Source organism: Symsagittifera roscoffensis, chromosome 4 (genome assembly GCF_963678635.1).
Source record: "Symsagittifera roscoffensis chromosome 4, txSymRosc1.1, whole genome shotgun sequence".
NCBI classification, from domain to species: domain Eukaryota; kingdom Metazoa; phylum Xenacoelomorpha; order Acoela; family Convolutidae; genus Symsagittifera; species Symsagittifera roscoffensis.
The window spans coordinates 46739666-46811754 of NC_087065.1; the positions used below are offsets into that span (position 1 = coordinate 46739666).

At 34.3% G+C, this 72089-nt stretch overlaps 1 protein-coding gene across 3 annotated transcripts; it reads right to left on the reverse strand.

The window, feature by feature from the left end:
- Window positions 1-10495: 10495 nt before the first annotated feature.
- LOC134844103 (1-phosphatidylinositol 4,5-bisphosphate phosphodiesterase eta-1-like) lies at window positions 10496-43884 on the reverse strand. Of its 3 annotated transcripts, none has more exons than XM_063860586.1 (10): window positions 43715-43884; window positions 33348-34915; window positions 30379-30548; window positions 29700-29817; window positions 23945-24082; window positions 23169-23289; window positions 22538-22870; window positions 21225-22051; window positions 19698-20808; window positions 10496-11104 (listed from the first exon to the last, which is right to left on the reverse strand). In XM_063860586.1, exons 2-10 carry the CDS (start codon window positions 34153-34155, stop codon window positions 10594-10596), a joined length of 4137 nt encoding a protein of 1378 aa, XP_063716656.1. In that variant the 5' UTR covers window positions 34156-34915; window positions 43715-43884; the 3' UTR covers window positions 10496-10593. The 3 variants fall into 3 exon arrangements, with proteins under 3 accessions (XP_063716656.1, XP_063716655.1, XP_063716657.1); XM_063860585.1 differs by lacking the exon at window positions 43715-43884 and adding an exon at window positions 35309-35581 and having other exon boundaries at window positions 33348-34907; XM_063860587.1 differs by lacking the exons at window positions 23945-24082; window positions 43715-43884 and having other exon boundaries at window positions 33348-35108.
- Window positions 43885-72089: the final 28205 nt, after the last annotated feature.

The window sequence follows — 72089 nt, forward strand, 5'->3', positions numbered from 1 at the left end:
CTGTCCATTTACAACATTGTTTTAAGGCTTTGCGAGTCAAAATTTTTTGACTCACGAAAAAGATTTCCGAACAAAATCAGTTGTTAATTTTTTTGTTTTCGTAATTGGATCTGAAAAGTACACGTTTCTTGAAGTTACATCACAAACCTATAATTAAAGAACAATTTGATAGGTATACAAAACAACAGATATATAGCAGGTAGTTATTTGATCATAATGGTGGCAGAGAAAATTTTTTATTTTAATTCCATTTTATCTATAAGTAGTTTGGAAATTAAAACACATCTGCATTATTTTTGCGTTTTCGTGTGACGGCTTATTTTGTATTTAAATTTTTATTGCATAACATTTCATTAGACAAAAACTTGCTTAGCTTTTTAGCTCAAACCTTTTTCGAAGTCTTTAACTGTAACCACGCATGCTCGTTTATCAGGGCGAGACCTTGAAAGTTCCGACTGCACTTTCAGGCAAATTAAAAAGCTTGTGTTTGTTGACTTATGACAAAAAAAAATCAAAAAAGAAAAAGTTTTTTTTTACTTCGCGCTTTAACTATCCCAAATTGACCAAATTTATATTTATCGGGGCGACATAATTTTTCTTAATTAGTAAAAATTCGATTTGAAACCTTATGAAAGTAGAAAATATGGCCAAACTTCATAAAAGCTTACATAAAAATGAAAGTCTGTAGAAAAAATTGTAACATAAGAACCTTAACAAAAAAAATTCTAGGGCCAGACTTTCTCCTGGAAAGTCTGTAAAAATGTATTTTTTCAGACTTCATCACATTTTTTTAAACCAGAAGAAAAATTAACCAATATTGCATAGTAAAAAACCAGAAGATCACAGAAAAAATTAATTTTCATCCCTCATGAGCCATAATTAATTGTGTCTTCAATCTTTTTTTAAAAATTTGTATTGTAGCGGAAACGTTATACTAACTTTATAAAAAGTTATAAGATAAAAGGAAGTTTTTAGAGGATGCCCAAGTTTTTCGGGAGTGCTATAAAAAGTCAGTTATTTGATCAAATAAATGGCGAGAAAAACAAGGATAAAAATTCCAATTTACCTATAAGTAGTTTGGCAATCAAAATACATCCGCCTTATTTTTGCAGTTTCGTGTGACGGCTAATTTTTTATTTAAATGTTTTTATATTGCAATCCACGCTTAACATTTCATTAGATAAAATATTTTACCTCAAACTTTTTGCGAAGTCTTGAACTGTAAGCAGACATGCTAGTTTATCAGGGCGTGACCTTGAATGTTCCGACTGCACTTTAAAACAAATTTAAAAGTTTGTGTTTGTTGAGTTATGACGAAAAAACTCAAAAAAAGTAAAAAGCTTTAGTTCCATTTTTTCTTCATTATTCCCCACCGAAACTTTACGGAAAAAAACTACAGGCAAAATATATTTTTCAATTTGAGCTCAGCATAATGAAGTTTTTTTAGATGACAAAAACGCTTAGTTAAAAATCAAAATTTGACTGAATGTAAAAAGGCCCAACCATAACTATTCCTTTTTCTTCGAAAACCGGAACAATAATCATTCCTTTAAAAACTAAATATTTAGCGGATTTTACTACTATAATTTCAATCATTCTCGTTGGAATACTAAAAAAAATTAATCGGATGAAAATTAAAAACCATCAAGCTTGTAATTGGCAAAAACCAATCGGATGTGTTTAAAGCTTGTGTTCCGATTGTTTTCTTTGAAAATGACGGATTATTTGTGCTCGTCGTAGTGTCTCCAGACAAAATTGGACTTTGCTACTAGCAATTGTTGACGGAATTTTTCTATATCTTTCAAAGTATTTTGTTGTCTTCAGCTCGGGAAGCTTGAAGTTACGGTGGCTTGAAGATTGGCAATTTGTCCAATTCGACAATTTTTGAGCGATATGTTTCATGCTATCAGAACTTTAGCGGAGATTTGATTCGTCATAGAAATTGTTCCAAATAGGATTGAGGCGAGCTATTTTGTCTTTTTAATACTTCGCTATAAGTAAAGTATATCTTTTTGTACTTTAGCGGGGGATGATTTTCAGAAAAAAACTCAAACAAAATGGAGAATGTTTTCGCTTTTTTTTGAATGAGATCATCGCCCGTTTTTTAAAACCAAACAGTACTCCATATACTTTAACATGCAGTCGGAGCAATCAGGATATCAGCTTTTCTTGCATTTGCCTTAGGACCAAGATCACTCCAACGCTGTTCTTCTAATCATCTAGTGTGATAGACTTGATTGATTTTGGTTGAATTATTATTATGTTTCGATCAACCGTACGAATTCCCCCATATTGATTTAGGTTGGAGAAAATATGGATTTTTCATACGCTTATTTTAAGTATAGCCTAGAATTGTTCAAAAATAAACGTATTACGAAAAAAAATGTATTAAAACAATAATCTGATTAATTAACAGGATACAAATGCAATCCCGCATAAAAAGTTTAAAAATCTGCGCGTTTGTATCTGCGCTTCATTTGCAGGTTTGTATGAGATGCATATTTTATACAATTGTTTGTTTCAGAATTATTAGATGCTTGGGACATGCATTCTACGGCACGTCATTCAGGGGGGAGGAGATCGTACGGTTGATCTTTAAATTTTGTGTACGATGTATGCGAGTTAACACTTCAGCAAAAAAAGAAATGCTAAGATAGGCTTGTGAAAATTTAATTGTTGAATCAAACTAATTTCATTTTGAATCACTAGACGAGAAGTCAAACAAGACTGCTCGTATCAGGGCGAAGCCCTGAATATTCCGACTGCCTTTTAAGGTATTATGGAGCTGTAATAACATTAAAATTTATATGTATTAAAATAAAATGAAAAACTTTTTCTAAAATTTGAAATTTTTTTAAATGAAAATCATCCCACCACACGCCATATAAAATAAAAAAAGATAGATTTCGCTCCTTGTAACAAATAAATTATGGCAAATAAGCTTCTTTCAACCAATTTGGAACAATTTCTGAGACGGATTAACTCTCCGCTTACGCGTTAATAGCGCGAAATATATCGCGCGTTAATTGTCCCAAATTGGCCAAAATGGCAATCTTTTGAATCCCCATAACTTTACGAAAAATGATAACAGGTGAAATATCTTTTCAAATTTAAGCTCAGGACAACAATATCTTTTGAATGATAAAAAAAAATTTCGTCAAAAATGGCTAGTTAAAAAGTGGAAATTTCTCTGAAGAAAAAAAAACCCACCCCGAGCACAAATATTCCGTTACTTTCGTACCGAAAGTCGGAACAATAATGCTCTAATGTGTTTTGGACACCAGATATATTTTTTATCAGTAGAAGCCACTGTTTGGAGTAACTGAATGGAGCAGCACTGACAAAATCCGATATCAGTTTTTCTAAGAACATAGCTTCAGAAAATTGCTTGTCATTGTTGTAAGATGTTGACTGCAGATAACCCTTTGCTATAACACAAAAAAAAATAAAGACCAGTTGAATTTATGTGTTGCTAGTGATACATTTTAAAGTCACTTTCAACTAAAAGTCACATTTTTTTTGTAAGGTAATGGGGTTTTAAATAGCTCGATTGGCCGATTTGGAACAAATAGTGCAGCCCGATATATATTCCGTGCCTAAACGCATAGAAGCCATTCAGTAATTAGAATTGAATCAAAAATTGGAATAAATTGAAGTTCAAACATTTTTCTTCGTTTATTTTTAATCATTGCTTAACCCTCTAAACACTATGCAGAAAAAGGTAAAATTTAGCGTCTCATATCTTAGTAAAAAAACCAAACGAATCGCCTCAGTTCAATTTGGAACAATTTATTTGAGCCGCTCCCACAAGTTATTTAACTGAAAAAAATTACTTCAAGCATAACAACACTGCTCGTATCAGAGCGAAGCCCCGAATATTTCGACCGTTTTTTATGATCTATGGGAAAGTGTTCCTTTTCAAAAACGATAAAAAAATAACAAAAAAGGTTTTTGGTTTTTTAATCAACCCCCACACGATATGTACAGTACAAAGTGTTTTTCGGTATATCAAAAAATTAATTTTCAAAATAGCAATCCTCAAAACAATTTGATCGATTTCTAAGGAGGATTGAATGTCAACTACTGTGTTAAAACTGCGAAACATTTCGAGTGTTACTTGTCTCAAATTGGCAATCTGCAAACCTCCAAAATTGGCAATCTACAAGCCCTCAACCGAAAAATGAGATGTAATAACTTTTTTAATTACAGTTCAGCACAACAATACTTTTCATATAATTTAAAACCACCAAAACTCAAAAAAATCGTTCACTTTTTAGGAAAGTTGGATCAAATAGCTATTCAATGAGCAGTCTCCGCTTAGGCTAGCGCAGCCATTTGTAAATCCGAAGACCAAGAAACAAGATGTCAAATTGTTCTTCAAATATAAAAAAAACCGAAGACATATGCCTTCCTCATTGCTTCAAAAACCCGAACAAAAAATATTTGGAAAAAGTATTACTTAATTGCATAATCATCTACAAAAACAGTTATACTGGAATTTTATTTTTGTATGAAAGGCTTTTATTGTTTCACAGTTAGTTTTTTCTTTTTTACTGAAAAATTTGGGAATCAAATTTTAAAAAATTACAAAAAATTGATTGGGATGATCAGATCCTCTCAAAACAGATATCAAGTAAAGCTATTTCCGCAAGCTTGATATAATTTTTGTTAGGTTATTGATTGATTTAAAATTTGTCGGAATGATCAAAGAAAACGGAAGAACAAAAAAATAAAGATCAAAAAGAGCGTCGTTGTTGCGGAGTTCGCCTACAATCTACAAAATATACACATTCACTTTGTAATGTTTGAGTCGTGCACGGAATTAACAAGACTGCTCGTATATTAGAACAAAACCAGGAGTGTTTCGACTGCACTTTAAGCTTAATTTAAAAAATTATGGATAAATAAATGACGAAAAAATAAAAAATGAAAAAATATTCATGTTTTTCCATTACATATCATGCTATGTAAGATTAAAAAAAGGGCGCTTAGCGTCTTTTCTTTGCTGTGAAAAGATTAAACTCTTGGCCTCATTTCAATATGGAAGGTATTAATCAGACGCTTACGCATGTTTTGAGAACGCAATATAGCGCGCTTCAATTATCGCAGTTTGGCCAAATTACCCATTTTCAAACCCACGTAACTTAACGAAAAATGATTGCAGGTGCAACTTTAAGCTCAAGACAACCATATTTTTCAAATGGTATAAGAAATTGGTCAAAAATTCTTCGATAAGAAATCGAAAACTGACAGAATATAGAAAATCACCACAGCATAAATATTCCGCACTTTCTTCGAAAATCGGAACAAAAATTCCACACTTTTTCAAAAGCCGGAACAAAAATTTATTTTGCTAAAGCTAAACCAAAAATAACATTTCAAAACACAGCAGTCCGAGAAATTTATTAGCTTCTCGGTTAAGTATTTCACAAATTGTTTTGTCCAATTGCGAAATTTGGCCAGTTTTTCTTGCACACCGTATCATAGCAAATGCAATCACAATCAAGATACGACTGCAGTCGTATCCTGATGGTGTCGCACTTGCAATGATGTCAATGTGATCACAAAATTGGCCAGCTTTAGCAATTGGACAAAACAATTTGTGAGACTTAACCGATGAGCCGAAAAGTTCTCGGACTGGTATATACCCATGGGTATAATGACTGGCCTCACCATAGATACCTTTTTTTAATTGGTGCTCGCAGTTCTTTCTATGGCCCTCCAAAATCGCCAGAACAATTAATTGTACCTGCAGTCAATGTATCAGTCAGGGGCGGATCTAGGATTTTCTCGAGGGGGGGGGGAGGGGATTTTCAACAAAATTTCCAAAATTTTGACGACCTTTTTTTTTTTTTTTTAGGTCGACCAAATTGATTTTTCGAGCTCTCCCCAAGCACTGTTTTGCCCCTATTTTGTGAAAAAACAGTCAAAAAAGCCGTTTTTGGGCAATTTTTGAAAAAATTTAGGGTCGGTCGGCCAAAAATGGATTTCTGAAAAAGTATCAAAGGGGGGACCCTTTGGGTCGGCAGGGGGTCGAATCCCTGAGGGGGGAGGCGTCCGCCCCCCCCCCCCTAAATCCGCCCCTGGTATCAGTGCAGATGTTGTTTTCAGGACAAATTTCAGATTCATAATATGAGCGCGTTTCTGTCGTGAAAGTACTTTCATAGAAATATGCTTCATGCAGGGACATCAGCGAGGGCTTATAAGACAAAGTTGAGGTCGGGCCCAGTCCGGTAGTAGCCAGAATAGTTGCATAGTTTAATACGAACACAGTATGGCAAAGAGTTTTTCAGTGGCAGTATTGCCATATTATTTTTTGGTATTTCGGACACCACCGCCAACCTTAAAAATCAGAGCAGCACATATCAAAAGATGTATCAGAAATTCAGAAAAAATTCAATTCCGTTTTTACTCTGATTAATTATAGTTACAAGGGCGGATCTAGGATTTTCTCGAGAGGGGGGGGGGCGGATTTTTAAAAATGTTTGACAAAACAGGCGTGTTTAGGCACTTTTGAAAAATTTTGACCAAGAAATCGCATTTTTTCGGCATGCGCTCCCCCTTAAAATTAGTATATATTGAAAACATTTAGGGCCTTTAGAAAACATTTAGGGTCAGTCCATTTTTGATACCATTTGAAACGTATCAAAGACCTGGGCCTCAGCCTAAAAGATCATGTAACCTGTATTAACTTTCCATGAAATTAAGATAGGGTTGAGAAATTGGGACTACTTTGGCAAATTTGAAATAATTAAAGCATGTGAAATTTTTTTAGCTCATTGGATCTACCGTAAATTAATGTAGCGCAGAAATTATTCCAAATTGAGTTGAGGCACGCTGATTGATCTAATTAAGGTTGTGATCGATGTAAATCATTTTACTTGTACTTAACGATGCGTATGGCATTAAAATTGTGAAAAAAAAATCAAATTTTTTTTTTTATTGCTTTTTCTCCAAATTATATCTAGCAGAATCAGATGGGGGCATGGACTCGTTAAGATGTTTGCCTATGTTTTCAAAAAAACTGATTTTGGATCAATCTCGTGATTTTGATCTGTGTTTTTGTTATTTTGGTCTGTAATTTTGGTTCAATCCCGTTTCTGAGATGCTATCTGCCTTCCGCAGGAATTTTTACACATTTAGAACCTCTGCTTAGATGATTGCGTAGCTTATAGTTTTATTTTTGGTACCTTTGTTGTGCAGTCTTGATTTTCAATTTTAAGGTTTTTCTGAATTTCCGAAAGCAACCAGTTTTTTCCTGTGAAATTTTTTTGCCATTTTGGCACGTATAGTATCTCTTTGCCTACACATTTCGATGATATCCGTGGTAAACCATGCTCTTTGGTTTTGTTGTATAAAAAAATTATCTGCATGAATTGCAGTAGATGCAAGCAAACTCAATGATCACTTAAAGATGTTTGCCAGGTATCTAAGGTCAGATTGAAACTACTTTTGAAAAATTAAAGCAAGAAGATCTTGAGTGAGTTTGTCTTGTTGCTACTAGGTATAAATTTGTTCTTATTAAAACTATTATTCGAGCTTTACGTGAAATATCTTAAGAATCAAACTTCATATCGTTAACCACCTCTGATTGATGACCATGCTTCGAACTCCAAACCAAAAGTAAGATTTCTAATTGCGCGAAAAAAAAAGTTTCGTTTTTTTGATGGTGCGCGTTACTTTTAAACGATATTGACAATTCTTTCGTATCATTATCAGAGTTTTCCCAATTACATTTAAAAATATTTTGTGGGGAAAATCTATGTTGTTTTTGGTTTTAAAAAATGAGCCTTTTTGCCTATTTACAATTTTTTTTCCGATAGTTTCATAGATGGTAAAAATCCAACGGGTCGTTGTTAGTTAACGATGTTTTAGAAAGGGCAATGACTAGTTGCTGCCGTTCTATGGATGCAACAATAAGTTTTAGTTGGTCAAGATGGCTACTCAAAGACTGAACATTTAAAAAGAGTATATCACCCCTACTCATTAGAGTATATCGTCCCTACTCATTAGAAAGTTGCAAGAAAATGAAAATTAAAAAAAAAATTCTATCTCGGAACCAAAGTTTCGTTTGAAAAGTTATGCTGTTATTTCTTGTTGCCGCTCAAAATCGCTAACGTCATCCTCATGTGTATTCAATTTCTTTCGTTCAATAAGGCGAAAAGTTTCGTTTGATAAATTTTTTTACAGGCATATCTTATCTAATTCGTTCTTTTTTAGTCATTATTGGGAGTTTGGAATAATAAGAGACATTAAAACCACATGTCGTTTACTTTTACCAGGTGTTGCCGAAGACAAAAAACTACTGTTGTAAGTTTGAGCACTGTCAATAACAATAAAAGTATTTATTTGCCTGCAGATAACATATTATTTGTAATATGCAAGCTAGGATTGTTGGCCGTACAACAACTAGCCCATTTCGATCATCAACTGCTAGTCATGTGCTGCAAAATAAGGTTTTTAAATGTGCTTAATTTTATGAGTTGAAGTGCATAGATTTTATTTCACGTTACAAAAATTCATAATATTCCTGTCTTTCTCTGCAAGCTTTTCGCTTAGGTGATTTTTACCACCTGTCAATTTGTCCGAAAACTCAGCCTTTGATCGAAATAGCGTCCGGTTGTTGGTTGTACCAAATTTTTCAATAAATGGACAGATTTTTTCTTTACCGGGTAGGTAACGGCACACGAAGATAGCCTAGTTAACAAACAAGACTTGCTGGTTTTAGTATCCTCACGGTTGAATGTCTTGGGTACCTACTTTGTCAGACACTACAGCAAAAGCAATTAAAAGCGGTTTTGAGCAAAAGCAGTTAACACCGGTTGGTGAAAAATCAATCACTAACACAGAACTTATCTACAAAAAAAACCACTTTCGGAAAAAAATGTTAATTTTTTTGTGTTAATTGATTTCGAGCATAGATTGCGGGAACAATGGTTTGAGCACGCAAGGTTAGAGAATCAATCCTCAAAAATTTTCAAATGAAGCTGAGTTAGATGACTGATTCTACAATTTGCCTCTCTCCCGGAAAAAGTGAGTTTTAGACAAAAACAGCGTATCTAACTGTCAGTACGATAAACAAATAAAACCATTTGATAATTAAATACATTAATTCTAATGGTCATTGTTCCGACCATTTGAAAAATTGGGAGAAATTTTGTATATAATTTTTTCTATTTTTTTTTTAGTTTTCCACGCAAAATCAGGTGGTAACAATAATCATTAGACTGGGTTGAGTGGTATATCATATAAAAGTTTTTACAGTTGTGATTTGAGCGACATTGGAAAATTTCCAAAAAAAAATTTCCTTGTTGAGAAAAACCGATTTGGATTTTTTCATTTAGGTTTTAATTTTGAGCTAGTTAAGTGAACGTCTAGGCTTTCAATAGCTTGTCTATGATTAATATAAGCCAAACAAATGCATTTCTCAATTAACATTACTTTTTGGAGTAAATATATATATATTGGCATTTGGACATAACAAAAGCTTCAAAATTTATAAAAATACTGAAAATTTTGAAATGTTTTCTGCAATTTTTTTTCTAGTCATTTTTCTAGAGAAACTGTTTTCTAATTGGCCTATTTTATTATGACTGTCGAGTAAGTTTCAGTACTGTTTTATCGTTCAGATCTTTTTTATCACACCACACAAAAAAGGAAGCTAGTTTGAAAAAGTTTTGTGTTTTTGCATCTCTATCTAAGACTATGGTTAGAATGTTCTGTGCTACTTACACAATAACCGGTTATTCTTGTTCATAATATCTTGTCTCTTAATATTTCCCATTAAGTTCATTTTTTGTGTTCATTATTCAAAAGTTGTAGCATTATTGTTACACTGCCTAGACGGTGAAGTCCCATTTGTCCAAGTATCATTTGTACCAAAAATTGGTTCTTTTTGTATCAACATTATTGAAATCGATTTCTGATTGGCCTAATCGTGATAGGACGAATCATTAAATTAGTTTTATAATATTCAAACAGCAGAAAAATGAACAGCAGAATAGTGACCGCCGCAGTCGCGCCAATTCGCTGCGAGCTTGCCTATAGAGGGTAGGACTCTTTACAAACAATGAAGCCAATTATCGCAGTGAAGCGGTGACGCGTGCATAGCGAGCGCAACGGCGACCTTTAATCAAGAACCTAAAACTGTCGGTATTGAAGTTTTTGGCCAATTGAAATTTTTTGGTACTAACGCGATTGATTTTTTAATGGGACTGACTAGAGCCCCCCTTGAAGAATCTTAAGCATCCCATGGCGATTACCCTTCAACCCCCCCCCCCCTTAAGATCTCTGTTCGGTATGTCACCACTGATAACCCTGACAACAAAGATTATGTGTTGTACAGGCGGTAGTTTCTTCAAGAGCTCCAAACCGATTTTCAAAAAGACTTTTTGCAACATTACACATAACTGTAGTATATGAGCAAATAGACTGTTAATCCAAAATCAGTTGCGACAAAAGTTTTAGTGAAACAAAAATTCAATGAAATGGAGTTTTACAAAACATGTTTCTCAGTTAATGATTCGCAGTGATCAATAAAAATTGCAATTATCTGTTATCAATAAATGAAAGTAATCAATTTATTTCGTTCAATTAAGGCAAATTTTGCTGGTTGTGAGTTTCGAGAGTTTTCTTGACGGCATTTCTCGTGTTGACCGACTCAACAGGTACAGGAAGTGAAATTGACATTTCATGCAGGTTCAAAACTCCTTCACGCGCAGAAAAGTCAGGAGAATAATCACCGCAGCTACCTGAACGTGTAGTATCGCTCCGATTTCCAGGACTCAGAAAACTCTGATCCGATTTTGAAGAATGGTTGAGATAGTCAGAATTCGTGGTCAGGTCAACAATCTGGTTTTCTTCGTCGTCAGATTGGTCGTTCGGCGCGCAAAAGCTGTCTATAAACGAGTAGCTTTTGTGGGGGTCCAAACCTTGATGGAGACTTCTCGGGTGAACGTTTCGGTTTTGTGCTGACTCGACTTTATAAAGGAAGTTTTTGGGCGGGATTGGGGGACGTTTTTGGAGGTTGAAAGCTGCTTCGAGGTTCATTGCCGCACTGTTGCTAGCCGATCCCGCTTTTTGAATAGCAGCTGAGTTCATGTACCTAAAACAGACCATTAGATTGAAAATATTTTAGATCTAACAATGCAAAAATTACTCGGTTACATTGCAAACAGAACAAAATATTCAGAAAAAAAAGCAAAAAAATTGAAAAGTGTTTGCTCATTTCACACGAAACGAGCCACAACCTGAGTGCCAATGAGCTCAATCAAACTAAAAAAAGGGATGGATGATTACTTTAAAGCATTTCTGCTAAGTTAAAGCTCTCTGAATATCAAGAATACTTTATTTTGGAAACTTTTCATTAAAACTAGCCCAATTTGAATTGGATATAAAGGTAAATTTTTAATCCGCTGCGAGTTCTAAAACTTTAAATCCACTTTCGAAACTAAAACTCATTGTCGTTTTTTCGAGCCATTTCCTTTTTCTCAATTGAAGAGCATATTTTTCCTTCTTTTTAGCAAATGATTTCAAAGTAAATAAAAAAAGGTTATCAAAACTCGAACCGCGAACAATCAAACTCGAGCATGAACTAATTGTAAAGCTGTTTTTGAAAAAAAAAGAAATCAACACTACTTATATGTGTCTTCACTACCTTCATTGACACTAAGAACAAAAAATCCTGAGTCAATTTATTTTTTGCTGCCCAATCTTGTATAAAAATTGGCTTATTCTTTACTCGCACTATAAAAGTTCCTTTCAACTTTGATATTTCAAAAATGATTTGAGTGGTCTAAAATTGGTCTCAAAAATTGATTTGATAATCTTTGGACTAATTTAGGACCTAAAACAAAACGTTCACTGAACATAAAAATCCAACATCCTGATTTGAGATTTTTTTTGGCTGCCCGTTTCTTGCAAGAATAATTTGGTTCATTCAGAATACACTAAACAGTTCCTTTCAACCTGATAAAATGTTTCTTTGTTACGGATAATTCTACTTAGTTACAAATAAGATATGTTTAAAAAGTGAATTAATCTCTAAATTAAAACATTAAAAAGTGAGCGATCATTCTCTCCGTCGGAGAGAATGAAGATAACAAGGTCAAATCTAAATTAACCAATTAAAAATACTTGAAGACTAATTAAATGAAATAAGACGAATGGTATGATTCGCAACATTCCCCTTAGTGGGAAAAAAATTAAAGTACTAAGCGCCATAATACATAACATGATATCTAACCCTTTTTCTTCCTCTCGAGAAGTCTAACAAGGATTGAAAATTAAATACTGCACGATATAACAAATGAATTTTAGTGCTCCGAAGGAATGACTGAATTAGAAAGAATGATATAATTCCTAATTCCGGCGGATTATAATCCATGGTTACAAAATAAGTAAACTCTAACTGCACTGAAACGAAACACTAGTAAGACTATCAATGTCTAAATGCAATTTTTCAAGTTTTTGATTTTGTTTAACTGTCCCCTTCCATGAATTTTTCTAGCTCGGCGTTAAAAATTTCGCTGTCTAAGTCTATGTAGTTGTCGAAACTATTCACCGCATCTCTCAGGGACTCGTCAGTGGAGGCAATGGAGATTTGATCAGAAGATGGGGAGCACGCTGGGCCCGGTGCACGGTCCTCCGGTTGGATGTCGTAAATGTGTGCCTGGTTATCCGAGGGATTTTCTCTGATGGTTTGTGTGAAGGAGCCCGAACTGTCGCCCTCGTCCAGAGATATTGGATTATTTGTGGAGCCTGGTTGGTTTTCGATCTCGTCTACAAAATCTATGTAAAATCGTTTACCATAGAATTGTGGGGGTCGAACATTTCGACACGAACCTCTTAATTTAAAATCATTACCAGTGATAGTGTTTTCCTTTGGATGCCTTTCCTCAGTAATCGTAATTTCGTCGGAGGAGTCTTCTATCTCAAAGACTGGAAATTCGACCAGATTTTCTCCCTCCAGTTTTTTTGTTAAATCCAAAGGAGTGTTTGGGCCCTCCGTTGTCGTAGCAGTATAAGGTTCGCCAGGTGGGTGTGAGGTAGTTTGAGGTGCTGGTTTTATACTAATTGGGCATTCCGCTGTATCCGTAGATTGGAGTTGTTCGTCTAAAATCTCAGATTTTATATTAGTTTGATATGTTTGAGGATCTAATGATGGGGTAGGTTCTTCATTAAAAATGTGGTTATCCGAAAAGAAGCGTTTTCTTATCATTTCTCTGCATGGAAAACCTCCCGCAATCCATTCCCAATCACTTATGTCCGACGTGTCCGACGGAATGAACATGGATTCATCACCTGCTAAATATCCTGTGTTCAAATTCGAGGCTTTATTTCGGTTTCGTTTCGATTTGTTGAGTTTGATAGGTTGTTTTATTCCTCTAGATCTAGTGGTGACCGGGGTAAGAGACTTTGTATGTCGTCCTGTCTTAGGGCCTGGTTTCCGCGTCTGTTGTGGCTTCGATTTGTTGGTCTTTCTTGGACCTACTTGTAAATCATTGTTAGAAAAGGAGGGAAAAGAGATATTTCCTTTGAATGAACGGATTGTAGAAGATTTAGACTTTGGGATGGCGATGTCCGATTTTCTAATTATTTTTCCGTCGGATAGTTCAACCGTGGAATTTGTTGAGTTTATTATTTTCTGACCCAGTTGTTTATAGAAGGGATTTCCGTTTATACTTCCGTTGGTTTTACGTAGTAAATTACCTTTAAGCGGGCTGTTTAAGGACACTCGGGAAGATGAAGGTTTTGGAGTTGTAAGATGGTCCGAATCGTAGCCTTTCCCCAATGGTGACTGGTTCTTTTTCGGTACAAGAGAGTCTTTGTATCCGTCCTCTATCCGATCGTCAGCGTTCCAGTCAAGGGCCCTTTCTCTGCTTAAGATCGACTTCCCTTTGTCTAAAAATCCACCGGATAATTTACTAGATGCCAATTGCTTCCAGATCGTGTTCGGTTTTCTATTAAAGTGTATTTCAAACGGTGAACATTTTATTTTTAATTGAAAGGAAGATCGTAAATTCCAAATGATTTTCGAGATGGCAGTTTGTAATGTAGGTTTTTGTTGTTCTAAAGACATTGCTAATAATTTGATTTTTACAGTATGAACAAGTTTTTCTACAAGACCATTAGAACGATGGTCCCCAACTGTACAAAATATTAATTTGATATTAAAAGAATTACAAAATAATTTAAAATCCTGACTAGTAAAACAGGATGCGTGGTCAACACGAATAGAGTTAGAAATCCCATGGAGATAAAAATAATCTTGAAGGAATTCGATTGCCGTGTTTGATGACGTTGAAGATGTAATTTTAGCTGAAGGAAATTTCGAAAAACGATCTTTACATAATAAGATGTATTTATTGTTTCCCCAGGTGTTATCTAATGGGCCGGCAAAATCGAGGTTTAATTCCTCATTAGGTTCAAATAAAGCGGGAAGTTCGCTAATTTATGTGGTAGGCATGATGCTTTTTATATTCTTACCAGTTTGGGTGCATTGTGTGCAGTTAATCCCGTGGAAGTAAATTTGTCGGTTTATATGAGGCCACCAAATATATTGTGCCAGGTATTTCAAACCGAATTGGGTGGGATTCGTGTAAGGTTTTTAAAACGGCGTTTGTAAGTGTAAAAGGAATAACCAATTTTCCATCCATATATAATAGTCCGTCGGATTCATGAAGGTCTTTCGAAAATTGGTGCAAGTAACGGGAATTTGCGTTGATGTTTTTTACTTTTTTCTGTAAAGCCTTCACAATTGGGTTTAGCATCTCATCATCTTCCGTTAGTAATGCGACCAACTTTGCATTGAATAATGTATTTAAATCCCAAGGTCTTTCAGGTAATTTGAGATTTTTGCGAAATTTAGCTACTAACTTTTTGTGCTCTGAGAAAATTTGGAAATCGATTGAGACCTGTATCCCGGAAGTGGGAGGATTTACTACAGTTTGGTTATTTGACATATTTACACTATTTGTAAGTTTAAGATCCGAAGGATTACTAATTAAGCTACTATTAAGAATTAAAAAATAAATAAAGGCTGAATTTGATAGAAAGATTTTAGTAGAGTCTGTGCTTGAGAAATTCGAGGGAATCATTTAGAGTTACAAAATTCTGTTCTATAGTGTTTTTGATTGCAGATTGAAATGGAAGAATTGACGAAATTCAACGCTGTAATTATTACGTGGTTTCGTAATTTCGTGTAATGGGAATTTTCCGATATTGAACTAATTGAATTACGTAATGAATTTTCGTTATCCAAAGGATTGAGTGCGTTATATATTTTTTTGGTAGTTGCAACTACGAATTCTTCGTCATAATGTGATGGGGGAATTGCTTTACCCGAAGGAGTTCTTGAAATTAAGTCGGTAAAACCCATATCTTTTCCCGCTAAATGCTTTATAGTAAAATTAAATGGTAAAAGGCGATCTACCCATCTTGTCAATCGGCTATGATACGTTTTGTTTCCGTAATTAGATGACAAAGCGGAAAGGAGGGCTTTGTGATTGGTAATAATTTCGAATTCAGAGCCGTAGAGATAGTTTTTGTAATGTTCCACCGCCCATACAACTCCTAATAGCTCTAATTCGTTTGTTGAATATTTGGATTCATGAGGATTTAAAAATCTTGAAGCGAATGACACTGTTTTCCAAACGTTCTCATGAAGTTGTTCAAGGGATGCACCTAACCCGTTATGTGAAGCATCAGTTTTTACTCTCGTGGGCCTTTTGACGTCGAAAAGGGTGTTTTCTGTAAGATTGACTATTTCTGATTTAATTTTATCGAATTCTTTTGTGTGATCTTCATTCCAAAGGAAAATCGACTTCTTGTTTAAAAGAGGTCTTAGCGGGCTTCCGAGGGATGCTAAATTTGGTACAAATTTAATGTACTGATTAGTTGACCCGAAGAATGATCTTAATTCCTTAAGATTTTTTGGAATTGGGATATCTTTAATTGCTTTGGTTTTATCGAATAGTGGGGCGATTCCGGATTTCGATATTTTAAAGCCGAGCCATTCGATTTCTTTTTGGAAAAATTTGCATTTCGACCATTTAACTCCGAAATTGTAACTATTTAGCGTTGATAAAATTTTATAGACAATTTTCTTGTGGTCCTTAAAACTTCCTTTGGAAGCGACTAATATGTCGTCAAGGTAACAATTTGTAAAGGAATATTTCCCAGAGTTGATTCCATGACTCTTTGAAACTCGTTTGGCATATCGCCGAGTCCGTAAAAACCGGTTAAAAATTGATAAGTGCCTGTTATATCTCCGCCAACTAGGCTAAAATTGCATTGGCTGCTAGTAAAATTGCCTAGCGAAAGTTGACTATATGCATTTTTTAGGTCTAGATTGGTGAACCATACTTCTCCGGCGGAATTGTTTGAAATTTGAGCCGCTACATTATCCACTAATTCGTGTATATTGGGCATCTGGTATTTGTTCTTGTAAATTTGTTTGTTGATAAATTTTGAATCTGGGCTAACTTTATCGATTTGTCTTTTTTACAAGTGATAACTATCGGAATAATAAATCTGTCCTCATCGCAGTTTTCTAATTTCTTGATATATCCTTCGGATTTGAGTCGGTACAATTCTGATTTTACTGAATCCAGTAAGTGTAAAGGGACCCTCCTGCCTTTTAGCTGAATTGGCTTTAGTGGTTCGTGAAAGTGTGTTATTTTTGTTTGGTTTTTTATTTTTCCAATCCGAAGGAATAATTGTTTGAAAGTTTTTGAAATCATGTCTATTTCATTATCTATGTCAAGTGAGGTAACTGAATTGATGGACTTACAAGTTCTCTTGTTGGTGAGTGTTGTGTATTGTTTTTGTGAAACTTCGATTCCGACTTTTGGTATATTGTCGTTTCCCAAGATGTTTATTTCGTGGCCTTGTGTTAGGAAGAAGTGGCATTCCTTGTGAGACCATCCATTTGAGAAAATTGGAACGATTACCTTTCCAGTGATATTTATTGCATTGTTCGTGAATCCGCAATAAAGTTCTTTAGTCGCTTTATCCACTGGATATACTTTCACATAAGGGTCTCGTAACTTCAACTCGTGTAATACATTCTGTTTAAAGAAGCTTACAGGGTTAGCTGAATCCACCTGTATATTGAGAATTACTTGGTTTTCATTTCCTAGGCCAATATTTAATAGTTTCTTCAATTCCTTTCCTTGATCGTCGTAGATAGTTGTTACGTTTAATACTGAAGAGTAATCATCCGCAGCATTCTCTATTAGCGCGGTCGATATTTACATCTGGTTGTTTCGAAGGATAATTACAATATGTATTATTTACAATTTGACTATCCACAATATTTACATTTTTACGGCGTGATTTACAGAGTCTAGTAAAACGTCCGTGATATTTACAAGTCGTACAAGTCGTATCTTTAGCGGGGCAAACCGCCAGGTGTCCTTTGGTAAAATTTCCGCCGCATTTCATACATGTGTTAGTTCTTTCGATGTTTAGGGTGGGTTCTCTTTTTACATTAAAATGATTAAAAGATTTGTTGGAAGAGTATCCGTTGGATTTAAAAGTACTCGTCATTTTGATGTGGTTTGTTATTCCTTTTTCGTCAACCAGGGCTACATTTAAGGCTTCTAGTGGAGGTAAGGTTTCCGTGAGAAGTTTCCGTTGGATGTCCGAGTTCTTCATGTTATTGATAAAAATATCTCGAATCCACTCATCTTCTGTGGGAATGTCACATCTTTTTGCCATTTCTGCAAAAGCCCCCCAGAATTGTTCTAATGATTCTCTGTCCCTCTGTTTTCTGTTTAATAGCTTGTGTCTTTTGAAGGTTATGTTTGTCTTTCTCACAAAAGCTATGGACAAATTTTCCCAAAATTCTTTGAAAGAATTTTGTAGAACTTTAACTCTCGTGAACTTTTGGCCGAATATTTTCTTTCCTTCGTTTCCGAGGGCTAGATAAAGTATGGATCTGAGTTTTTTGTCCGCCTCTTCAAGTCTCATGCCGTTGAATTTCTTAGTTTCTGACTTTATTGAGGCCATTTCTTTGTCATCGAACCTCTTCTGTTCTCGAATATTCCTCTCAATGCGAGATGTTTTTTGAGCGTCGGATTTGTTTTCCGGCGGATTTTCCAATGTTGGGGAAGTGGGTGATATCGTTCCGATGGATTCAAGAGATTTTCGATATCAATATTCTCCTTTGCGATTATTGCTAGTTGGAATAAATCGCTTCACTCCTCCCAAGGAATTCGTGGGTCCACTGTGTGGTTTTGCCAAAATGAAGGTATACCTCTCACGTTTGATTCGTTGCTGTTTGACTGCGCCATGATAAAATGTTTCTTTGTTACGGATAATTCTACTTAGTTACAAATAAGATATGTTTAAAAAGTGAATTAATCTCTAAATTAAAACATTAAAAAGTGAGCGATCATTCTCTCCGACGGAGAGAATGAAGATAACAAGGTCAAATCTAAATTAACCAGCTAAAATACTTTAAGACTAATTAAATGTAATAAGACGAATGGTATGATTCGCAACACAACCGTGCTTTGAATTGAACAAATATCTTTCAAAAATTGAGTTAACTGGGTCTAAATTTGGTCTCAAAAAACTGATCTGACAATTTTTGGACTATTTTAGACCCTAAACCTCTACGCTCATTGGCGCTTGAAATGAAAAATCCTGATTCGATTTACTTTTCTGCTTCCCGTTTCTTGTAAAAAAAAATAATTTGGCTCATTCAGCGCTCACTATAATTTTTTTTTTCAACCGTGATTTGAATTCAACAAACATATTTCAAAAATTGAGTTGACTGGGTGTTGTAAAAAACGATCTGTTAATTTTTGGACTAGTTAAGAGAATAAACAAAATCATAATAAACAAAAATCGAGCTAATTGGCTAATATCAGATTCAACTTACCTGAATTTACTCATTATTGTTCCTTTTTTCGAAAAAAGTGGCAAAATATTTTTGCTTGGTGTGGCTTTTTCTTTCAGATCAACTTCAAATTTTAACTAGCCATTATTGTTTCAAATTGTTTGTGAACAATTTTTGAATTAACGGATGTTTGAAAGTTATCAATATAGCCAATTTGGGATACTTCCTAACGCGTGAGCGGTTTTATTATGGTGCAGAAATTGTTTAAAATTAAACTGAGGCAAACTTAACGCATCATTTCACATGGCACGTGGGGAGGGATTTTTTTAAATCTTGTTTTTTTTTTAATTTTCCCATTTTATTTTTTATCATTTTTCAAAACAACAGGGAAACAATTCGAAAATTTGACAAATTTCGGTGAATCTATTTTTTAAAAAAATCCGCAGTAAATGCTATATTTGTAGAGCAAGTTGCAGAACAATCGAGTACAATTAATCTTAATGATGATTGAGATTTTTTCGTGATTTAATGAAACTCCTAAAAAACCAAAATTCCTCAAACCATTAAGACCAATTACCCACGAGGGAAAGGACGAACATGCGAGCTGTACAGTTCATCACGGCGAACCGCTCTTGTGCCCTTGCTTAAAAACTACGTGCAATTTTATAAATTATTTTTCTGGGCTGGGTAATGTTGCCTCACCCTCAAGCAACGTGCACGGATCATGGTGGGCCTCGAACATCCGACCTTTCGATTCGATTGATAGGCGGAGACGCAACCACTTCACCACCGCTCAAAACATTCAGATTTTTATGAAACATCTTGTTTGAAACATATTTTTTACTCTTACTTTGACTTCTGTTTCCCTGAACTTCTCTGATTATATTGACCGCTGTTGAGAGATCCTGTCGTCATAGACCTAGAACCGTGCCACCTTTCTCTCACTATATCCCTGCCAGTGGCCCTTCTACCGTTTCCCTCCAGTTTGTCCAAAGACAATCCAGTTGAAAAGCGCATGAACGGCGTTTTTTCAGGGGTCCCTCCATTTGATTCTGTAGATTTTGAGGACTGGTTTAAACTTTCGTCCGTTTCGACGTTTGACTCTTCTATTACTCTATACAACTGCTCATTTGTCGGACTTGCCACCGAATAAAGAAAATTTTGAGGTCTTCTGTATGAAGTTTGAGGTGAGCCTGCTGAACCGTTAACTTTCGCAACTCTATCAAATTGAATAGAAGTCGGCCGATTGTTTTTCTCGCTAATTCGACTGTCACCATGGCCGAAATTGGCTCTCATTCCTTGATCCGATTCGCTAACCGTGCGTTTTTCTCGGAACGACTGGTATCGCTTCGGAGGCAGAGCTGGCTTGTTACTCTGATTTTCAGATTCCAAAGATAACATGTCATCGGACACCGAAAGACTTTTCGCTTTTCGATGCTCGGCAGAGAGCAAAACTTCGGCTTTCGCAGCTTCCTCGAGCATTATATTTAATTTATCGTGTTCAGATAGGGCAAAACTTGACCTTGGTTGACTCCCGGTTGAGGAAGGATCCACGTTTAAATATTGTTTCTGATTAGTCGAACTGTTTCTGAAAAAAGATTCAGTAGATATTTTACCCTGTGGTTTCATTTGAGGGAAGTTTTGTGTTTCTGGCGACTCGGTTCGGTCGACACGAGAAGGCGAGTTCATTGACGAGTTGCTAAGGAACCCGCTGTCTCGATCACTTACTGCTTCCAAGTTTCGATCGGCTTTCTCGTAAAGTGTGGGAGGGATGTCGTAATGATGTGGGGTCGAGTTAGACTTCCGGAAAGATCCCCTCAGAGATCTTTTGATGAAGGAGGCTCGCTTGAGAATGCCTAGCGAGAATTGGTTAGTCTTGCTGGCCTGAACATGTTCTTCGATAGAAACCCTGCATAGAATAGACACGGGTGTTTTTCCGGACAAATTTATTGATCGGAAACCTGAAATAAAAGTTACGTCTGTTCAAATTGCATAAACACATGAAAGACTGAATGAGGTCAAAAATAACACCGAAAAGAAAAAAACCGTTAAAAAATAAAAATAGCAAAAACTTAATAAAAACATTAAATAAAACTCAATATTTAGGTATTATTAATTGCATATTATGGAGTTTTATTGTAAGTCAAAAGCGAAAAATAGAAAACCATTTTAACTGGCGCTACTTGTTTCACATCATGAAAATGCAGATCCAATCACCAACGAAAAGACAATAATATAACAAATTGGGCGACCCCCAAGATATTGCTTAAGGTATCTGATTTGGCGTGAAAACAAGAACTTATAACAAGCCGACTATAAAACTTCTTAACTTCTTGTTAATTTTGAGTTTTGGGTAGAAAAAACATCGAAATCTAACCTTGGGCGAGGGAAGAGACCGGAACATAACAGTCCGATAAAGTTTTCCTGTTCAGAATTGAAGTCTCGTCGGCCACCGAAAACCCGAGAAACGCCAGATCAGGGTACTCGAGTTTGACCCCTTTTAGGCCCTCTTTCAATTCATCTTTACTCCCACACGAGAAGCAGTATGAACAAGTATCGATGGGGTGACCTTGAATCTCAATTCGAAGAGAGAATTCGTGTTGGTAAGTCGCCGTAGAATGACTTGACGAGGAACAATTGGACAGCGAGTGACTTGATGAAGTCATAGATTGATTCATTACGTCATAATTTGCGATTTGGTCCACAATGGAAATATACAGAAATGATATAGACACTGTTTTGGTGCAATTGAATTCTTGTGACTCGTTTAAAACGTCAGATTGCAGGAGTTTCGGTTTTAGAAAATAGCCACAGGAACCGTTAGCGTCAAACATACTTCTGTTCATTTTGTTCACGCGATCTTCAGTTTGCTGGTTCAACGCTACTATTTGCACGCCGCCATTCCAGAACTGCAGCAGTTCCGGATTGCTTGAGTCAACACGAGTGGGTGAGGGCGAGACGGAAACGAGGTTACTTTGCGTGAACGAAAGTAACTGTAAGTACTGTTCACGCACCAAATGCACAGCTTGGTTCTCGGGTAGATTGTAAATTGAGCAGTGCGATTTGCTAATTGAATTTTCCATGCTTGCAGTTAGTTTGCGAAGAGTGTGTTTGGAAATTGAGTTCGACCTCAAGGCGACGCATTTGGAGAATTTTGCAGATAGCGCGATGGTGGGTGTCTTTCCTTGCAGAAGGTGCTGCTTTCTGAAATATAATTTGTTTAAAATTATTATTTGTTTGTGAATTCCACAAAGTGTTCTCGATTCCGCAAATTTTGTTGCGGATTCCACTAATCTGGCTGCTTTTGGAGCGATTTTCTTATTTGTTCGCGAAATCCAAAGCAGCAAAATATCAAAAAAAATTAGCCTGAAACCGCTCACAATTTAAAAAAAACGCAGTTTGATTTCGTAATGAATTCACAAAAAAAAGATGCAAAACAATGGAATCTACTGTGCCGTGAACTGAAAAATTTATTTTCTAAAAAAATTATATAATTTTATTTCCATAATTTAAGATCGCATTTGGATAATGGACACTTCGTTAAGATTTGGACAAATCTTTTCATATTACTGTTCAGTAATGGCCAGTAGTTCTCAGGGTGAACACTTTTTGAAAAAGTTTACTTCAACAAACAATAAATAATAATTAAGGCATTAAAGAAAAAACAACTACACAGTGTTAAGCTCGTACCTTCTTTGATCATATGACCCCAAATCCTCCACGATTTCATTCATGTCATTCCTCCGCAAACTCGGCTGAACTTTGTAAATGTCACTCAGTTCATCAGCACTGTTTTCATCACTAACTTCACCCCACGAATTGTCATCGTAGGTTGGCGACATCGACGAGTCGCATAATTTATTCATTTCATCGTCTGTCGATGTGCGCCTTAGCATGAGGGATCCGTCGCTTTTGCTGTGGGGAATGGAAGTGTCGCTTGTTCCGCTTCGACCAAGTTTCTTACTCTTGATCAGAATTTTGCAACAGAGTGAATTGAGAGGCAAGTCCATGACGCTGACACCGCTGAAACAAAAATGGATCTTATTAACTATGTCCCCCCTAATAGTACGAGGTAAAAACTGCGACCCCTATAAAGAACTAATTTAACGGCTAAATATATGTGAGCTTTGTACCTTTTAACGATATCCTCTTTTTGCAATATGGGAAAATAGTTAACAAGATTCCACAAATATGAAGGGTTTATCTCAATTATCCATTTAACTCAACACTGAAAGTTCCAGTTTATAAAACGCCAAGGTTTCTTTCTTATTCAGTTTAAGATCCATTCAATAAACAAAACACGGTCAATTGGTTAGCTTACCTGGGCGAGTGTTCCTTGGGAATGAAAAGCTTTTCTCTGAAGATAGACAGCATCGTCTGCACCAGGGATGCTTGTTGAGCCAGGGAGCAGTGGTTCTCCAGACCAATGATTACAGGATAGACTAAAAAGAGTTGGGCAATGTTAACCGGGTTGAGGTCGGAAAGCAAAAATCGGTGCTGCTCCAGCAGTTTTACAGTAATGCAGAACTTAGAACGTTTAAAAACGGAGAGCTGTAACATTGGTCAAACTTAGACAACTATGAGTCATCCTTGTTCATAGATTCAAACGTGCATCAATTTTGCAGTACTTGATCGTTTTTATTGATCAAATTGATTTAGAATTTTATCACCAATGGTTCAGGGTGATATCCGAAAACACCTTGGCAGTTTTGAATATACCCTTTGAAAAACTATACTCTACTTTGAGACCTGCGGTATATTCTTCACACGTGGAAACAACGTGGCTGCGTAGAGGCAAGGTTTAGCGAACTTGGGATCAAAAGTATAGAACTCAAACCCGTGTTTATTCAGTTTCTCAAGTAAAGAGTATCTCTGATATATCAAAAATCAGCATTGTTCCATTTGATATGCTGTTACATTTGATTCAGTACTGTGATATTTATCTCTCATTGAACGGTATCAGTGGGAAGAAAACTTAGTTTCCGTATGTTCTGGCGAAGCCGTGAAAGTTGTACGGCCCTTTAAAGTTCGACCACACCAAATCGAAAGTTCCTGCCCATAACGTGGTCGATGCAATTAAGCAATGAACAGACTGACCTGAAGTGAGGAAAGCGGATTGGTTGATAGCTTGGATGACGTGTGTGAATGGAATGCGTGAGGTGAGGGTGTAGCCATGGTTGCAGTAGGGCTGTCCGTCCTCCCCATCCCACACATCTATCTCCACGTAACGCACACCTGTCAAAACACAGTAAAAAATGAACACACAATGAGTTTTCTTCCGATATGAAATTCATTGAATCATTGCAAATAATTATCATTGATTTCAAACGTCAAATTAAACGTTTAAAAAAGGATTCAAAAAGAATATGAAAATAACGATAAATCAAATTTTAATGGCAAGTGAAAAGACTCAAATACCAATTTACGGTTGTGGCGGGAGAGTTAGACGAGATTTTTTACATGGTCTCTAGGATTGCTCCCTGCGCACTAATTTTCTTTACATGGTGTGCAAGGGCGTTCCCCTATATAAATTTGAGGGGAGCGCGCGCCGATAAAAAAGATTTTTTTTTGGTCAAAAATGTCCTAAACATTCCTAAAAACAATCAAAAAAGCAAAATGTTCTTTGAAACTCTAAAAAACTGACAAGAAAATTAAAAAAAGAGCGTTGCAAAAACGGATCGTGATGAATAAAACGAGGAAAGGAGAAACAAGTTTCGGCTGACAATCGACAGGCTTCAGAGGAATGACTAGAACAATCTCATACGGAAATAGACAATTATATAAAGCGCAGACCTAACCTGCTCATCCCAATAGGAAATTTTGTATGGTTTAAATGTAAACAATCAATAGATCAAAATTTCGACTACGATGAATTCAGAGATACTATCTGCATCTGGACTCGTTATAATTGGCGCATGAAAGGCATGGTTTTTACTAGCGAGAGTGGAAAAACGAATGATGCTGATCATTCGTTAACCTGCAGTCTCGGAAGTTTCGTTATCAAGCGTCACAGTGTCGTAAGTGATTTTGAAGCTGATTTTCTGCGCAGCGTGGGTAAAGATGTACAAATAGCACCCGCGCTCATTCCGCTGGTTGGGAATGAAAATCTTGAGCGTGGATCGAGTGTCAAAAACAATGCACGCCTTAAATCCTTAAATTTAGCTTGTCGCAGACTCTGGTAAAATCGCAGACTCTTCTAAAAATTTGTTGATATTTATTTATTTATTTATTTAAATATTCATCATGAGTAATCAAATTATCATAACACAATATGCAAAATTTCAAAAATAACTCAAGATAGGACAACCAGAAAGCCAACGAGAGGCTTGTTGAAGGTTGCCTCGTAAAGGAATAACATCATATGACATCAGATCAAAAAGTTCAATAATTGATTTAGGTCAAAGAGGCAAATTTGAAGCGAAAGAAAAAAAAACTTAAATAGTGCAATCACTTTTTTAAAATTTATTTAAGATCTTTATTCTTTAACATGAGAACCAGAGATATGATGCAAGCTTATACCTACAACGGCACCCGATTTAGGCACCCGATTGCCCTAAGTAACAGACCAGAAAGTTAGATTGTCTGCAATCACATAAAAACTGCAAGAAAAAGAGTATTATGATCGTATACTTCAGGTCGAACAGGTTTCTTTCACTCATGTAGCATTTGCCACCAACTGAAAAATTTGATAAGGTTCTTCTGGAGACAATGAGTGGAAAACTCGTTACACCGATACGATGAAATGTATAACGAACATTTATAATTTAAAATTCTCAAGACTGCTTCGATAACTCTTCAAGGTCACAAAAAGCCAGAGCGGTTCCAATACTCAGGTATAACCAAAGCAGATAATAATATCACCGGTATGGCGTTGATATTACCTTGCAGCATTAATAAAAGGCGACAATTTGAGCCGAGCGACTAATCTTCGCTGGCGACAACTAGTAGCGCCAAAAACCATTGAGTAAATCAAAAGAAAGAAGATGATAGATTTGTATTAAAAAATTGCAACCAAATTGAACGAAAAACCTTACACATGTTTTGAAAAATTCTTGTTTTTTAGTGCTTTAGCAGCTCATTAATCAATATTGAGATTTTTCATGATGGATGACCTTGGCAGCACCTTCACCGGTGCTAATGAGGGCAAACTTATTTTCCTCATGAATTGAACAAATTTTCGAAATGTGGGGTTGGCACACCCTATTCACATATGGAATGCCCTGTGCCAGCCCTCAGCTAAGTTTTTTCCACTTCTAGCATTCTCGTATTGATTTTACAGACTAATGGGATTTTTCCTGCCCACTGCGCCCACGAAGAATTGTTCCGACCCACGTTCTTTCGAAAAATTAAAAATAGTTCAATAGGAAGGATTTGTCTTCCTGGCAAAGTTCACTGCATAAGGCAGTGGCACCGGTTTCAAAATCAAGCTCTGGAATGCCAGCCAGAGCGACAAACAATTTAAGGATTGTGCATACTTCCTTATCTTGTTTATTTAATCGGGCCAAACCAAGCTCTCAGTTTTTGCGCCAATTTGCCTGTGCAAAATAAAAGCAACCTTTGCGAGTAACGACGCTGAACCGTTTTTAAAAAGAATTAAATAATGCCTTCACAAAATCTACCACTGTTTGGGAACGTTCAAGACTCGGACTAATGTCTTTCAGCTGTCTGAGGCCCAAATGTACTGATTGTTTCTTTTGTTTGCAGAAAGAAGTAGACAAGGCGCACTGTTTGCGCATTCACAGCAGCATGGATAGTCAATATTTCATCAAATTTGGTAGCTCGTTGCCTTTGAACAGTTCTGGATAAAGATTTGTATTTGGGAAAGTACATAAAACTATCAATATTTAACTCTCCTCCTTTCCCGGCATATACCGCAGTTCAAAGTTGCTTTTTCTCTCTTTCTCTCTATAAAGCAAGTTTTACCTCTACCGTTCTTCTATTAGCAAGTTTTCACCTCCAAGTTAAGGTTTGATAAATGGTCGACAAAAAATTTCTAGCCTACCCCAAAAAAAAGTATTGCGTTTCAAAAAATTAGTTCAACAACGGGGTTATATTTTTGTTTTCCCACGCATACTCCGTTTTCCCACGCATACTCCGTTTTCCCCATCAAAACTCAATTCCATCAATCATGCTTTTCAAACGTTTGAACTTCAAAGTACTTCGAAAATGTATAATGAAAAATTTATAATTTAAAATTCTCATGACTGCTTCGATAACTCTTCAATCTCACAAAAAGCAAGAACGGTTCCAATACTCAGGTTTAACCAAAACAGATTATAATAACATCGGCACGGAGTTGATATTAACTGGCAGCATTTATAAGAGGCTACAAAGTGCGCCGAGCGACTAATCTTTGCAGGCGACAAATAGTAGCGCCGAAAACTTTTGATTGAATAAAAAAAAAGATGATAGGTTTGAATTAGAAAATTGCAATCAAATTGAACGAAAACCCTTGAACATGTTTTGGAAAATTCTTGTTTTTTAGTGCTTTAGCTGCTCATTAATCAATATTGAGATTTTTCATGATTGATGACCTTGGCAGCACCTTCACCGGTGCTAATGAGGGCAAACTTATTTTCCTCGTGAATTGAACAAACTTATGAAATGTGGGGTTGGCACACCCTATTCACATATGGAATGCCCTGTGCCAGCCCTCAGCTAAGTTGTTGGCCTTTTTTCCACTTCTAGCATTCTCGTATTGATTTTACAGACTAATGGGATTTTTCCTGCCCACTGCGCCCACGAAGAATTGTTCCGACCCACGTTCTTTCGAAAAACTAAAAATAGTTCAATAGGAAGGATTTGTCTTCCTGGCAAAGTTCACTGCATAAGGCAGTGGCACCGGTTTCAAAATCAAGCTCTGGAATGCTAGCCAGAGCGACAAACAATTTAAGGATTGTGCATACTTCCTTATCTTGTTTTTTTTAATCGGGCCAAACCAAGCTCTCAGTTTTTGCGCCAATTTGCCTGTGCAAAATAAAAGCAACCTTTGCGAGTGACGACGTTGAACCGTTTTTAAAAAGAATTAACAAATGCCTTCACAAAATCTACCACTGTTTGGGAACGTTCAATACTCAGACTAATATCTTTTAGCTGTGAAAGCCCAAATGTACTAATTGTCTCTTTTGTTTGCAGAAGGAAGCAGACAAGGCGTACTGTTTGCGCATTCACAACAGCATGGATAGTAAATATTTCAGCAAATTTGGTAGCTCGTTGCCTTTGAACAGTTCTGGATATAGATTTGTATTTGGGAAAGTACATAAAACTATCAATATTTAACTCTCCTCCTTTCCCGGCATATACCGCAGTTCAAAGTTGCTTTTTCTCTCTTTCTCTCTATCAAGCAGGTTTTACCTCTACCGTTCTTCTATTAGCAAGTTTTCACCTCCAAGTTACGGTTTGACAAATGGTCGCCAAAACTTTTTAGCCTACCCCAGAAAAAATCATTGGGTTTCAAAAAATTAGTCTAACAACGGGGTTATATTTTTGTTCTCCCACGCAAATTTTGTTTTCCCCATCAAAACGCAAATCCATCAATCATGCTTTTCAAACGTTTGAACTTCAATTTTCTTAAGACGATTCAAATATTTTTTTCAATGATACATGTTTAAGATTTGTACATATTTATCAAATTCCTCCCTGTATGCAATATTTCCGTGATCATGTTCTCTGTTTTCCAGTAATTTTGATGATTTCGTCTTCAATCGTGGTATTAGCAGCTTTACATGGTCTTTTTACATATCCCCAGCTGGATTTTTTTGTGACGTTTTTATGGCGTTCAGCTTGAATCATTCGCCATCCTGAAAAAATCGATGCTTGCCGCGCTTGCTGATGACAAAAATCAGGGGATATTGGAATTTAAAAGGGTAACAATCGTGGGATGAAACATGAGATTTGAATAAAACGAATAAAAAGAAGCAAAGACTTTAAGGGGATAGTAATTTCCAATTATTCTTTTTGCACCTGTTAACTCATCTCAATTTGGTATTCAGTTCAAAGCTGTTGCTAAGCGTAGATTTTAGCCACTCGTTAATTTTTAATCCCTCAAAAGGCACCTTTATAGTCGTCGCGCAATTTTCATTATTGTATTGAATACTCTAATTAGCCATTGAGAACTTGCTATTAATTGTCGCCCGCAACGAATAGTCGCTTGGTGCGAAATGTCGCTTTTTTAAAATGCTACGAGTTGTCGCGTGCGATGAATTGTCGCCTCGCGAATATCAGCAAATAAAACCACCATCATTATCACCGATTCAACAATCGCTATGGGCTTCACTTATTTGCGATTCGTCAGCGAGTTTGTTGTGAAATCTATATACTGAGGTGTTTTTAGAAAAAAACCATTATACAAAGTTTCCCAAAGTGTTGTACCTTTCAAAGTTTTAAAGCCAACTTTTGATGGTGTAGATTTATAATTCACTTTCGCGTCATCAAAAAAAATCAAAGGTATATAAAACGACAAGCTAGATAAACTCATGAAGTCTCTATATATAAAACGACAAGCTAGATACGCTCATGAAGTCTAGTATTATTTGTCTTCCAAGCAGGGCTCTAACATCGCTAATTTGAACTGATAATTCACTTTTTTACGCTGTTTTGAAGATATCAGAAAATTATTCACAGCTGAACTTTTCGTAAACTTCAACATAGAAATGTTGCAATTTTTTTGATTTATGAGAGACGGCCTCGTTTTGAATACAAATTTTACCATTCTTTTTATGAACGCAGTGATCAGAATAGTCTATAGTACCTGCTCTAGCAACCGACAACTTTCGTTAAATTTATGAATCCGATGATATATTTAGTGGGTCAATACTGATATCAAACCATAACTTATTATCTCAGTTCTTACCCCTTAGGAGAAGTTGACTGTACATGTCTGCACTGCTCTCCCCCAGTAGTTGGCTGCCTGTGAGGAATGTGTTGTGCGAACTGTTCACGTAGTAACAACTCACACTCCGACTCATGTCCTACATACACAACAGAAAAAATTACTGAAGTGAAGTCATGGATAGTTAATGTAAGTCTGTTTGTTTTTTAAAGTCTGTGCAGTTGTTCCGAAAAATTTAGTCATCAAATTGATCAAATAAAAAATCTCAAAGGATATCGCCGGCTTTCTAAAGGTGTTGCCAGCTTGTATTTTTTCAGGACTGTGGAGTCTGCAAAAATCAAAATGCGAATTACGATATTTTAACGAATTTTTCAAGTAGTAAAACAGAAAGTTTGTTCAGCAGGGATGCAGTTAATTTTTCACTGGAATTAGAAATATTTTAAATGTTTTAATACAGCTGTTTGTTTGCGTCCAGAAAGATGTTTTCAATTAAGCTTGTATAATGAAAACATTTAAAAAAAAACAAGAAAAAATAGAACTTTCAAAAATTTTGAACCTGTTTGAAAACTCCTGTTTTTCTCGAAAACCTTGACATAAATAGTTAATTAAAACGATCTGAAGTGTCTTGTAATTTACAGTTTTGTCGCCAGCAGCTTTAGTCACTTTTGCATCTTACTTTGAAAAAAGAGAAAATGCGCACCTGGTGCACTGAGAGATGTCTGGGGTCGACTAGAGAGCAGTGTCGACTGAAAAAGAAGGAGGCCAGTCCGTCCACTCCTAGGAGTAAGTTCTGCCGGTACTCTGGAACAACTTCGAACGACGACACAACCCCTCGACAGAAGGAAGACAGGGCACTCTCACTGGCAACGCCTGAAATAATTATGAATAATTAAAATTGAATATTTCGGACTGTAATTATTTGGTCAAATTTTACACCAAATCAAATTAAAAATTTTAACTCTCGTCAATATGTTAAAACTGATCGAGACTAGTTGAAGGTGAATCCGAGACAAATCGAGATTGACTTGAAGAGCTTTTTGTTAAAGGGCAAATAGGGAATTTAACATCTTATCATAATCTTAGATGATTCAATATTATCATATTGAAATATTTAGGAATGAATTTCAAGTCTCAAAAGTACGAATTTCAGTTCTCAAATTTAAAATTAATAATCAAATTCCAGATCTCTGTTTCTCAAATCCAAAAAAAAAATCGGAAGTTTTGCTCGCGGTCGAGAAGTTTTTTCAGAACATTTTTCAATTTGGAAAAGAGGTCATTAAAAAAATTTGTTTCTACACTTGCGAGAGCAAATGTTTTGTAAACGGGAACTAGACAATTTTCCCGCGTTCAACTTTTCTGACGAATCTGCAAGTGGAATTTTGAATAAGTTTTTTTAATTAACGATTGTTTCGGCTTATATTTCATCGTCCAAGTATTTTGAAGGGTAAAAGTGTAGTTTGAAATGTATAAATTGTTTATTTTAAAATATATATATTCAGATACATTTTCGTGTAGAAATTTTGAAGTTCGAAAACTTCATTGCTTAAAAATTTTGAGACAAAATTTCGGCGGCAATTCATGAAGGGATCGAGTGATAGAAAAATTTCAACCAATCAAAACTGTCAGACGTTTCAATTCGCTAAAGGTAATTTTTTTGCGCAATCGAATTCAAAATAGTAGAAAATGACTTTAGGCTGTAAATTCAAGTTTTGCTGTGCAACTAGTGCATATATCGACTAAATTTTCTGTTTTGTTGTTCAATGTTTTATTATAATAGGTATTATTGGATAGGTATTCTTGGCGTAATAATTTTTTTAACGCGTCTCAAATCTGACAATCTTTGAAAATTCATTTACTTATTTTTCACATCGATAAATTCCATAAATTCAACATCAATCAATTCCATAATGGCTTGGACTTAACTAGTTAACTTGAAAGTATGGCAATTTTTTTCAAAATTTTGAAAACTCAATTCTGATAGGCTGAAATTTGTTTTCCATCATTCGGTCTCTCCGTCATAAAAATGCCACTAACAATTTGTCATCGATTTTTGTTTTCAACTCAATGGGTGTCTACCCTCGTATTCTTGGCTTAGCGGCCGGTAGGTAAATATTAAAAGCATTTTTAATGCTGGTGGTTGTATTTTTCGCTTTTCTATAAAAAAAATCATTGAAATAATTTCTCCTTTCCACTTAGTTCTTTTAGTTTTTTCCTAATCACTTTCTAAAAGCTAGCTTACAATTCTTTGCTTCGGTTTCATCGTAAGTGATGCGAAGCTCTGCTGCACCGCTCCGTGCACTTAGTATAATAGTGTCAATCTATGCTAGTTGCACAGCAATCAGGTACACTTGTTCTGAATAAATATCATTCAATTACTACTTATTTGTCCATGAGAAGCTAATTGATACTAATTTGACTGGCTTCAGAACTGTCAGGGAATTTTTGTCTGATAAAATTGTCACAATAAATTGTAGAACCTTTTTTTTTAAAAAACATTGGTTCAAAACTCACATACAGTGCTGATTGCCCGGACAAAACGAACAAAATTGGAAATTTTAAACGATTTTTTTTTAATTGGATTATGAATAGACAAAAACGAGAATAACTTGCTGAGAAATTCACCAACATAATAACGCTGCATTTTTTTGCGAAAACCGGAATAAAAACGTTACCCCGAAAATGGGTCATTTTACCTTTTTTTAGTTTATCAAGAAAAATAAATCTTCGAAAACATGTATACGAGAATTCATTTTCGGTTGATAGCCAAAAATCTGATATAAAACTCGAAATCTTTGCATAAAGACAAATTCAAACGTTTTGTGCAAACTTTCGAGGAACTTTTTTTAGAACTTTGTTGAGCCGTGTCAAAGACTCTTTTTAAAATAGTTGTCATATGAAACAACTCGGTAGTTCTAGCGTAATTCTTGATCAACTAAAAAAGTAAAATTGACCCATTTTTGGGGTAAAATTTTGGTTCCGAGTTTTGCAAAAAAAAATTGCACCTCATTAACTCTGGTGAAATCTGAACAACTTTTGTTCTCTTCAATTTTTGACCAAATATAGCCCAGTTTCAGAAAAGCGCGTTTTATTTCTCAAATTTTGTTCGCTTCATCTCAATTTTTATTCCCCTTATTGTATTTCTGAGATATAGAATTCGCGTAAGCTTTAACAGTTCAATTTATATGTTTTAACCCTCATTTGTCGTCTAAATGTTTTGTCGTCTTAATATCCTGTCGCCTTATTTAGATAGCACCCCTAAAAAACGCATGGCTATTCTAGAGCATCCCCAAAACATAACTGTCGCAACAAATTAGTTTTTGTTCAGACCATTTGAAAAATGTGGAGGGACTTCGAATTCGGGCGAGTTTTTTTTTCTTTTGTTTTCCACAAATAATCATCAAGTACCACAAATAATCATCAAAATGCTTTTATTACTATGACTGTCGAATATGCCTAAACTATAGTTTTACGTCAGATTCTTTTATCACACCACGCAGAAAAAAGACTACTTTGAAAAAAAAACTTTGTAGTTTTTAACGACTATGGTAGGAACATTCTGAGCTACTTGCTCAGTAACCGGCTATCATTGTTTATTTAGCTTATAGAAATGATAGGGGAAAACTATGGATCCGACCTATCATATTCAATAAAACAAAACGATGTACTAACCATATGCGACCTCGGAAATTTCATTGGGCAACACCGAAGCCAGTTCGTTCATCGTCAACACCAGATCACCCGAGACACCATATTGGAAAATGACCGCCAATATCTCAGGAACCGCAGTCAAGTTGTCGTATAAAGCCACAAATTCGTTACACGAGACCAATTTGCCGTGTTTGAACACACGTTCAAGCGTAACCGGTAGATTTAAACTGTCGGCCATTGGCGTCAAATCGTGAAACAATTCAATTGCACTGTGAAAATCAAGGTTCTGGGCTCCGACTGATTTCGTTTTGAACTCTGTCCGTATAAATCTTTCTTTTTCAACAGGCAAATGGGAGTTTGTAGTTTGCTGATTGCGGTATATTAAAAATCGCAACCCTGTAACCCAGTAGTTAACGGTTTCAGGGCTCGAAGCCAGTAACTCGCAAGTCGTCCCGTTAGCAAAGATGATCGTTAAGCCGAAACGAAGATAGTAATTTGAACTCGAACCTTCTGATGAAGATGAGCTTGATGAGTTTAAATTGTTGGAGTTGTCCATCGATAAGAGTCCGCGGCGAATTCGTGAGAATCTTCTGATTTCATACTGAGCGTATCTTGTACCTTTTCGGCTAGGGGACCAGCTGATGAAATTCTGCGAAATGTCTAGTTTGAAAGTTCGAGCGAACTTTTTCCCGCTTAGCTGAATTAAGGAAGTGAAATCTTGGCCATGCTGAGGAGTTGACGACGTGCCATTTGATCTACTGTTTTTGACCTTTTGGAAATTTGACCCTTTGGTCATAAATTGGTAACAATCGTGTTCGAGTAACACCATGATTTTTGCGTAATGCTGTATTTTTTATTCGGAGAATTTTTTGAGAGTTTAATCGACTGATGAAATATTGATGAAGATTTACGGCATAATTTTAGATCTTGATAAAATTGATATTAGTGGACCAAAATCACAAGCGTATCGATTTGTAATCTGATCACATGTTCAAAAAGTGAACTAAGTTCAAACTCCAACTAAAAACAATAGGGGGTGTAGTAAAACCAATCATTGAATGTCTATTTTTCTTTCTTAATGTGTCTAACGCATGTAAATTTATGCAAAATATAACAGCATGCGATCTTTGATAGACTTGAAAACTTTTCTTAAAAAGACTGGCCGCCTGTTTAAGCGTGACTCGTAATGCAAATTTCAGTTAAGTCAATTTGTAACAACTTTTCAATAACCAAGCGGATTAGCAAAAGGTAAAACAAAACTAACCATCATAAACAAACGCAAAACGGATAAATTAGATCGTTATATGAGATATTCACGAGTTATTGAATGATAGTTTTACTGTTTGTCTCAGTTTTGTAGTTTTTGTGGTTTGAGCTGTGCTCAAAACTGTATTTGTGAATGATGAACAATGAATAGAAACCGGCTTGAAAATACTTTGATCAAAATTTTATGAAGCAATATTGAAAAGATGTACAAAAAGTCACGTTTTTTAACAAATAAAACAATCCTCAATTTTTAATCGACCGAGCCTTGAATATGGCGTAATAAAGGCTGTTTTGCTGGATAAATGATGAATAAATCTGAAACACTATCAAAGGTTTAAAAGGTACAGTCGAAAAATAGATTGACCGCAGTCAGTCAATTAAAATATTTTAAATCTTAAACAGGTGCAAAATTTTCAGTTGAAATAAAAATCGAAAAGGTCTAATATTTAAGTGTAAGAGCATTTTGTGATTTATTGTTCATTTTATGCAAGCACTTATGAATGGAAAACGCTGCCGTGTTTGACGTTCAGAGAGCGTTATATTTGGTTTTTATGGAAAAAAAACAATGCAACAAAAAGACGTTTTTGGCATATAAAACATTCAAAAAAAATTGCAGATTATAATTCAATCGAAATATGACCACTTTTAAAAGGAACTGAATGTTATAAAATAATAAAACAGTATAAATTGAAAAAAGTCCAAGAATGTATTCTTACCATTTGAGAAAGCCAAGAGCGAAAAGTAAACAGTTTTGAAAGGAAAACTAAGAAAATTTCAGAGCAATGAGTTTGCCGCTTGTTAGCTTATTTTTTTTTAGAAAAAAAATACAATTGTTGGATCGCGATCTTGAGCCGTCTTCTAAAACAGTGCTCATGTGCTCATGTATCAAAGCAAACAACTAAGGCAAGACATACATTCATTAATTTTATGAAGAGTAAATATAGTAAAATTAAAATTGATAGAATTTTACAACTGCAATTGGCCGCTGTAGTACTATTAACCGTTTGGTTTAGTTTCTTATGGCATATAATTTTTTTCAGCTTCTATTGATTTTTGTAACGTCCAGTTGTGGTAATATATGAGTCATGTAATAGAGAAATCCAACATCCTTCAATGTGTAGTTTGAAAACTTACACCAGCAGTCAAATGTTTAATTGTTACCATACTTGAAATGCAGTTGCTGAAATGTATTCTATGCTATAAATAGCTATGATGCAGTGGCCTGCGCAGAAAATTTCCTTGGGAGGGAGGGAGGGAGAGAGGGAGGGTAGTTTTTCGAAAAATGTAGAAATTTTTGCGGACCTTTTTTTAAGCGCCGAAAAATTTTGACCAAAAAATTACGTTTTTTCGGCGCGCGCTCCCTCCCCAAAGTTAGTTATATTGGCGCCAAAGGCGCCTTTAGAAAAATTTTGTTGGTCAGCCAAAAATAGATGTCGTAAAGTTATACGAAAGGGAGGAGTCTTTGGAAAAGTTTTGGCAACCTGAATTGAGGGGGGGGGGGGGGGGGGTGACGGTTGCCTCCCCCGGCTTGCTACTGCTATGATGTCTTTTCAGAGAAACTTGAAAATTATCCAGAAAAAGAAAAAGTTTTAAAACGAAAAATAGTAGAGCGGTTAAATAGTGAAGGAATAGACTGAAAGAAAAACCAAATGGAAAATCTTCAAAGTAATTAAAATTCTTACAGAAAGGCAAATTAGCCCAAGAATACGGCTCAATAAGATGAACCTCAAGGTTGTCTAATACGAATTCAAAATACATCAGACTCCTAATTTTGTGTGCTATTGTGAAGGGTGGTTTTTATCGGTGGCGAATTTTGTCTGTACTGTAACACCATTAGGAGTTTTTTGAGATGCTTTAATCGCAAATGTGCAGAAATGAACCTGCAAGTTTTATATGTAATTCAGCACATGTAAAGATATTTTAGCCATTGACACAGCAATATTGTACAAGAAATTAAAGCAGCATCACACATATCTTAAGGAAAGCGGTTGAAATGGGCCCTAAAGTTAAACGTGTTTCAGATCTAAACTAATATCATCCGCCGACCTGCGTCAAAACAAATCCTTTATCGGAATTAAAAGCAGTTTTGAAATTAAACGAGTAACTTATCTATGTCAAAATCTTATTTATAAAACGAAAACTACTGCAAATGCAATAAAACTACCAATCGCCGATTACAGAATTTATCATTGCACTGAAAAAAAATTGAATTCACTGCCTAATTGTATTTCTGAAAAATTGATTTTTTCTCGCCTCATGTCAAAAAATGGAACTTTTAGCCGGGTGAGTTCCAAAATTTTGACAAGACTATTTCAAAGTTGAAAAAAATGAAAAAATTCTAGAGTACTGAAAAGCAATCTAACCCAGTATTTAGTCAAACAAATACATGGCGTGAGCTACGGTTTTATAAGTAGATTTGTATATATGACCAAATAATTTTATTGATGCTTTTAAGCTTGACACTTTTTAAAGTTATGTACGTGCTAATTTTATTTGTAATGTTGTAATGTTAAGTCTGGACTTGAATTTTTTTCGAGAAGATATTTCATCGCATTTTAATCATTTGTTTTTTTTTTCTTTCATTTTTTTCATTAATCATTTGTTTCTCTTCTCGTTCATTTTTCTAAGCAAATAATTGGGGAACTTATCTCAAAATTTGAACTAATCTTCATTAAACTTAACTGCTGTGATGCACAAACTATTATGATGTTATTGGAGTACTCTTTCTTCTTCTTTGATATAAGAACATGAGGCCAGGGGATGGAGACTGTTATCAGCATGTATAAAATTCCATCTGTACAAATTTTCAACAATTGAAAACAAAATTAACATTAAAGTGAGAGCCTCGATAATTAACGTTATAATTTATGACTGCTGATTATCCTCAGAGACAAAAATATACTATCCCAACTTTGTTGATAACACTGCACCACTCGCTACTTTGTCTGTAATCTGAGGTATAACTTTTTTAGACACTTATAAAGTTGGAGAGACAAAAAACTGGGAATTTTTTTATAAAATCAAACGGGTTGTTTCTTCAAGACTACTATGTTTCAAATCTTTTTTTTTATTATGGGTTGCGACCCTAAGTAGTGCCAGATAGCATCCAACTTCAATTTCTCTAAATGAAACAAAAAATTTGCGCAAATGGTCGCTTCTCATAATCAAAAATCTCAAAAACATGGTTTTTGAAAATTACTCTATTGTTCCAAATTAATCAGTTTAGGTCATTTCTTGCTGAGCCAACATAAACAAGGGAAAAAATAAAGTTGAAAAAGCAAGAAAGAGACTTAGAAAGAAAGAAAACCAAGAATGAAAGAAAAATTTTCTATCTTATAATTATTTAAAAAATCCTAAATCACATCAATACGTTCGAACTTTTGTCAAACTATTTTCTGATTAATAGCAATAGACACAGGCTCACTAGGTGTCAACCCAGAATATTATAAAAATAAAAATAAAATAAAACAAAAACTCTTAAATGAGGCTATCATTTTACTTAGTTTTTAGCCCGTATGCTTTTTACTTTTTGCCATCAATCAATTAAAGCAACGTTTTTTAAAATAATTATTCGTTATTGTTTTTTTTCATAAGCAAAATTGAGTAGTTAGGTTTTCAGGGCTTTTGAAATCAATTTTCAAAGCCTTGACAGTTCCCCATTTTCGTGTTGTTAATTTGGAATTTAGCAAAATGCCCAATCAAAAGGAAAATTTTTGTACAAAAAAATTAGCTTTGCTAAAAAAAACTAAACAACTGAAGCGTTCGCGCTTCAAAATAAGTCTGAAGACAAACATTTTAAACTCTGAAGTTTTCTGCTTACACTAGTTCATATGAACCAAAAGATGTACTTCCCCATTCTATAGAATACTTTGAGATGTTGAATTCTGTTTTTGTCATAATTCTGAGTTTCGCAATATATTGGCCCTACGAAGTTTCAATATAGGTACTGCTCAATCTTGTGGTAACTGGAACGCCAAAAGCATAATTGAAATTTCGATTGTTGTCAAGACTTGGTGACTTTGAATTCATTACTTTAAAAGATCGTTACGATGACAAATTGTGCATTTTGTGAATTTCTAGCGGTTTTTGCTACAGGCCAAAATCAGATTTGTAGCGAAATTTGCAACATTGCTACTTTTTTTTGATATTTTTTGCTGTTTTAGATTCCACAAACAAATAGCTAAAACACTGTACCGCTCAAAACCGCTCAAAAGTTTTTATATATCACCAAATAATTTTATCGATGCTTTTAAGGTTGAAATTTTTAAAATTCATGTACATGTTAAACTTTATTTGTAATTTTAAGTCTTAATCTAATGATTTTATTCAAACAGTAAAATCATCGCACTTTAATCTTTTATTTTGTTCTTTAACTAAAATTTATTAAGGCAACAACCAATCTGAAAACTTGAACTAATCTTTAGTACACTTAACTGTATTGATGCACAGACTTTTATGCAGTTATTGAAGTTTTTTTCTGTTTCTTCGTTACATTCCATCTTTTCAAAAAATATATTTTAACGAATCATTTGTTCTCGGTGCGGTGTTGTTTTCATCTCGCAAATTTTGACTTTTGACCTAGTATCTTTTAAACACATTTTTTTGAAATAGAAAAAGTGGACTGGCAAATTCAAGTGAATTGATGTTAGAGCCCAGAAAAAAATGCAGCCAAAACCCGCTGAGACATGATTTTCTTGTGTTCAAATCGAAATAGCTAAACTTGAGGTAGATCTTGTAGAGGAAGAGATAACGAGCACAATTGTGCAAAAGAGTACCATCAACCACATGACGAACAAACTGCCTTAGTTCAAAACCACTTGAGTCCTTATTTGTTTGCTGAATTTCAAAACGATGACGCATACCCTTTTTTGTATTCTACTATTTTTCTGAAACGTTATCGCCCAAACCAATTGTCTCTGTGCTCAAATAAATTTATTCGAATTCTCAGATGATTACAAATTATATTAACCCAAACTGATATGCATGCAATAACTTTTTGTCTGAGACTGTCAAGGAATTGTTATAGAACAATAAATCTCTAGAAACAAAATTTGCACACTCTTATCAGTTTAGTAATTGTTTTTGCTAAGATTATAGCGAAAGATTTTGCGTGCACTTAATTCATCAAACTTGATAGATTTTCTAACTTCCTTGAGATTTGAACAGTTCAAAAAAATTTCAAAAAATCACAATAATTTGATGTCTAAAGAACTAAAAAAAAATTGAAAGATATTCGAGTATCAGTAATTTATTTGGCAGACGGTTAATCCTCTGTAATACCTGCGTTGCTTTTGAAAACTTTTATGTGATCTCAACCAAGTTTGAAACTTGGAATATGTGCAGTAAAAAGAAAATCATGTTTTGATAGAGTTTTGTTTTTCCTCGACCTTGTCTTGACAGATTTACCTCGACTCTAATGGTAACGTAGCAACAAGTTTTTTTTCTGCGCTAAATGTTCAAGGTTGAATGAGCATTTTTGATAAGGTCAAAGTGGAGTGCAGCCAGTATTTAGACAGCCGCGTATTCAGACTGGTCAGTATTTAGACAAATACTGTATGAACCAATCAGAATCTAGAAAAGACATAAATAATCCAAAATAAATAATAATTTTTTATTAATTTCTTCTTTGTCTCGATTCTGATTGGTTGAAACAGTATTTGTCTAAATACTGACCAGTCTGAATACGCGGTTGTCTAAATACTGATATGTAACCCGTCAAAGTAGCTACCCCACTGCAGCCAGAACTGCTTCTGAAAAAAATTAGAGCATAATTTTTAAAAGAAAAAGTTTTCTGGAATCATTTCAGTTGAAAAATCCTCAGCATGCCAAAAAAACACGATTTAGATTACAGACAGATAAAGTCGTTTAGAAAGTAGCAAACATTTCCATTGAATAAAAAAATTCGCTTCGAATAAAAAACTTTACGTTTTGAAAAAAGTACGTATTCAGTCTCACTATTACAATTGTAGTTTGCGTTACAAGCTAACGTTAGCTTTTTTCTTTAAAAACCGAAAATTTTGAAACTGCAACATGAGTGATTGTCCTATTTTTCTAACTGAATTAAACATTTTAATCACTGGTCTGCTATCAAACAATCATAATTGAAAAAAAATAGAAAAACCAAAACAATGCATGTAATATGTTAAAACTGATCTTAAAAACCAAAAGTTTGGGGGCATGTTAGTTACATTTAAAAACGACGACTTTGTAAAAATTTCAACTACCATGCATCAATATTGGATAAAGTTGACAGGGATCAAAATTTATGTCATACTTCATTGTGCTTTGATAGCTGGGTAAAGAGCTCATACGCGTGGTCGGAATACAATTGATCGTAATTATAACCTTAAGCTATAACGCTATAACTTCAACCTTTAGCTGCAAGGTTCTGAGACAAAAATATCTAATTTTCAGCAAAAACTTAAAATACGTTTGTATATGGTGCAAATTAGACATGAACAAATGCAACCAGGAAGTGGAGAGTGTTATCAGCAAGTATAAAATTCACTTATACAAAATTTCAACCCAGAGTAATATAAAACGAAATTGAAAAAGTCCTTATTGAGGCTATCGTTTTTTAGCTGCTATTAGCCCGTACACAACTTATTTTGTCATCAATGAATGAATTCAGCGTTTTGACAAATAATAATTAGATAATGAAATTTTTCGAAAAAAAAAATATTTTTTCTAGAAACTTTTAAAAAATAATAAATAAAAAATCTTCAGTTTTCGAAAACTTAAACAAACTTCAGTAGTCAAAAAATCAGAGTGTTTTTTAAACAATTGTTAAACCCTTGACAGTTCCCAGTCTTTGGGTTGCTAGTTTGAAATTTGGCAAAATGTCGATTCAGACAGAAAATTTTGGTACAAAAATTAGCGTTACAAAAAAGAAGAACTGAATGATTGAAGCGTTCGCCCTTCAAAATATGTATGGCAATAACTCAAGAGCTTTCTGCATAAAATTGTTCATATGAACGAAAAGATGTACTTCAACATTCTATAGAAAATTTTAAGATGTTGAATTCGTATTCTGTAAACATTTTGTGCGTTGCAATATATTGGCGTTACAAAATTTCTCAATCTTGTGGTAAATGAAACGCTAAATCATTAACCAATTTTTTGATTGTTGTCAGGAAATGGTGACCTTGTTGTTCCGAATTTCGATACGAAAGTAACGGAATACTTGTGCTCGGGGTGGTGTTTTTTTTCTTCAGACAAATTTCGACTTTTTAACAAGCCATTTGTGACAAAAATTTTTATATCATTCGAAAGCTATTGTTGTCTTGAGATTAAATTTGAAAAGATATTTTACCTGTGGTCATTTTTCGTGAAAGTTATTGGGGTTTAAAGATTGCCATTTTGACCAATTTGGGAAAATTAACGCGCGATATATTTCGCGCTATTAACGCGTAAGCGTATATTTAATCCGCCTTAGAAATCGTTCCAATTGGTTGAAAGAAGCTGATTTGCCATAATTGATTTGTTAAAAGGAGCGAAATCTATCCTTTTGTACTTTATATGGCGTGTGGGGGGATGTTTTTCATAAAAAAGTTTCAAATTTTAGAAAAAAAATTTTCATTTTTTTTTATTACTTTTAGTTTTTTTGTTATTACTGCACCATAAACCTCAAAAGGCAGTCGGAACATTCAGGGCTTCGCCCTGATACGAGCAGTCTTGTTTTTTTTTGGAATCAGTACTTTTAAAGTCCGAGAAAAAAATTGTTTACACTACTATGAAGGTGTTCTTTAAAAAACGTCATAAGTCCATTTGAAACTATATTGTTTAACAAGACTGCTCGTATCAGGGCGAAGTCCTGAATGTTCCGACTACCTTTAAAAGTTTATTGAGCAGCAGTAATACTTAAAAAATTAAATGAAATAAATTAAAATGAAAATTTTTTTTCTAAGATTTGAATTTTTTAAATGAAAATCATCACCCCACACGCAATTTAAAGTACAAAAAGATAGATTTCGTTCCTTGTAACAAATCAATTATGGTAAATAAGCTTCTTTCAACCAATTTGGAACGATTTTAAGACTGATTAACTCTCCGTTTACGCGTTAATAGCGCGAAATATATCGCGCGTTGATTGTCCCAAATTGGCCAAAATGGCAATTTTTAAACCCCCATAACTTTATAAAAAATGAATGTACTGGATGTGCCGACTGCCTTTTAAGGTTTTGTGGAGCAGAAATAACATTAAAAAATTTAATGTAATAAAATAAAATGACATTTTTTTTCTAAAATTTGAAATTTATTATGAAAATCAGCCCCCCACACGCCATATAAAGTACAAAAGGATAGATTTTGCTCCTGTAACAAATCAATTATGGCAAATAAGCTTCGTTCAACCTATTTGTAACGATTTTTAAGACGGATTAAATCTCCGCTTACGCGTTAATAGCGCGAATTATATCGCGCGTTAATTGTCCCAAATTGGTCAAAATGGCCAAAATGGCAATCTTTAAACCCTCATAACTTTACGAAAAATGATCACAGGTGAAATATCTTTTCAAATTTAAGTTCAGGACAACAATACTTTTTGAATGATATAAAAAAATTCCGTCAAAAATGGCTAGTTAAAAAGTCGAAATTTGTCTGAAGAAAAAAAAACCCACCTCGAACACAAATATTCCGTTACTTTCGTATCGAAAGTCGGAACAATAACAATGTACTTCTTCAAAGAGGGAAAATAATCTGAACTCAAGAAATTCAAACTGCAGATTCGTCAAATAAGTATACTTACCAAATCAATGTTATAAACGGTAATGATACAATTTTACTTGCCGAAAGATGATATTAATCACCAGAGCAAATGTAATCCATGGCTAAGAAAAGTATGGGATATAAGAAATGAAATCTTACTTTTTTACTTATTTCATTTTAATTTCCGGAATCAGAAAAGTCGCTTTTTGTTTGATGAATGGACGCCCTACGCAGACATCTCAGTTTGACTTTTTCTATTAAAACCTTTCGCTAACCTTCATTTACAAAGAGTGATATCATCTTAAGGGCAGTGCTATTTTCAGACAGCACAAAGTAGATGGAGAAAATTAAATGTTGAAAGTATGATTCAAAAGTAATAAATAATTGCGATAAATGAGAAACAGGCAAAGGATTACCATATTATCAGTTACAAAACAGTAGAATAACTTGACTTGAAGCTGCTTCGCTGAGGCTGGTTTGCACAAGAGTGATACAACTAGCCAAAAAATGATTGCGATTTTATCTGAAATTCAAAATAAAAGTTGTGAGCGAAAATAAATTTTTATTTGGCTATGGCTGCGCGTTGCACATTTAAAAAAGATAAGAAGATTGAAGCAATAAAACGCAGATTTCTGAACAAATGTCCATTTATTACTATCTTGAACAATTTCACAGCAGTAATTCCATTGTAAGCAAAACACCTGCAAAAACAAGTTCAAACCATCAAATATTAAATTATACGTGTTGATTGTAAAAGTCGAAAAGGAAAAGGTCTCCAACTTATCTCAATTTTCCCACGAGAACACGAATAGCTAATGAAGTGAAGACGCAAAATGACTGCTTTTACAAAAGCAAATTTGAACAAAAGCTCCAAAAGCTCTTAGACATCATTTGTGTCATAATAGAAAACGGTGTCCACTTCATGGTAGAGTGGGGATGGGTGAGAAAACTATTCGTAGAAAAGTGGAATAATACCATATGTGAAGGATGACCTATAAAGACTGAAAAATTTGAAATTTTTGAAAGCTGATTTCCATGCTCAGTTTGAAGATAGTTGTTCAAATGCCCATACTCCGCAGTTGCTAAATAATCGTAAATGTTTGTGAATGAAAAACAATTGTTCGAATTATGGGGGAAAAATGTTAGGAATTATTCTGTAAACTCTGAATTCAAATGCTATTTTGAGTTTTTCCCGACCATCTGAGTTAGGTCCGATGTGGTTAACTCATAGAGTAATTTCGGATAGGGTACACCGTCTGCTCGTCACGCTATCTTATTTTCGGCCGGATAGATTCGTGCAACTTCTTAGTCTAATACCGATCCTAATCTTACTCTTATACTTTCTAGTCTCAGGGTGTCTAACTAGTCTCTGCTAGGCTCAATAGATCTAGGGTATACTGGTTTGTTGCGGCTGCTGAAGTTCTCTTGGAGAGACAACTAATTTCTAAGTTAAATTCAAATCTCTCTCGTGCTGAAATTACAAGTAATTTCAGCACTTACAAATAAGTGGGTTGTTAGTTAGATGGATCATGATTGGTTAATATTAAATACTTTACAGTGGTAAAATATCTAATTTATCCAATCATAAAATATAGTTTAGATCAGGTTCCACCCATCCGGGTTTTACAGAGTTTTTTAGAATTATCTTTCTGCAATTCAAAGGCTGGATGATGAACGTTGGTATTTGGCGAACATCGTATTCTTGTCCGGTTCCTCTTGTTAGAGAAGTTCCAGGACGCTGGAGTTAGGGGCATCAATCGTTGTGTCTTCTTGTGACAACGACTGTGTTTCCCAACGAAATCAATCTGATTTCAAAACGGTTTGCTATGACGGGTTTTTCTGTATTATGTAGAGAACTTGTTTTGTGTTCAACCTCGTCTGGGAATGGCGTGGAGATTGTGCGTGGAGGGGATGCCTGGTAACTCGGATCTCTACGTATACTTGAACATCGAGCTGGTCATTGGTCTAGTTCAATGAAGTCCTTTTCTGCGAAGTCAAGTCGTACTCTAAATCCTTTGAGTTGTGATTGTGGACGGCATATCGGTTGTGGTTAGCCATTCTTGTTCGAGTGTAGTGGGGTCATTTTGTCTTTGGATGTTCGTCTTTGTTGTTGTGTGCTGATCTATATACTGCAAGGTATGATTTACATTTTATAAAATTTTTATTAGTTCAATTTTTTAATTATGAATTTAGTTAGTTGTTTTCACAAAAGTATTTTGTTTTAGTTCGGTTATTTTGAAGAGTTACTCACCCTTGAGTACCTCTTATTAAAAATAGAAGTGTGGTCACAAAGCGTGGATGTAGCGCGGTGGGTAAGGCCGGCTATAGAGCATGCTCAGGACGTCCTCTCTGGTGGGTTAGGCCAGGAGTGGGAGTATGATTTCGTGCGGTTTCTTTGAGAGGTCCTGTTATGTGATAACGTTTTATGTTGGGTTTATGTTGGTCTTTCTTATGTTCCTTTGGCTGTATCCTTTTTTCAAAAATCAAAGTGTTTTTGTTATGGGTTTGTCTTTCGACTTTTTTGTGTTTTATTATTTCTTTCTTAGACTTTATAATAGTCTTCAAAAGAATAAATTATCCAGTTTTAAACTGGGTTAATCCGGTTTGGGTATCGTTGGTTTTCTTTTCTTAGTCATGCTGTTATTTTATGGTTTGTGGTGTTTAGTAAGCTGCGTTGGTTAGTTTGGTTTAGTATATAATTCCTTTCCAACCGGGTTAAAGGAAAGTTTGAAACTTGTTATCGTGTGTTAGAGTTGTTGAGTGTGAAAACTTGAAACTGAAATTCATTATTTAAACAATCCTTCGTGGGCGAGCTGTGCGAGTTTGGATAGAATTCCTGTGCGAGTGAATGAAAATATCAAAAGGTTAGTACTGCATTTTCATTTTATCAATTTATTACATAGAATTTCAATTTTACTGCTAGTTTTGGGGGAAATTTAAAGTTATAAATTTTCATCATAGTTAAATTTACTGCTTTTGGGGGAGTAATTTATAGATTAATTTACTACATTTGGTATGAATTTCATCAGATTATTGTGTGGAAAATATTAATGAAGTTTAGAATAATTTTAACAAGTTTTTATTTTTTATTTTTCTTTTCTGTTTTTTGCAGATGATCGTGGTATGAAGACTAAAAATCTAAAAGAAACATGAGTAAAGAATGGTTAGTATTAATTTAAATTTATTAGTTAAGAATATTTGCAAATTATACTTACCTGTTAATCGTCTGGGAAAAAGCCGTGGGAAAGATGTCGCGTGTTATGTCTGAATTTGTTAGTAATTTTGCTAGTATGCGAATGATGTTTTTAGTTTGGAGCAGTGGCCAAAGCAATTGAAGTGCTTAAATGGTTTTTAGTTCTTCGGTGCCTACTGCAAACTCATAAGGTGTGTTTTGAATGAGGTTATATATTTTGTGATTATATTTAGTATTGTGAATAAATTCTAATATAGGGATTTCTATAGGTTGGATAAATTCATGTGGGATAAGGAAGGGTCTGGATTCCTCGGCATTAAAGGTCTTCGTGATGGGACAAAATATATACATTTGTGTTATTGGGTCATAATTGCGGAGGATGCCGTGGAGGTTAGTATTTTTGATGCAATAGGTGAAATTAAGAAAAAATGGTGAAGTGTACTTTGAGTTAAGAAACTGAAAACGATGGTGTGGTTGTCTTGATGGAGTATGTAGATCAAAATGATTTTGTATGAAGCGATAGTATGTATATGTGTGAGTCTGTTTAGTGCGTAACATAATGTCGTGTGAACAGTGCAAATCGCGTTCATGGAGTGCAAGGAAGTGAAAGGTTAGTGAAAATAATTGAAATTTTTCTTTAAAACTTTCGTAAGCTTGCATATCAGTTAGTGCTTCAGAAATGATGTGATCATATTTTCTATCAAAAATATTAAGTGTGAATACATATGACGTTTTGATGAAGAATTTTTCTGTTAGTTGTGGGTTAGCGAAGCGGTCGTCTTCTAAAAATTGGTCTTGATTAGTTCGGATGATATTATGGTCGTAATATTCTATTGTAAATTCGTTAGCTCGGGGTGCAGTGAATGTTTTTAGTGATTTTTATATCCTATATAAGTAAAGTGTCTAGATGTTAGTGTTGCGGTGAGTCTATAGAGCATATCTTTATTCTTTTTTATATCGTTATGAGTATCAGATAGTGGCAGGCAAAGGGGAATAGTAAAATGGTAATATGCTGTCCAATGAAGTGTCGGCATTAAAACATGTTCATCTACAAAACTACGTCGTTAGTGTCGTTAGGTGTGTTTAAAGTATATTGTGGGAATGAGGGTAAGAAAAAATCTTTCGTGTTGGTGTGGTGTGGATGATTAATATATTCGCAGGCTGTTCCTGGTTTGGTCGGGAATGGATGGTTTGGGAATTTTCTCTTAAAAGTGCGATAAGCTCGGTGAGTGCTATTTGATGATTCGGTTGATGTGGATGATTGTGCTAATGATGCAGTGTAAGCTGAGGAGGGTGTAGGAGTAGGTGGGTTTGAGGATTCTATTGTGGATGAAATTTGATTTATAGCGAGGGTGTTAGGGTGTATTAGCTGTTGTTGTAGGGTGATAAAATTATCGAGTTCTTGGGAGATTTGGGGAGTATCGGGAGAATTAGATGATCGGTCGGAATGAAATGGAGAATAGGTTGGGGTTACTTGTGAAGCATAAGAGGGAGTAGAAACGGACGGGAGTGGATTATTTAGTGGGATCGGTTGAAAAGGGGGTTTTGAAAAAACTGAGGAGTTGGTTTGAAAATTATTGGATGGAGATGGTTCGGAGTCTGCAAATTCGTCAGGGGTTTCTATATTAGGGTTATTAAGATGTGAAATGGAGTATAAAACTGAAATATCTGAATTAGTATCCGAACTCATGCTTGATGTTATATTAATAGTTGGAAAATCGGGTGGCGGGAAAGCAAAAAGTGGGATTATTGTGATTGGAGTGTTGAGGTTGGTTGGATGGGAATTTGAGCGGTGTAGGGATTCAAGTTGTCGGCTCATCGTGGGCTAAAAAAATGATTATTTTGAGACTGAAAAGCGGTGGCATGGGGTTATTCTATGATTTGTTCATATGTATTATCATCTTGTGAATGATGTGTCATTATATGTTGTATGGGGCTTTGCGATATGTTTGGTCTAAAATTTGGGTTATGTGTTATTGCTAGGTTTCGGAAATTACGTGGGACTAAGGATAATGGATGGTTATGTGGTAGGGGTGGCAACTGTGGTGCTGTAGGTGTTACTTTTATGTTATTATGTTCTTCGTAGTATGTGTTCTGTCTTGTCGCTATTTTTGTATTATATTCTTTTATTTGTGCGTCTAGAAGAATTTTGTTAATTGATGATGAAAAAATTCCAAAAAATCCTGCAAATAGTACACTTGCTTGTCTATTTACTTGTGTGTGTATAGCGCATGTATTATAGATTCCTTTTAAGAGTGAAAAAAGAAATCCTATTAAGTTAAACATTGCGTATAGGATAGTTAATTTTTCTAAGATGTAATAGGGCCATCCTAGAAAATCGAAAATTTCATTTTTTAGTGTAACAAAGCTAAAAATATATATAGGTGAAATATCTTGTGGTCTGTATTTTTCACCGTTTAGATATATATAGTCTTTAATGTCTTTAAAATATCCGCTATAATCTTGTGTATAGATATCTGCAAATCCTGCGGTTTCGGCAAGTTTGCGTAAGTTTTGGTCAATTGATTGTCTTTGTATAGTGTCCATTTGTGTTAATAATTCCTGGAATTGTTGTGTTCTAATGTGGTGTTGGATATCGGATTTTGAATATATTCCAATTGATTGTAAATCAATATTTGGATTACGAGCAATAGCTCTGATGCTTTCGGGTGAAATTTTTTTGAGTGATTGCATTAAAGTGGGGTATGGGGTAAGAAGATAATATTTATCTTCATCAGGGTTCAATTACACTACAATGTGGCTATTTTCTGATCCACATGGGACTGCGGTATCCCAAAAATATGTTCGTCTTGAAAGTGTGTCAACAAAATGTACTTTATTTTTATAAAAGATAGGGATTCTTTTATAGCATCGTTTATCTTCAAAAACATATAGTGGTGATACCTTTTTGGTACAAGTATAAAACCATAAAATGTTTCCTTCGTAGTCTAGAAAATTTGATCTATTTCCTGATAGTAAATATCCTGCGTAGGGTATTTTTAACACTGCTAGTGCAAATGATTGTAGGATTTAGGTCCTTTCTAATTCGCATAGTTGGTGAAGTGTTTCTAATTCGGAGAGTGACATTTCTTGAAAAATTCGACTAATCGTGTAGTCTAACTTCATATCTAAGTGGATATCATAGTGGATATTACCAAAATAAGAATTATTCATTAGTGATAGTTCTTATAAACGTGTGCTTCTAGTGTCATGTGGCTTTAGGTGTCCACCAGGTTGACCATTACTTTTTTGAAAGTTAACTGGTATATATGATGTTCCTTCGTGTAGAGGGTGACCTGTGGCATAAGGGTAAATTTTTATTTTTCCAGTGGTATTGTCGAAACCTTTTTCGTATTCAACTAATATTTCAGAATATTGTGTTTTGTGAAGTGGGTTTCTGTATTTGCATGCGATTTCTGTTTCTTGATATATTTGGAAATAGGTTAATTTATTTTCTATATTATGGAGATTTCGAAAATCAGTACTTTGTTTTTGTGATGGATGGACTTGTTCATATAGAATTGATTGTATAAAATATTTTTCGTGAAATTTTATCATTCGAGCGTGTATTTTTGCTACTTGAAATGTTGTACATGTATCTTCGGGAAATCAAACAATTGTTGCTTGTGTCCGTGTTGTAGGATCACAATAACCTTGATCGTTTTTACAAGGTAGTCTAATTCCTTGATAGATCATTGTGTTGTCTGATAAATCTCGTGTGAGTTGTATTTTTTCGAGTTGTATTTTCCAATCGAAAAACATTATTTCTTGATATCCTTTATTTTTTGTGTCTGCTTTGCAGTTTGATGGATTATTTATACCAATGTGTGGTATTCAGTGCTTATCGTGTAAGTCATAAGTTAATCTTCCGTGTGCGCCGTTGTATGGGTATTTTTCATCTAGTTTTATATGTCCTTGATATCTTTCAAGTTCTGCTCGATGTACAGAATCGGCAAAGACTTGAAAATATACTATTTTTCTGTCGGTGTTTTTATTTCTTGTAAATATCAATCTGAGTAGCTCGTTTTTACAATCATCGGGATTTAGATGTAGAAGTCGTTCTAATTTACTTTGGTAGAATGATTCGTGGTCAAGTCGGTTTTTTTTTCCGTTTGAAACTTGTGAACAGTGTACTTTCTTTTCGGAAAATGTTGCTGTAATTTTATATCCTATGACTGTTGTTGCTCGGGCTTTTGAATATAGTGTCGCTATTACATTTGTAGTTTCTATAGCTTGTGGTTCCGTTTCGCATTGTGATACTTGATTTATTGCATATTTGTGTAATGTTTTTTGTTCATTTTCTTCACAATCGTAGTGTGTTACTAATAAGTCCTGGGTTCCTGTGCGGGGAGAAGGATTTGTGTTCTGATCGGAGATTATTAGAAAAAGGAGTTGGAGAAATATCAATAATTTTAGAATATACATGTGTATGATAATCCTGAGTATGGGTTATAAAATGTGATGTAACCAATTGTCTTTTTGGTATATCTGTCGTATTTATATATTACTTCTGTTGTTATAAATGGTGGTGGTAGCGATTGAGCTGTTATATTTGGTGGGTTTAATGGGTAAGGATGTTGAGCAATGTTGTTTAGTTTAACCGTGATTTCAAACTTTAATTGTAGACTATTTTGTTGGAGTATTTGGATGTTATGGTCACGAATGTCTTCGTGGATGTCTTGTCTATACTGTAGTCTATGGAGTGCCCAGTTGTGGAGTCGGTTACTTTCCGGATGTTGTCCAAATATTGGTGGGGTCGCTGTGAACGTGTTCCAATCTAATCTTAAAGGGATATTTGTTGATGATTGTTCTCGATATCTAGCGTCGAGGTTATTTGGAAAATTTAGGGGGAAAGGCGTCGGTGAAATCTGGCTTATTGATGGTGTTGAGGGTAGTGATAATGTTTCTGGTAGTGATGATGATGTTGTTGTATCCGTAGAAATATCTATTGGGTCATTTATTAGATTTGTTTCACCTTGTGTGAATGACTGTGTTGTCCAATATGGTAGTCGTGATGTTTGGTTTGGGGGTTAAAGGGATTGTCACGTATTTGTTCCGATGTTGGTGTTGAACCTAAGTAATCTGAGGGTATACTTGAGGTGCTATGTTGTGAAAGAAGTGTAGGGGTTTCCGGTAATATGCTAATTGGGTTTTCTGGAGTACTTGGTGATGGGGATTGGAGTATATCAAAATGAACTCGGGGGGTTTGAAAATTTCTATTTCGTCGTGGATGTATAATTTGTCTATTTATTTCAACTGTACTTTGGTTTTGACTAATATTTCTTATTCTACTTAATTCTTGTGGTAGTGTTGGGTACAAGTTATATGTTGGTTCACTTAGAGGTGCCTGTCGCTGAACTGGTTCTAATGGTTCAGATAAGCGAGCGTGTAGTTCTTCAAAGGTGTATGGGTTATCTTGGAAAGAAATTCGTGTAGATGTTTGGGGGTTTTGGGTAGTTGTAGGTATTGTCGGGTTTTCTTGGGATGATGACGGTGAAGACTGACTGTGTGATTGTTGGTTAGCAGTTTTTGAGGGTTTTCTGATTGAACTCTCTTAGTGAAAAAATTTATGTTTATTGTAATATTCTTCAAGGAAAAGAATTAAAAGGATTGTTGCTAAGGCGAATGTTATGATTGCCTTCTTTATACATTTGCATATTGTCAATATTAGGGATGATAAAAATGTTATAAAAATTGCAAATAGTAAAAAAATATCTTTTCTACTAAAAATGGTTCGTATCATTTAAATAAACTTTGGGTTTTCGTACCTGTGAATATGGTCAATGACTTGGGAAAGTTGGAGATATATTTCAAGTAGGGAGTAGAAAATTTAAAAAATATTGCAAGAATTGATTAAAATTATTATAAAAGCTTCAAAAGTATCAAAGAGAAATATGAATAAAAGTTTAAGTATTGTTAAAAAGTTTATGAAAATGTTGAAAATTGTGTTGACTGATCGAGAGAAGAGCATTTAAGAAATGGCTTCTTGGTCGAATATTTTTTCTTGTTTGGGACAATTATCAAGTGTGGTCGAATTATTTATTGATTTTTTGACAAGTGGGTTGAGTTTTGTGAAACATTGTTGGGGGCGAATTTTATGGTGTTCGGGAGGTCTTCTTTGGTTTATTTTTATTTGTCAAGTGATCTGGGGTATTTTTTAGATTTTTGTACTTTAGTCTAAATTAATATGGTCGTATTTTTACTTTAGGCTAATTTATCATTTTTGGTTGGGGGGTTTCTGAGGTCTGAGTTGGGAAAATATTGTTGATCTTTGCGTTATTAGATAAGGGAGGGTTATGATATTATGGTGGTATTTATTTTAGTTGTCAAATTTGAGTGGTTTGCTTATTTTTGACCTGGAGGTTGTAAACTTATAGTTATAGAAATGCCTGGAGTTTAATATCTTTCGTCTAATTGGTTTGTGTTATAGTTATAGAAAGTGACGGATTGAATGAATCCTATTGGCTAATTTTGAACTAGAATCGCTGCGTGTTTGCAGCATGTTATTTTGAAAAATGAAAGTTCAAAATGTTTCAGAGGTGCAAATAATATTAATTTTAGAATTAAAGCTGTTTTTGAAATTCAACTCTCTTTAATATTTTAGATTGTGGGATGAGTGTTTTGTAGTTTTTACGTGGTTGATTTCTAAGTCGTGATGACTCTCTATGTTCTGATTTCTCGACTTGTTCTTGTGGTATAATTTTTTCTATCATTTTTCTATTTTTCCTTTCTTTTTGAGGTATTTTTTGATCTAGCTTTTTTGTATTGTTTTGGGTTGTAGTTAGTTTTTTATTTTGTTTTTCAAGGTGAATGTCGTTTTGTTCATTTATTTCTTTTTACGTATGTGGGTGATTTTGAATAACTTTTAAACATGTGAAAGAATATAATTGAGTTAGTTCGCGTAGTGCGTATTCTTTTGGGTAGTAAGGCAATAGATTGTTTCGATGTTGAAGAATTTCTTTTTGGTCTGAATCGGTGATTTTATATGTTACGTCAGTGGGTTTGGCGATTATTTGTTATGGTCCTTTGCGAAGGGGTTGTAATTTTTTAGAAATTCCTTTTTGTGTATTAAAATTAGGTATTAAGACAAATGTTCCGATTTTTAAATCTGAGGCTGGTGTAAAGCGTGAATTTATTTGTTCGTTAATGTTTTGCCTTTGTAACAATTTTTTTGTTACTCTTTGGTAAATTTCATTGTGTTTTTTATCTCTATTTAAAATCCATTCGGTGTGTGTACCGGAGGCTAATTTAAGGATTTGTGGGTGATGAAAATGATCTTCATCATGCGTGTGTAAAGGTAGGTTATAACAAACTGAGTCTTTATTCGGCTGGCAATGACCTTGTGTATTTTTATGAGAGTTTGCTGTAAACATAATTGGTTTACGTGGCTTTTGATTAAAAACCATTTCGTATGGTGACATTCCTAGAGTTGTCGTAATTTGTGAATTACATGCTAAGGGAAATAATTTTACATCTGCTGACCATTCTGTGTATCTTGTATCATTTCCATTTATGATACATCTAAGATATTCTTGTAGTGAACGGTTCATACTTTCGACTAAACCGTTTGTCCAAGGTGCATGAGATGTACGCGGTTTGTGCTTAATGTTATATAAGTGACATAGTGTGACAATTTCATTATTTATGATTTCTGTACCGTTGTCTGTAACTAAGATTTCGGGTAATCCGAATTTAGCTATCCAGTGTTCATAAAGTGTTGTGTAAGCATAATAAGCGTTACAATGTGGTACTGGGTTGAGGGCTACATAATGTGTAAATGCATCAACAATTACCACAATGTAGGAGTTTCCTTCAGAGGATGGTGAAATTGGTCCTTTTGTATCGAATGAAATACGGTTAAAATATAAACTTTGTCCTTTAAAATCTTGTTTTTGTGCTATTTCTTTTTGATTTGGATAAGGTCTATTTAGCTGACATACTATACAATCATTGCATAGTACTTTTATCCAAATTGGTGCATTTGGGAAATAAAAATTTTGTGTAAAATTTGAATATGTTTTCTCTGATCCAGAGTGTTCTTTAATGTTTTGTGTATGTGAAATGTTAAAAGCTATTAGAATCATACTTAAAGGGAGACAGGGAACTGTAGAATCATTTAATTGATATTCTAGAAGGTCTGTGTTTTCATTAATTGTTGTATTATTAAATTTTCTGAAATATCGGAGGAGTGTTTTATTTCCTAAAATTGTGGTATCTGCCTTTACGGGCTTAGTTTTGTATTTGTGCCATGATTTTAGTTGTCTAATTACTGGGTCAAGATTTTGATATTGTTTCAAGATATTAATTGTAATTTTATCTGTTGGAGGGAGAAAAATGTTTTCAATTTCTAATTTAGATAGGGGAATTGTGTCAAGTGGGTCATGGAGGTCAAAAACTTGATTTATTGTGTATTTTGAATCATTTGTTTGTGGTCCTGATAAATTTATTTTATCAGTTAAATTTTCTTTTTCAATTAACGGAAAAAGGTCTTTTTTATGCAAGTGGTGTTTTATTCGTTTTTGTTGGGTGTTATTTTTTATCCATTGTGAGTATGGAATTGGTTTGAAAGTTGATGTTCCAAGTAGATCAACTTCGTAGTGATTATTTTGGCAATCTAAGTAAAGTGGGAAAAGTTGTAGGTTATTTATTTGTGATTGTTCAATGTCAGTTTTTACTGCAAATTTGCATTCTAGTCGGGGTGATGTTTCGTCTTTTGCAAGGTGAAATTTTATATTTTTGGGTATTTCAACTGAAGTTTTTCGTGTAAGTAATTCAGGTGGTGTATTTCGACTTAATGTATCTGGTAATGCAAGATTCTTTCCTGCTGTCCAAACTATATGTAAGTTTGGAAATTTCATTAGAATTAATTTAAATCTATAAACTGGGTGATTTGGTTTTGACTTTTGTGTAAAGAGAAAAATGATTGGTTTATGATCTGTGAATAGAAATGTTGGATGTTTTGATCCAAGTATCAGAAATTCATATTCTGTAAGTGTATAAATTATAGCTGTACATTCTCTCATTAGAGTTGAGAGTCGTAGCTCTGCTTGAGTGAATAATCGGGAATTTGCTGATATAAGGTTCATTTTATTTGTACCACTGTGTGATTGTAGTAATGCTGCGCCGATGCCAAAATTTGAAGCATCGCACATTGCATAGAATGGTTGATTTGGATCTGGAATTGTGTTTGAAATTTGTTCAGTTAGAAGTTTTTTAATTTCTTCAAATCGTGTTTGATGTTCAGTGGTCCATTCAAAATTATTTTGTTGTCTGAGGATATTATAGAACGGTCATAAATATAATTGCATTTTGTAAACGTACTTGCTTAAGAAATTTAACATTCCAAGGAATTTTTGGATTTTCGTTTTGTTTGTTGGTGGTTGAAGTTTTTGAATAGCATCAATGCGTGATTTTAATAGAGTGATTGTGTTTCTTTCTATATTATGTCCTAAAAATTTAACTGTGTTAAAAAGAAGTGTGATTTATCGGGGGCGGCCTTCAGATTTTCGTTCTGAAGTATTTTATGATAGTGTTCTAAAACTGTAAACATTTCTTCTTTTGTCTGTGATTGCATAAAAACATCGTCTAAATAGGTGATTGCGTTTTTCTTAAGTATTAGTGGTCTAAAAATTTTGCTCATAAAAGCTGAAAATGCTGCTGGTCCTATGGATATTCCATAGTAAGGCGGTTGAATTCATATTGTTGATTTCCAATAACAAATTGTGTTAAACGTCGTGATTGTTCATCTAGTGGCATTTGATTGTATGCACTATTCATATCTGCGGTTGTAAAGTATTTTCCGTTTAATTTTGTTAAAATAACTTGTATTGGTTCAATAGGCCAATTGCATTTTGATTCGTCTATTAGTGAATTGAGGTATCTAGCGTCTAAAACTATTTTTAATGATTCTCCTTTTGCTAGGATTATAACAGGGTTAATAAATGTGTTACCTTTTGGTTGTTCTTCTTTGTTTACTGGTGAGATAGTTTTGTATTGTTCTAAAATATCAAGTAATCTATTTACTTTGTCGTGTAAATGAATTGGTACTTTACTAGCTCTTTGTTTTTTGAAAACTGCGTCAAGTTTTAACGGGAGATGTAGTGATGAACTGATTTTCCCAACATCAAACTTTGATGTTGCGTAGACTGTTGAATATTTTAGCAGTTGTTTTGCTAGTTTGTCAAATTCGGTTTGTGTAATTTGTGAGTGTTCAAAGTTAAACATCGTTAAAAATTGTTGTTGTTCTTTTGTGTAATTTGTTATATTGAATGTTGGTTTAAAATATGGTGTTTTTGTGAAATAATCTGTGTTTCTCTTTTCATTGCTTATTATGTTATTTATGGATAGTTCTTCGTTAAGAATTGTAGATTGACAAATATCTAATAATTGGGGTGTATTATTTACGCGGTATGCTATTTCATGTACGGGTGATATTGTAGCGTTGATTTCGCAATATCCTAAAAGTCCTAAGGGTAATATTACTTGATACGGTGCATTGTTATACACGTGTAGCGAAATGATGTCTAAATTTGTGTTTTTCAGATATTTTATAGATGAAATCGTGATTTTGAAAAACTTGTGAATAGGTTTAAACTCAAAGTCTGACATAAAAAGTTGTTGTTTATTTTGACTTTTATCATATTGGTGAACTTGTTTTATTGAAAAATTATATATATTTCCTGATAGTGGTTTGAGGTGTTTCCGTTGTTGGTTATAAATTGGATAAAATTTTGAGAAGAATGGTGGTTGTTTATTTAATCTTTGAAAAAATGTTAGAGCTGTATTTTTTGTTTTTGTGTACTTATCTTTGATCAGTATTTTACTATTCAAGATGTTGATTGTTGGTATATATGTTGATATAAATGGTATGCCAATGATATTGTGTTTAATATCAGTGATATGAAATATTTGTTTAAATGGTTTGTTTAGAATTTTATTTTGCTCCATTGTTCTTGTGGGGAGGAGGAATATTTGGATTTTTTCATAATTTACTAATGTTGACCCTTGTGCTGTTGCTAGTTTACTAGAGGTTGCAACAGGCGTTAATTTTGGATGTAATGTTTTGATTTCATTCCATGTGGGAATATTAATTATGTTTGATTCTGCTCCTGAATCAATTAAAAAATCAATTTCAAGATCTGGTGGTTGAAATTCCTTGTTTCTTGGACTTTCTAAGAGAAATGGTATTGTCCAAATTTTTTCTCTGGGTTGTTCTTTTCGTATATTTTGATAAATATGATTTGTGTTTAAACATTTTGTTTTGTCATTTTCATCGGGTTTATTTACCGTGTTAATTTCGTTTATTTCTTGTGCAGTTTGTGTAGTATTGATGGGTTCAATATAATAATTGTGAAGGAGTTCCAATTGATTTTCATATATATGTGATGTAAAAGGTTGTTCATATATAATAGGTTCGTAGTCGTTTTCGTCTGTTATCATATTTACGGAGATGGTATTTTCTGTATCACTTTCTGTATCTGATGATCCACAGTTTATTTGATTTAGTTGTAGTTCGTTACTTCCTGTGTCATCAATACCTGGGGGGTCTGATGTTGGTTGTTTCTTCATTTTACTGTACTTGATTATTATCTCTTTGATGTTTTGGTGTACTACTTCTGTATCGATGTTTAGAATTATTATAATGGTTATTATTCCTATGTGGTGACTGGGAATAATTTCTATATTGATTATTATAACTTGAATTTCGATTTTGTGAATTATTCCGTGATCTGTTTTGATAATTGTCATTTGATCTGTGATAATTTGATCTATAATATGAGTTATTTCACGATCGATTGTTCGGGTAATTCTGATTTCGATTGTTCGAATAACTTCTATTCCGGTTATGTGAATAGTTTCTATTTCTGTTGTATGATGAGTTTCGTGATTGATTATTTGAATAGTGTTTATTTCTCGGGTTTGATTGGGAACTGGGTCTAGAAACAAATTGTGTTGCATTGGAATTTGATCTCGAATAGTTAATTCGACTATTTGATCGATTATAATTATTTTGTGAAGAATTCTGTGTATTTCTTCGTTCTTGTGATCTTCCTCTATAATTTGAGTTATATGGTGATTGATTCCTTGTGTAATTGGTGTTGTTCGGAAGTGGTTTTCCTGAACTGTTGTTACTATATACATTTTTGTTTGGTAGATTTTGATCTTTCTTCATTTATTGATAGAACGATTTATTTGGTTCTTTATGCTTTTGAGGTTTGTTTTGGTTATCTTGTTGTTTTTGTCTACATTCGGAAATACTATGTCCGTATCGTCGGCAATAGTTACAATAATTTTTAGCTCGGGGTGGTGTTTTTTTTCTTCAGACAAATTTCGACTTTTTAACAAGCCATTTGTGACAAAAATTTTTATATCATTCGAAAGCTATTATTGTCTTGAGATTAAATTTGAAAAGATATTTTACCTGTGGTCATTTTTCGTGAAAGTTATTGGGGTTTAAAGATTGCCATTTTGACCAATTTGGGAAAATTAACGCGCGATATATTTCGCGCTATTAACGCGTAAGCGGATATTTAATCCGCCTTAGAAATCGTTCCAATTGGTTGAAAGAAGCTGATTTGCCATAATTGATTTGTTAAAAGGAGCGAAATCTATCCTTTTGTACTTTATATGGCGTGTGGGGGGATGTTTTTCATAAAAAAGTTTCAAATTTTAGAAAAAAAAATTTCATTTTATTTTATTACTTTTTGTTTTTTTGTTATTACTGCACCATAAACCTCAAAAGGCAGTCGGAACATTCAGGGCTTCGCCCTGATACGAGCAGTCTTGTTTTTTTTTGGAATCAGTACTTTTAAAGTCCGAGAAAAAAATTGTTTACACTACTATGAAGGTGTTCTTTAAAAAACGTCATAAGTCCATTTGAAACTATATTGTTTAACAAGACTGCTCGTATCAGGGCGAAGTCCTGAATGTTCCGACTACCTTTAAAAGTTTATTGAGCAGCAGTAATACTTAAAAAAATTAAATGAAATCAATTAAAATGAAAATTTTTTTTCTAAGATTTGAATTTTTTAAATGAAAATCATCACCCCACACGCAATTTAAAGTACAAAAAGATAGATTTCGTTCCTTGTAACAAATCAATTATGGTAAATAAGCTTCTTTCAACCAATTTGGAACGATTTTAAGACTGATTAACTCTCCGTTTACGCGTTAATAGCGCGAAATATATCGCGCGTTGATTGTCCCAAATTGGCCAAAATGGCAATTTTTAAACCCCCATAACTTTATAAGAAATGAATGTACTGAATGTGCCGACTGCCTTTTAAGGTTTTATGGAGCAGAAATAACATTAAAAAATATAATGTAATAAAATAAAATGACATTTTTTTTCTAAAATTTGAAATTTATTATGAAAATCAGCCCACCACACGCCATATAAAGTACAAAAGGATAGATTTTGCTCCTGTAACAAATCAATTATGGCAAATAAGCTTCGTTCAACCTATTTGTAACGATTTTTAAGACGGATTAAATTTCCGCTTACGCGTTAATAGCGCGAATTATATCGCGCGTTAATTGTCCCAAATTGGTCAAAATGGCCAAAATGGCAATCTTTAAACCCTCATAACTTTACGAAAAATGATCACAGGTGAAATATCTTTTCAAATTTAAGTTCAGGACAACAATACTTTTTGAATGATATAAAAAAATTCCGTCAAAAATGGCTAGTTAAAAAGTCGAAATTTGTCTGAAGAAAAAAAAACCCACCCCGAACACAAATATTCCGTTACTTTCGTATCGAAAGTCGGAACAATAACAATGTACTTCTTCAAAAAGGGAAAATAATCTGAACTCAAGAAATTCAAACTGCAGATTCGTCAAATAAGTATACTTACCAAATCAATGTTATAAACGGTAATGATACAATTTTACTTGCCGAAAGATGATATTAATCACCAGAGCAAATGTAATCCATGGCTAAGAAAAGTATGGGATATAAGAAATGAAATCTTACTTTTTTACTTATTTCATTTTAATTTCCGGAATCAGAAAAGTCGCTTTTTGTTTGATGAATGGACGCCCTACGCAGACATCTCAGTTTGACTTTTTCTATTAAAACCTTTCGCTAACCTTCATTTACAAAGAGTGATATCATCTTAAGGGCAGTGCTATTTTCAGACAGCACAAAGTAGATGGAGAAAATTAAATGTTGAAAGTATGATTCAAAAGTAATAAATAATTGCGATAAATGAGAAACAGGCAAAGGATTACCATATTATCAGTTACAAAACAGTAGAATAACTTGACTTGAAGCTGCTTCGCTGAGGCTGGTTTGCACAAGAGTGATACAACTAGCCAAAAAATGATTGCGATTTTATCTGAAATTCAAAATAAAAGTTGTGAGCGAAAATAAATTTTTATTTGGCTATGGCTGCGCGTTGCACATTTAAAAAAGATAAGAAGATTGAAGCAATAAAACGCAGATTTCTGAACAAATGTCCATTTATTACTATCTTGAACAATTTCACAGCAGTAATTCCATTGTAAGCAAAACACCTGCAAAAACAAGTTCAAACCATCAAATATTAAATTATACGTGTTGATTGTAAAAGTCGAAAAGGAAAAGGTCTCCAACTTATCTCAATTTTCCCACGAGAACACGAATAGCTAATGAAGTGAAGACGCAAAATGACTGCTTTTACAAAAGCAAATTTGAACAAAAGCTCCAAAAGCTCTTAGACATCATTTGTGTCATAATAGAAAACGGTGTCCACTTCATGGTAGAGTGGGGATGGGTGAGAAAACTATTCGTAGAAAAGTGGAATAATACCATATGTGAAGGATGACCTATAAAGACTGAAAAATTTGAAATTTTTGAAAGCTGATTTCCATGCTCAGTTTGAAGATAGTTGTTCAAATGCCCATACTCCGCAGTTGCTAAATAATCGTAAATGTTTGTGAATGAAAAACAATTGTTCGAATTATGGGGGAAAAATGTTAGGAATTATTCTGTAAACTCTGAATTCAAATGCTATTTTGAGTTTTTCCCGACCATCTGAGTTAGGTCCGATGTGGTTAACTCATAGAGTAATTTCGGATAGGGTACACCGTCTGCTCGTCACGCTATCTTATTTTCGGCCGGATAGATTCGTGCAACTTCTTAGTCTAATACCGATCCTAATCTTACTCTTATACTTTCTAGTCTCAGGGTGTCTAACTAGTCTCTGCTAGGCTCAATAGATCTAGGGTATACTGGTTTGTTGCGGCTGCTGAAGTTCTCTTGGAGAGACAACTAATTTCTAAGTTAAATTCAAATCTCTCTGGTGCTGAAATTACAAGTAATTTCAGCACTTATAAATAAGTGGGTTGTTAGTTAGATGGATCATGATTGGTTAATATTAGATACTTTACAGTGGTAAAATATCTAATTTATCCAATCATAAAATATAGTTTAGATCAGGTTCCACCCATCCGGGTTTTACAGAGTTTTTTAGAATTATCTTTCTGCAATTCAAAGGATGGATGATGAACGTTGGTATTTGGCGAACATCGTATTCTTGTCCGGTTCCTCTTGTTAGAGAAGTTCCAGGACGCTGGAGTTAGGGGCATCAATCGTTGTGTCTTCTTGTGACAACGACTGTGTTTCCCAACGAAATCAATCTGATTTCAAAACGGTTTGCTATGACGGGTTTTTCTGTATTATGTAGAGAACTTGTTTTGTGTTCAACCTCGTCTGGGAGTGGCGTGGAGATTGTGCGTGGAGGGGATGCCTTGTAACTCGGATCTCTACGTATACTTGAACAGCGAGCTGGTCATTGGTCTAGTTCAATGAAGTCCTTTTCTGCGAAGTCAAGTCGTACTCTAAATCCTTTGAGTTGTGATTGTGGACGGCATATCGGTTGTGGTTAGCCATTCTTGTTCGAGTGTAGTGGGGTCATTTTGTCTTTGGATGTTCGTCTTTGTTGTTGTGTGCTGATCTATATACTGCAAGGTATGATTTACATTTTATAAAATTTTTATTAGTTCAGTTTTTTAATTATGAATTTAGTTAGTTGTTTTCACAAAAGCATTTTGTTTTAGTTCGGTTATTTTGAAGAGTTACTCACCCTTGAGTACCTCTTATTAAAAATAGAAGTGTGGTCACAAAGCGTGGATGTAGCGCGGTGGGTAAGGCCGGCTATAGAGCATGCTCAGGACGTCCTCTCTGGTGGGTTAGGCCAGGAGTGGGAGTATGATTTCGTGCGGTTTCTTTGAGAGGTCCTGTTATGTGATAACGTTTTATGTTGGGTTTATGTTGGTCTTTCTTATGTTCCTTTGGTTGTGTCCTTTTTTCAAAAATCAAAGTGTTTTTGTTATGGGTTTGTCTTTCGACTTTTTTGTGTTTTATTATTTCTTTCTTAGACTTTATAATAGTCTTCAAAAGAATAAATTATCCAGTTTTAAACTGGGTTAATCCGGTTTGGGTATCGTTGGTTTTCTTTTCTTAGTCATGCTGTTATTTTATGGTTTGTGGTGTTTAGTAAGCTGCGTTGGTTAGTTTGGTTTAGTATATAATTCCTTTCCAACCGGGTTAAAGGAAAGTTTGAAACTTGTTATCGTGTGTTAGAGTTGTTGAGTGTGAAAACTTGAAACTGAAATTCATTATTTAAACAATTCTTCGTGGGCGAGCTGTGCAAGTTTGGATAGAATTCCTGTGCGAGTGAATGAAAATATCAAAAGGTTAGTACTGCATTTTCATTTTATCAATTTATTACATAGAATTTCAATTTTACTGCTAGTTTTGGAGGAAATTTAAAGTTATAAATTTTCATCGTAGTTAAATTTACTGCTTTTGGGGGAGTAATTTATAGATTAATTTACTACATTTGGTATGAATTTCATCAGATTATTGTGTGGAAAATATTAATGAAGTTTAGAATAATTTTAACAAGTTTTTATTTTTTATTTTTCTTTTCTGTTTTTTTTTGCAGATGATCGTAGTATGAAGACTAAAAATCTAAAAGAAACATGAGTAAAGAATGGTTAGTATTAATTTAAATTTATTAGTTAAGAATATTTGCAAATTATACTTACCTGTTAATCGTCTGGGAAAAAGCCGTGGGAAAGATGTCGCGTGTTATGTCTGAATTTGTTAGTAATTTTGCTAGTATGCGAATGATGTTTTTAGTTTGGAGCAGTGGCCAAAGCAATTGAAGTGCTTAAATGGTTTTTAGTTCTTCGGTGCCTACTGCAAACTCATAAGGTGTGTTTTGAATGAGGTTATATATTTTGTGATTATATTTAGTATTGTGAATAAATTCTAATATAGGGATTTCTATAGGTTGGATAAATTCATGTGGGATAAGGAAGGGTCTGGATTCCTCGGCATTAAAGGTCTTCGTGATGGGACAAAATATATACATTTGTGTTACTGGGTCATAATTGCGGAGGATGCCGTGGAGGTTAGTATCTTTGATGCAATAGGTGAAATTAAGAAAAAAATGGTGAAGTGTACTTCGAGTTAAGAAACTGAAAACGATGGTGTGGTTGTCTTGATGGAGTATGTAGATCAAAATGATTTTGTATGAAGCGATAGTATGTATATGTGTGAGTCTGTTTAGTGCGTAACATAATGTCGTGTGAACAGTGCAAATGGCGTTCATGGGGTGCAAGGAAGTGAAAGGTTAGTGAAAATAATTGAAATTTTTCTTTAAAACTTTCGTAAGCTTGCATATCAGTTAGTGCTTCAGAAATGATGTGATCATATTTTCTATCAAAAATATTAAGTGTGAATACATATGACGTTTTGATGAAGAATTTTTCTGTTAGTTGTGGGTTAGCGAAGCGGTCGTCATCTAGAAATTGGTCTTGATTAGTTCGGATGATATTATGGTCGTAATTTTCTATTGTAAATTCGTTAGCTCGGGGTGCAGTGAATGTTTTAGTGATTTTTTATATCCTATATAAGTAAATTGTCTAGATGTTAGTGTTGCGGTGAGTCTATAGAGCATATCTTTATTCTTTTTTATATCGTTATGAGTATTAGATAGTGGCAGGCAAAGGGGAATAGTAAAATGGTAATATGCTGTCCAATGAAGTGTCGGCATTAAAACATGTTCATCTACAAAACTACGTCGTTAGTGTCGTTAGGTGTGTTTAAAGTATATTGTGGGAATGAGGGTAAGAAAAAATCTTTCGTGTTGGTGTGGTGTGGATCATTAATATATTCGCAGGCTGTTCCTGGTTTGGTCGGGAATGGGTGGTTTGGGAATTTTCTCTTAAAAGTGCGATAAGCTCGGTGAGTGCTATTTGATGATTCGGTTGATGTGGATGATTGTGCTAATGATGCAGTGTAAGCTGAGGAGGGTGTAGGAGTAGGTGGGTTTGAGGATTCTATTGTGGATGAAATTTGATTTATAGCGAGGGTGTTAGGGTGTATTAGCTGTTGTTGTAGGGTGATAAAATTATCGAGTTCTTGGGAGATTTGGGGAGTATCGGGAGAATTAGATGATCGGTCGGAATGAAATGGAGAATAGGTTGGGGTTACTTGTGAAGCATAAGAGGGAGTAGAAACGGACGGGAGTGGATTATTTAGTGGGATCGGTTGAAAAGGGGGTTTTGAAAAAACTGAGGAGTTGGTTTGAAAAGTATTGGATGGAGATGGTTCGGAGTCTGCAAATTCGTCAGGGGTTTCTATATTAGGGTTATTAAGATGTGAAATGGAGTATAAAACTGAAATATCTGAATTAGTATCCGAATTCATGCTTGATGTTATATTAATAGTTGGAAAATCGGGTGGCGGGAAAGCAAAAAGTGGGATTATTGTGATTGGAGTGTTGAGGTTGGTTGGATGGGAATTTGAGCGGTGTATGGATTCAAGTTGTCGGCTCATCGTGGGCTAAAAAAAATGATTATTTTGAGACTGAAAAGCGGTGGTATGGGGTTGTTCTATGATTTGTTCATATGTATTATCATCTTGTGAATGATGTGTCATTATATGTTGTATGGGGCTTTGCGATATGTTTGGTCTAAAATTTGGGTTATGTGTTATTGCTAGGTTTCGGAAATTACGTGGGACTAAGGATAATGGATGGTTATGTGGTAGGGGTGGCAACTGTGGTGCTGTAGGTGTTACTTCTATGTTATTATGTTCTTCGTAGTATGTGTTCTGTCTTGTCGCTATTTTTGTATTATATTCTTTTATTTGTGCGTCTAGAAGAATTTTGTTAATTGATGATGAAAAAATTCCAAAAAATCCTGCAAATAGTACACTTGCTTGTCTATTTACTTGTGTGTGTATAGCGCATGTATTATAGATTCCTTTTAAGAGTGAAAAAAGAAATCCTATTAAGTTAAACATTGCGTATAGGATAGTTAATTTTTCTAAGATGTAATAGGGCCATCCTAGAAAATCGAAAATTTCATATTTTAGTGTAACAAAGCTAAAAATATTTATAAATGAAATATCTTGTGGTCTGTATTTTTCACCGTTTAGATAAATATATAGTCTTTAATGTCTTTAAAATATCCGCTATAATCTTGTGTATAGATATCTGCAAATCCTGCGGTTTCGGCAAGTTTGCGTAAGTTTTGGTCAATTGATTGTCTTTGTATAGTGTCCATTTATGTTAATAATTCCTGGAATTGTTGTGTTCTAATGTGGTGTTGGATATCGGATTTTGAATATATTCCAATTGATTGTAAATCAATATTTGGATTACGAGCAATAGCTCTGATGCTTTCGGGTGAAAATTTTTTGAGTGATTGCATTAAAGTGGGGTATGGGGTAAGAAGATAATATTTATCTTCATCAGGGTTCAATTGTACTACATTGTGGCTATTTTCTGATCCACATGGGACTGCGGTATCCCAAAAATATGTTCGTCTTGAAAGTGTGTCAACAAAATGTACTTTATTTTTTATAAAAGATAGGGATTCTTTTATAGCATCGTTTATCTTCAAAAACATATAGTGGTGATACCTTTTTGGTACAAGTATAAAACCATAAAATGTTTCCTTCGTAGTCTAGAAAATTTGATCTATTTCCTGATAGTAAATATCCTGCGTAGGGTATTTTTAACACTGCTAGTGCAAATGATTGTAGGATTTGTGTCCTTTCTAATTCGCATAGTTGGTGAAGTGTTTCTAATTCGGAGAGTGACATTTCTTGAAAAATTCGACTAATCGTGTAGTCTAACTTCATATCTAAGTGGATATCATAGTGGATATTACCAAAATAATAATTATTCATTAGTGATAGTTCTTGTAAACGTGTGCTTCTAGTGTCATGTGGCTTTGGGTGTCCACCAGGTTGACCATTACTTTTTTGAAAGTTAACTGGTATATATGATGTTCCTTCGTGTAGAGGGTGACCTGTGGCATAAGGGTCAATTTTTATTTTTCCAGTGGTCATGTCGAAACCTTTTTCGTATTCAACTAATATTTCAGAATATTGTGTTTTGTGAAGTGGGTTTCTGTATTTGCATGCGATTTCTGTTTCTTGATATATTTGGAAATAGGTTAATTTATTTTCTATATTATGGAGATTTCGAAAATCAGTACTTTGTTTTTGTGATGGATGGACTCGTTCATATGGAATTGATTGTATAAAATATTTTTCGTGAAATTTTATCATTCGAGCATGTATTTTTGCTACTTGAAATGTTGTACATGTATCTTCGGGAAATCAAACAATTGTTGCTTGTGTCCGTGTTGTAGGATCACAATAACCTTGATCGTTTTTACAAGGTAGTCTAATTCCTTGATAGATCATTGTGTTGTCTGATAAATCTCGTGTGAGTTGTATTTTTTCGAGTTGTATTTTCCAATCGAAAAACATTATTTCGTGATATCCTTTATTTTTTGTGTCTGCTTTGCAGTTTGATGGATTATTTATACCAATGTGTGGTATCCAGTGCTTATCGTGTATGTCATAAGTTAATCTTCCGTGTGCGCCGTTGTATGGGTATTTTTCATCTAGTTTTATATGTCCTTGATATCTTTCAAGTTCTGCTTGATGTACAGAATCGGCAAAGACTTGAAAACATACTATTTTTCTGTCGGTGTTTTTATTTCTTGTGATATTCAATCTGAGTAGCTCCTGTTTACAATCATCGGGATTTAGATGTAGAAGTCGTTCTATATTACTTTGGTAGAATGATTCGTGGTCAAGACGGTTTTTATTTCCGTTTGAAACTTGTGAACAGTGTACTTTCTTTTCGGAAAATGTTGCTGTAAATTTATATCCTATGACTGTTGTTGCTCGGGTTTTTGAATATAGTGTCGCTATTACATTTGTAGTTTCTATAGCTTGTGCTTCCGTTTCGCATTGTGATACTTGATTTATTGCATATTTGTGTAGTGTTTTTTGTTCATTTTCTTCACAATCGTAGTGTGTTACTAATAAGTCCTGGGGTCCTGTGCGGGGAGAAGGATTTGTGTTCTGATCGGAGATTATTAGAAAAAGGAGTTGGAGAAATATCAATATTTTTAGAATATACATGTGTATGATAATCCTGAGTATGGGTTATAAAATGTGATGTAACCAATTGTCTTTTTGGTATATCTGTCGTATTTATATATTACTTCTGTTGTTTTAAATGGTGGTGGTAGCGATTGAGCTGTTATATTTGGTGGGTTTAATGGGTAAGGATGTTGAGCAATGTTGTTTAGTTTAACCGTGATTTCAAACTTTAATTGTAGACTATTTTGTTGGAGTATTTGGATGTTATGGTCACGAATGTCTTCGTGGATGTCTTGTCTATACTGTAGTCTATGGAGTGCCCAGTTGTGGAGTCGGTTACTTTCCGGATGTTGTCCAAATATTGGTGGGGGTGCTGTGAACGTGTTCCAATCTAATCTTAAAAGGATATTTGTTGATGATTGTTCTCGATATCTAGCGTCGAGGTTATTTGGAAAATGTAGGGGGAAAGGCGTCGGTGAAATCTGGCTTATTGATGGTGTTGACGGTAGTGATAATGTTTCTGGTAGTGATGATGATGTTGTATCCGTAGAAATATCTATTGGGTCATTTATTAGATTTGGTTCACCTTGTGTGAAAGACTGTGTTGTCCAATATGGTAGTCGTGATGTTTGGTTTGGGGGTTAAAGGGATTGTCACGTATTTGTTCAGATGTTGGTGTTGAACCTAAGTAATCTGAGGGTATACTTGAGGTGCTATGTTGTGAAAGAAGTGTAGGGGTTTCCGGTAATATGCTAATTGGGTTTTCTGGAGTACTTGGTGATGGGGATTGGGGTATATCAAAATGAACTCGGGGGGTTTGAAAATTTCTATTTCGTCGTGGATATATAATTTGTCTATTTATTTCAACTGTATTTTGGTTTTGACTAATATTTCTTATTCTACTTAATTCTTGTGGTAGTGTTGGGTACAAGTTATATGTTGGTTCACTTAGAGGTGCCTGTCGCTGAACTGGTTCTAATGGTTCAGATAAGCGAGCGTGTCGTTCTTCAAAGGTGTATGGGTTATCTTGGAAAGAAATTCGTGTAGATGTTTGGGGGTTTTGGGTAGTTGTAGGTATTGTCGGGTTTTCTTGGGATGATGACGGTGAAGACTGACTGTGTGATTGTTGGTTAGCAATTTTTGAGGGTTTTCTGATTGAACTCTCTTAGTGAAAAAATTTATGTTTATTGTAATATTCTTCAAGGAAAAGAATTAAAAGGATTGTTGCTAAGGCGAATGTTATGATTGCCTTCTTTATACATTTGCATATTGTCAATATTAGGGATGATAAAAATGTTATAAAAATTACAAATAGTAAAAAAATATCTGTTCTACTAAAAATGGTTCGTATCATTTATATAAACTTTGGGTTTTCGTACCTGTGAATATGGTCAATGACTTGGGAAAGTTGGAGATATATTTCAAGTAGGGAGTAGAAAATTTAAAAAATATTGCAAGAATTGATTAAAATTAATATAAAAGCTTCAAAAGTATCAAAGAGAAATATGAATAAAAGTTTAAGTATTGTTAAAAAGTTTATGAAAATGTTGAAAATTGTGTTGACTGATCGAGAGAAGAGCATTTAAGAAATGGCTTCTTGGTCGAATATTTTTTGTTGTTTGGGACAATTATCAAGTGTGGTCGAATTATTTATTGATTTTTTGACAAGTGGGTTGAGTTTTGTGAAAAGTTGTTGGGGCAAATTTTATGGTGTTCGGGAGGTCTTCTTTGCTTTATTTTATTTGTCAAGTGATCTGGGGTATTTTTGAGATTTTTGTACTTTAGGCTAAATTAATATGGTCGTATTTTTACTTTAGGCTAATTTATCAATTTTGGTTGGGGGGTTTCTGAGGTCTGAGTTGGGAAAATATTGTTGATCTTTGCGTTATTAGATAAGGGAGGGTTATGATATTATGGTGGTATTTATTTTAGTTGTCAAGTTTGAGTGGTTTGCTTATTTTTGACCTGGAGGTTGTAAAGTTATAGTTATAGAAATGCCTGGAGTTTAATATCTTTCGTCTAATTGGTTTGTGTTATAGTTATAGAAAGTGACGGATTGAATGAATCCTATTGGCTAATTTTGAACTAGAATCGCTGCGTGTTTGCAGCATGTTATTTTGAAAAATGAAAGTTCAAAATGTTTCAGAGGTGCAAATAATATTGATTTTAGAATTAAAGCTGTTTTTGAAATTCAAATCTCTTTAATATTTTAGATTGTGGGATGAATGTTTTGTAGTTTTTACGTGGTTGATTTCTAAGTCGTGATGACTCTCTATGTTCTGATTTCTCGACTTGTTCTTGTGGTATAATTTTTTCTATCATTTTTCTATTTTTCCTTTCTTTTTGAGGTATTTTTTGATCTGGCTTTTTTGTATTGTTTTGGGTTGTAGTTGGTTTTTTATTTTGTTTTTCATGGTGAATGTCGTTTTGTTCATTTATTTCATTTTCCGTATGTGGGTGATTTTGAATAACTTTTAAACATGTGAAAGAATATAATTGAGTTAGTTCGCGTAGTGCGTATTCTTTTGGGTAGTAAGGCAATATATTGTTTCGATGTTGAACAATTTCGTTTTGGTCTGAATCGGTGATTTTATATGTTACGTCAGTGGGTTTGGCGATTATTTGTTATGGTCCTTTGCGAAGGGGTTGTAATTTTTTAGAAATTCCTTTTTGTGTATTAAAATTAGGTATTAAGACAAATGTTCCAATTTTTAAATCTGAGGCTGGTGTAAAGCGTGAATTTATTTGTTCGTTAATGTTTTGCCTTTGTAACAATTTTTTTGTTACTCTTTGGTAAATTTCATTGTGTTTTTTATCTCTATTTAAAATCCATTCGGTGTGTGTACCGGAGGCTAATTTAAGGATTTGTGGGTGATGAAAATGATCTTCATCATGCGTGTGTAAAGGTAGGTTATAACAAACTGAGTCTTTATTCGGCTGGCAATGACCTTGTGTATTTTAATGAGAGTTTGCTGTAAACATAATTGGTTTACGTGGCTTTTGATTAAAAACCATTTCGTATGGTGACATTCCTAGAGTTGTCGTAATTTGTGAATTACATGCTAAGGGAAATAATTTTACATCTGCTGACCATTCTGTGTATCTTGTATCATTTCCATTTATGATACATCTAAGATATTCTTGTAGTGAACGGTTCATACTTTCGACTAAACCGTTTGTCCAAGGTGCATGAGATGTACGCGGTTTGTGCTTAATGTTATATAAGTGACATAGTGTGATAATTTCATTATTTATGGATTCTGTACCGTTGTCTGTAACTAAGATTTCGGGTAATCCGAATTTAGCTATCCAGTGTTCATAAAGTGTTGTGTAAGCATAATAAGCGTTACAATGTGGTACTGGGTTGAGTGCTACATAATGTGTAAATGCATCAACAATTACCACAATGTAGGAGTTTCCTTCAGAGGATGGTGAAATTGGTCCTTTTGTATCGAATGAAATACGGTGGTTAAAATATAAACTTTGTCCTTTAAAATCTTGTTTTTGTGCTATTTGTTTTTGATTTGGATAAGGTCTATTTAGCTGACATACTATACAATCATTGCATAGTACTTTTATCCAAATTGGTGCATTTGGGAAATAAAAATTTTGTGTAAAATTTGAATATGTTTTCTCTGATCCAGAGTGTTCTTTAATGTTTTGTGTATGTGAAATGTTAAAAGCTATTAGAATCATACTTAAAGGGAGACAGGGAACTGTAGAATCATTTAATTGATATTTTAGAAGGGCTGTGTTTTCATTAATTGTTGTATTATTAAATTTTCTGAAATATCGGAGGAGTGTTTTATTTCCTAAAATTGTGGTATCTGCCTTTACGGGCTTAGTTTTGTATTTGTGCCATGATTTTAGTTGTCTAATTACTGGGTCAAGATTTTGATATTGTTTCAAGATATTAATTGTAATTTTATCTGTTGGAGGGAGAAAAATGTTTTCAATTTCTAATTTAGATAGGGGAATTGTGTCAAGTGGGTCATGGAGGTCAAAAACTTGATTTATTGTGTATTTTGAATCATTTGTTTGTGGTCCTGATAAATTTATTTTATCAGTTAAATTTTCTTTTTCAATTAACGGAAAAAGGTCTTTTTTATGCAAGTGGTGTTTTATTCGTTTTTGTTGGGTGTTATTTTTTATCCATTGTGAGTATGGAATTGGTTTGAAAGTTGATGTTCCAAGT

What these genes read in the sequence shown, in the direction of transcription:
- LOC134844103 (XM_063860586.1), bottom strand. Translation starts at nt 34,155, where the DNA reads ATGGTGTTACTCGAACACGATTGTTACCAATTTATGACCAAAGGGTCA. An exon ending in AATTTCCGAGGTCGCATATG is followed by an intron (nt 30,549 to 33,347) that starts GTTAGTACATCG and finishes TAATTATTTCAG; the next exon opens with GCGTTGCCAGTGAGAGTGCC. An exon ending in CAGTCAACTTCTCCTAAGGG is followed by an intron (nt 24,083 to 29,699) that starts GTAAGAACTGAG and finishes GTGTTTTGACAG; the next exon opens with GTGTGCGTTACGTGGAGATA.